This window comes from Lepeophtheirus salmonis, chromosome 5 (assembly GCF_016086655.4).
Source record: "Lepeophtheirus salmonis chromosome 5, UVic_Lsal_1.4, whole genome shotgun sequence".
NCBI lineage: Eukaryota > Metazoa > Arthropoda > Copepoda > Siphonostomatoida > Caligidae > Lepeophtheirus > Lepeophtheirus salmonis.
Genome location: NC_052135.2, coordinates 58,695,940 through 58,768,028, shown reverse-complemented (window position 1 = coordinate 58,768,028; position 72,089 = coordinate 58,695,940). Strand labels below are relative to the sequence as shown.

Genomic DNA, 72,089 nt, shown 5'->3' with positions numbered 1-72,089 from the left:
TCAATCTGATGTATTGTACCGACTGCCGGGTAAGACAGACAGATTTTGATAAAAGCCTCAACCACTCATAGTCTTTGACGTCACCATAGATTAAATTTTCAATTTAATCTATCGTACCGACTGCTGCGCAAGAAAAACAGATTTTGACAAAACATGCAACCACTCATCTACTAGACGTCAATATTAAAAGTGTGGTGGAAGTCAAACATCAGTCGTACACGTGTTATGGTATAACCTTGTATTTCTATTAACTTTGGTCAATATCTACTATTTATATCAGACTGTAACATCCAAATATATCACATCATCCCAAATTTACTTATCCTTAATAAAGGCAATTAATACAAGTATTAAAGTTCCTCTAGATCTGTGATACAAATATTCCAATTTATGATAGACCTAAATAATGAATTAGTCCTAATTAAATAGTATTAAAATACTTACGTAAAAAACATATATTTTCCTTGCTTGGAAATCGCTCTCTTTCTTAATTTCATTAGCAGCTTCTTGAATCGTTTTTTGCGGGGGTTACAATTTGCATGATTGATTGGAGAATTGCTCCCCTACCCCCGATTTTGCGAAACTTACCGCTCTGGGAGTACAATTACAGGCCACACAATTATTGGAGCTTATAGGGGAAATACTATGTTCTCGATTGTTTTGGTCAACTATCTTCTTTTTTTTTTTTTTTGTCTGCTGTCGTAACGTTAAAAAATTTCCCTCGCTATTGCTCAGTATCATCCCTCTATATATTTTATCTCTAAGGTATACCTCAAAAATAAGGTTTATTTAGTCTCGTGATTACGTCATTAAGACAAAAAATAAACACGGTATTTTTTTATTAGTTATTGATGTCCCTACTTCTTTTCTCCTTATTAGTTTTCCGAACGTTGATTGGTTGTATAGTTCGGAAAAATAGGCCAACTACGAACTAATATTGGTCCTTCTTTTTTTTCTATTTTTAATATTCCTTTAATTGGTTAGATGGAGTTGCATTGATTAAGTATCAGTAAACATTATAATATTACATTTACTCCATCTAACCTAGGAATTTGGTATGAAATCCATATAATTAAAGTATATTTATTAATGACCTTGGCGTGAACCTACGCAAATTGAGTTCAAGAGAATAATTTCTTCCGAGCGCATGTTTCATTGAGTCGATTCAATATTGTTGTTTTTTTCGGATGAAAGGTTCAAAGATACAATTAAGGTAACGACGTAATGTAGAACATCATGTCATTATCTTTGTTGTATTACGCACCCTTTAATATGTAAAGAAATAGAAAATGACAAAAGGAGTTGGTAGTTGGCAAATTCTGGACCAATTTTTCCCAACTATGGAATTTTTATTCAATAATTGTTGGGAAATGGTCACAGTTTAACAAGAGCTAATTCTAATGTTATCCATCAGCGTTCAGAAGACTGATTAGGAGAAAATACGTAATACATCGACAGCTGACAACAAAATACATAGTATATTTTTGTGTTAGTGAGATAAAGCCGTGATAGACTAATCCATTGGAGTGAAACGGCTTCAATTATGATAGTAAATCATTTTATCTGTTTCTTTACAGGATTAACATAACTATCTATAATGCATCTAGAGTGCTCAACTATTCATGTCATGATAAATGATGATTCTATAATGATTTATAAACTAAATTATATGTAATAATATTATTTTTACAATGGGTCATTTATATGACAATTTCACAAGATTTTTCTTAAGCTATTGCAAGAAGATGCATTTAGCTATTTATTTTATCTTACATAATAGCTTAGAGGAACGCAAATTACTCACAAGTATTCAAGTATTTTTACATTTGGAAATGTTGCAAATATTTTTACCCTCATCAAATTCTTTATTTCTTTCGCATAAATACTATGGATTTTTCTCCTATCATTAATCTGCAATTCATTATAAATAATCTATATTATATACATTAAGAACGAATATTGATATTACATTAGGGATATCAGCATCGATACCAAAGAGGCAATATCAATAATGGAATTTGAGCAATAAGTTACAGATAAATATGCCTATAGTTGTACAAAAATTTGACATTATACTAGTACGATACTTTATTTACTTACAACCTGTGCAGTGTTTTAAATTTTCAAAAGCAATTACCATTATTCCTCAAGAGAGAAGATCAAAGTATAAAGTAATCATTCAGGGGCGTCCGAAGGGGGTGGGCTGTAGGGGATTTTTTATTTCATTCCGGCAAATTATGTTGTAGAGCAAAAAATATTAAAAAACAAGCCCCTGCAAAACAAAAAAATAAATAAATGATGTGGACGCCCCTGTCACTAGTGCTTGAAAGACAAAAAGTAACACTGATGATTTGTTGGGGAGCTGTAAGCATAAGTGCTTGTTGCACTCAGAGTAAAATTGAGGATCGACATAGGATTTTCTTTAATCCTACCTAGGAGTACGCCCCAGCCCACTCTACAAATCAAGTTAAATAATAGTGAAAATACAATTTGGGATATGATCTTTTAACTTTCCTCTTCCCCCTTTGACTTTGCAATGTAGGGTATGTTCGAGGAGGAGCCCGATGTAGTTTTAAGTCTGAGTAAGGAGTCCCTGATGGCACCTGAACTGTATCCCTAGTTACATATGTAAAGATATATGTATTATATCCCATCCTTGATCCTCTGATGGTCCTTTATTAATAGATTTAATATACGTACAGTATTTAGACCTTAATACGGATACACTCACAAAATAATTAATCAATTAATTATTTGCCTGGTTCACTCGTACTTGATTTAATTACATGTGTGGTTACAAAGCCACCATGCACGACTATCTTCTGTATAGGGGTACCCAAACACTTAACAATACAACCAGTTATCCAATTCGGACTCATATGTTACTAGGAACACGTCCACACTTTGGTTTCTTTTCCAAACTTAGGTTCCTTGGACTTTTTCTAATGAGTTTGACATTTGGTTTAGGGATATATCCATCCATTCTTGTCCTCTTACCGCAACCCAACAAAAGTTCGGAAGGTGATTTTCCTCCCACTATCATTAATGCTCAATATACAACACGAGTTCAACATGCTTTGATATTCTTAGCATACATGTTTTTTAGTTCTCTTTGAAAAGTTAACCAGGGAATTGTTTGCTGTTATCCGAAATGTCGTGTTGAGTGAATCTGGAATGCGATATCTATAAGAATAGTTGGTTTAGGCTTTGGAGGGTGGTTGAACGATTCTAAGGCGTAAATGACATCCACTTGGACACTTTGTCAATCAGCACACATACTTTATGATTTTTGCAGAGCCGATATCGACTCTCCTCTATTGCTCAATAAGGATGACTCTTCCTCCAATTTGATTTGTTAATATCAATTCTGAAAGTCAAATTTTGTAAAATTTCGAACTCCGGCTAGCCCTGCAGAGAGTTTGTCTAGATGAGGAGAGGAAATAATAGAGCACGAGTAAACTAAAAAATATTTATTACCTGCAAGGGGTGTGACTCACTGTCGCTTGGGCTAATAATATAAGTATGGATTGCTTAAGGGCGCTAGTGTCACTTACGATTACGTCGACCGTTGTGTGACAGCGATGCATCCTTAAGCTATTAATAAATAATAAGTAATAACTTATTAGATTTATAGTTAATAGTAATAACAGTCATATTTATATTTATAATACTTATTAATTACTAATATTTCAATTTAAAAATTGTAATATTGCGATATTTGTAAGTTGTAAGTTAGTTATTAATTATTATTATAATTTATACATTTGCTATACTCTTTTGCTGTCCCTGGATGCTTGAGAAAAGGATCATTTCGGTTCTATTCAAATGAAGGTACATTTTTTAAAGGGTGGATTCCTCTAAGACGAAAAGACGATAATGGTTCACTCTGGAGGCTATCACCATACCCTTTATTATGTGAAAAACACTTCAATCTAGAAGATTTCCAAGTGCCAAGGAAACTCTAGGAGATGTATTCCCAGGTCTCCTTTACTTGGTCACAAGTAAGTAAAAATCAAGTTTAAGGAATTTTTTTGTTTGATCAACATTGAAAATGGGAAAAGTTTAAAGTCTTTAAATCTTCCAAAGAAATTATAATTTATGAACCCATACTTTTTAATAGGATAGTAACAAAATTAATATTGATGACAACAGCATGATCATGACTCCCGATCAATACTTGTAGTTGCTAGTGGATGAGGTATCAGACTGCGAACATTAACGAGGGTATTTTAACTCCAATACAAGACGAAGTTAACCAATCAGATCCGTTGACCACAAAGGATCAATATGTTCAAATTACCTGTACTGAAGATGAACTCCTTCGACCTCTGAAAAATGTTAAAACGCATTTTTCTTATAAAACTTTATTTATATTTTTTAAGAGGAATATTTATCCATCTTTAAAATATCCGTGACCTATCCTATAAACTAGCGTGAATTTGACTATAGCCAATTCAATTTATTTGAGCAATCTCCTACTACACAGGACTGAGTAACTAGATTCACTTCAAATGTTTGTATTTTTCTCTTGGACTGGTTGTTGATCATCCAAACTATAAAAATGAGTCCTTAAGCCGAGAAGACAAGTTATTCCTAACATGGATGAAGTTACGCCAACAAAGATGATATTGAGATTGGCATTATGTTTAAAATGCACTGTTCTTGCCCAATGACATCATAGACCTATACATGTCAGAGGAGTAGGTCGAAGTTCCCAAATACGAAATGATCTTGTATGCCACTAAGGTAAAATCAACAAACCAAGTAATGTTGCAGATCAAAGAGTTCCTAACAGAAAATTAATACGGTAAAAGTTATGGTAACAATTTGTCCGAGAGGTGTTGTCACCTACATATCACTTGTTTATGGTGGCTCCTGTAGTGATCGCCAAGTAATTGAAATATCAGATATATCAAAGAAAAAACTACTGACTTCAGGAGATGCAATCATGGCAAATAGAGGGATTATGGTGCATGACTTATTAACCAATCAAAATGTTAAAGTGAATACTCCAACTCCTATGAAAGGGATTAATCAACTTCCGGGAGCAACAGTCATTAACGACAGAAAAATTACTTCTAAAAGAATACATGTTGAGAGGATCATTGGACTGGCCAAGACCTATAAAATACTTCAAGGGGAACTCGACCGCCATAAACTCCCTTGGCAGGATGGATTATTTATGTGTGTTTTATTTGTTGCAACTTTAGAAAAAGCTGTGTATCTCTAAGTGCATTAAATTTATTTTTATACTGAAAGTTTAAAGAACTTAATCTAGCAACGGTATTTTTGAACAAAATAATGTGATTAGTTAAATAATAGAATATAATTAAGGAATATATTATTAAAAAATATAAAATAAGTTAGTAAAATAATAATTTCAATAGACACAGTGAGATATAAAAGTATGAAAATCACTATTTTTTACTAATTTTCAATAATATTATCATATTTAAACAAGAGATGAAATAAACTTAAATCAAATATGTAATTAGGTAGATATTAGCCACTAACAATGGATTCTAGAATAAATAATTGCATTTAAACTCCTAACTTAATAAAAACAATTATAGGGTAAATACTAAATAAATATATTGAAAATGGATTTCAGAATACAAAAATATATTTAAAAGGACCAGATATATAGATATCATTATGTATACATGTATTAAATATTAACATAAAAATATAAAAGTCGAAGCGATAAGTATCAGTCCTGAGTATCTCATTCAAAAATGCTAGAAAATTTATAACAAAATATTAAAATATTGTTATTTCTTTCAACTGAATAAGAGATAAAATGGCTCCGATAAACATACTAGTATTTAGATTTCTATAAATTGTATGCAGATAAATTCTTTATAGATGTTAACTGTAGTGTTTATTTATTGAAAGAGCTAGAAAGTACTCATTTCTCAATAAAAAATGATCTTAACTTTCATAGGAAGAAATGTTGGTCCCATTACTTAACTTCATGAAAATGATGAGTAATTCATGAATGGACTATATTCGTATTATCTTGAAAGATCTTAATCCAAAAGGATGATAGCTCTTCGTCATCTTGGTGAGTAAGTTCTTGCTCACTAAAAAAACAGATTCTGTGGATTTAAATTATTTGGCATTAGCATCGAAAATTGGTCCTGGTAAAATTATTTTCCCATGCAATATATTTATTTATATCGTGTCACGCCACCACACCATTTTTTGACATTTTCCCTATGCCGTATCCAAATTATTCTTCACTTCACAGAATTTACCTTGTTTATTGAGTTGAAAGAGTGAATTCATGAAGGATGTGTAGTTATTGTCGATGGAGTAATATTCAACGCTCCTTGCAGACAAAAAAAAGTGTCACTACCTTGACCAAATATTAATAATCTATAGTTTTGGTTTCGGATCTGGTTCTGAAAGTTCAGTTACCTAAAACATACTTCGAATAATTATATAACTTTATTTGGGAGTCATACAAATTATTTGATTTAGAAAAAGGGGGAAAATCCGGATTGGAGTTGAGTTCTGTTCTTAAAAGAGACTTCTTTTGTAGGTTCCCCCCCATAATTATATATTTTACTATTAGTAAGTGGATTGGTTATTCAATTAATGGCTAGTAATGTTTTATTGTAAATGTAAATATATTTTAGCATATAATCATCTTAAAATATATAAAGTTGTTCAAGAGGATTTTTATTAATGATTATATATAATTAATCGAGTTCATATGCTCATGGGCCTCAACAGATTCAACTTAATGCCTACAACACCTACAGTTATCGATTGCCCTTTCCCAGATTGTGATAAAATTGTCGAGAGCGACTCAGAAGCAGTGGCAATTTCTCTATTCAATACTCATAGTTGGAATCATCACAAAATACTTTCACTAGACTTAAAACTTGTACGTAACTCGAATGAACCACCTTGTGAGAGACCCAAAATTGATTTGAACGACAGAAAAGGTAGGAATACATTTCTGGCTAGATGACAATGAGTTACAAGAATTAAGAAAGTTGAAAGGGGAGAGAGAGTAGACCAATTGTCTAAAATACTTTGAGGTTGCACTAGGAAATGATTTGCTTAAAACTTGACTTTAATTTTAGGAAGAAAATGAAAATGTTGTTGTGTCAGCTATTCAATCCCTGGCAGTCATACCAGAAATTCGCCGTGTAAAACAAAGAAATTTATTTACTATGAAACCATCCAATGGAGAACCAATTAAAGCGTTAGCGTCAAGGGTTCGAAGCAAAGCGACTATCTTTTACTTCTTAACAAAGTAGAAATGCGATAGGAACGTTGATCTTACAAAAGAAATAGTTCTAATAATATTAATAACTGGATTTAATGATTGAAAATTTTCAGAGAGATTGTCACTTTATCAGAATGTGTTAAGAAAAATCTATCATAGTTGACCCAAATTATTTAATCTAGAAAAATGGCCAAAATTACTAAGAGCAGCCATCCAATATCAACAGCAGTTTCTTCTTTCAAACGGCAATGAAGGAAGAATCAAGAAATAGAAGACGATACAGATACGGGGAAATGCACATATTGCAGAAAGTTGTTTAAATGTTTTTTTTTCTGATGACTATAAAAAAATAAAGAGTGCCTAGAATATTGGTGCAAAATTAGAAACCAAAGTAAGTGAGTGGTGTAAGAAATTTCACAAAACCAAGATAATAAAGAAGAGGCTCCTATATGGGAGATTTCTACTTCTCAGACATCAAAGGCCCACCTCGTATTCAGGAACGAAATATGGATTAATGAAAAACCCATGGTGCAACCGATAGTACAAGTAAATGCATCAACCCATAATATGGACTCCGAAGATATATCACACAAATATCCTAAAATAGGTACAGTGATGATCCATGCAATAGCTAATACAGGGGCTCAACTTTGCCTTTGGGGACGAGAAAGTATTTTTTCAAAAGTGGATTACGGCTGCAAGACCTTATGAAAGTTCAAGATCAATTATGAAGTGAATGTGGATTAATATGGGTGTTGCAGTTTTACTTCGAATATCAATAGAGAGTAAACATAAGAGTAGAAACAGTGGAACATAGTTACACGTGAGACAACAAGCTAAGAGTCTATACTCATCACTAGATGTATTAAAGCAGCTGAAGGTTATTGATTGTTAATTTCTAACACCAATAAATGATCTGATGTGGAGAAAAATGGGCCGAATGTGGTTGTTTGAAGACCATGGTATCTCCAGAGAACCCAAGGTAATTTGCCTTTCGAAACTGTTGAATCGAATGTTCCTCTAATGAGAAAATGTAAAATTAACAGATATACAACATTTACTTTTAATAAATATCCTCATCAACCTTTTTTGAGGTTGCACCAATTATAATGCTATTAGAGCCAGATTATATCCCTAGAGCTGTACATACTCTTTTACCATTTGCCATTCACTGGGAAGATAAAGTGGAATAAGATTTAAGAAATGACGAGAGGATGGGAATTATAGAGCACTTACTAATTACAGAATCAAGTGAATGGTGCCACAGAATGGTAGTAACCAAGAAAAATGACAGAAATCCTAGACACAAAATGGATTTACCTCCGCTGAATAAATATTGTAAGTGAGAAACCCATACCATGAAGTCTCCTTTCAAGATACCAAGATTCATACCTGCAGAGACCTACAAAACAGTCAAAAAACGCAAGGAATCGCTTCCACAGTGTTTCAATTCGATACCAAGACCGTCATATGATAGCGTTGATTACACCTATAGGAAGATTCCAATACAAAAGAACACCTCAGGATTTTTCCTCGAGTGGGGATGGATATAATCGACGTCTTGATGGGATCAAAGCTGACTTTAATAAAAGAGGTTGTTGTGTTGATGATACTCTAACGTTAATAATGTTAATGATGGAGTTCTGAAAGACGATCTGCTACAGGAAATAGAGGAATACAAACCTTTTTGGAAGTCTTTGTATCAAAAACGTGGCGTAATTGTGTCCTAGAACAAAGTGATTGTACCAGAACCACTTCACAAGGAATGGTTCAAGATATTGCACACAGCTCATCCGAGCACCTCAAAAAATGATATCTCATTTGTCATCTTGTGTGTTCTGGGCAGGAATTACAAATGTCATCAGGCATGCCAGGGACATATGTAAGTCATGCAACTCTATTGCTCTTTCACAGCCTAAATATCAATCTATACTTTTGTTTTATGAGCATGACACTAGGATATAACTAAGCCAAGGTGAAAGCATGTGGTATTAAAAAAAAAAAAAATTTGTTGTCTTAAAATATCAAGGAGGGGAATGAAGAACTATATAACTTTATCTGGGAACCTTACAGGTTATTTGATTTAGAAGAGGAGGAACGACCCTGATGGGAGTCGCATTCTGTTCTTAAAAGAGACTTTTTGTGTATGCTTTGTACGCATAATTATGCATTTTATTGTTACTAATAGGATTGATTATTTAATTAATTGTGAGTAATTTTTAATTGTAAATCTCTTTCATCATCTAATCATTTTGAAATATATTGGTTGTTCAAGACGATTTTTATTCATACTTGAATATTTAGTTTTATAGATCTGTAACAATCCTTATCCGAGAAGATGTTGATCCGTCCAATCATTACTTACAAATTAAGGTTCTCGATTTATACTTAAAATGAAGTTGATCATCCCTCAACTCAATAAAACAAGTAACATAATACATACATATATATATAATTTCTTTGACAACTTCCTATTCTATTCCCATCATCATAAACAAGTACTAAATGAATGTTATATTATATTAAACGAATTAACAGCAATGACCATTCAACTGAAACTTAATATCAAGATCCATTGATATCATAAATGATTGATAAGAAAAACAAGGGCTCACCCCTCCATCTTCTCCTCTTCAATCATCATTCAACATATTATGTCCTATGTTTTGTTATGTACTCAAAACTACAATTTCAAGTTCCATAATTTGTACATATTTTAAGTTTCATAATTGGTTAATTTCGGCGTTATTCGCTTATTATCTATGAACTCCTTCTTAATAATAGAACAAATAGATTATGTCTACATTCTACCCAACATATATAATCCTGTGGGAGGGGATATCCTTATTTAACAGCCCGGTCAAACATGGATTTGAAATGTTTTAATTAAATAATATGTCTACACATTCGAGGTGTGTCCAAAAAGTAATTTGACTTTTTAAAGTTCGTGGGAAACGTATATTTGGTATGTTCGATTGATTTATGTTAGTACACTCGCCACGAACATTTATTCACTGTTTCAGCAATCTAATATGTTTAGTTTGTTTGTAAAAGGCATAACGGTTAAAACTATTTTGCGTGTTCGGTGATTTTTTTGCTATCTCAATTGGGTATTCCATTGGGAAGACTGTTATTTGGTTTTGATATCATAACCCATGATTAATCATCAGTTATAACCCTTATAGGCAAATCAAGATCATCATTGACGTCTGTCGACAGCTCATGCAACAATTATTTTGGTCAAAATTAAGCAGTTTCGGAACAAACTTTATTGACACTCTTCTCATGCTCAAAACGTACGGAAAATTTTTTATGGCACGAGCCAACCGATATGTCAATATCCTCAGCAACTTCTCTAATAGTAATTTTCGTTAATACTTCAACGTTTCCATCAATTTTCATGATAAATAACTTCACAAAACAAAACTATTAAATACATATTTATTTCAAATATAAAAAAGGACCGAATCTAATTACTTGTTTTTTTTTTTGCTCCACTGCATAATTTAATGAAATGACATTTTTTTTACAAAATCAGTTCTGAAACAAAACAAAAAAAAATATTTTTGTTTTCTCACAATCGATCTCCTTGATTCAAGAGTGTAGTGGTAGATCTATGTTTTATTCATTGTCACATAACGATGCAAGAAATCCTTTTTATTTCGCTTGGATAGCTCCAAACAGCGCTCTGAATAGTAGATGTCCTGTTGTTTCTGGTACGGTATTAAATCAACCTGCACATGTCTTCAACAAGGAATTACACAATCGAAGTTATCAAACCGGCAAACACCCACATATTCAAAAACAACTCATGGCAACATTGCATAAATTTCTTAATGAAAAATAATGAGATCAATCAAATCAACTAAAAGGGCAAAATGACCGTGTACGCTGCATTCCCAACATGGGAACGGTCTCTAGGGATCCCAAAGAGACTTCCATTCACCTGCACCTAGAAAAAAAATTGACAGAATGAAAGATTCGATTTTGATAAGGTGATCATTCTCTACAATGAATGTATGTCCACACCAAACCCTTCCTATCTATGAGACACCCCTCTATCACTATACTGATCGATAAACATTCAAAACCATGAGTAGTGAATAGACCAATCATCAAACCATACATTTGACAACAACAGGTTAAGACTGACATCGACAAAGACGAGAATCTAGAAGTTATTTAAAAAGTACCATATGACCAATCAAGCTTATGGTGGCATCAAATGGTAAGAACAAGAAAACATTCTGGATAATCTAGATAAAAAGTAGATTTCTTACCCCTAATTAAGTATTGCAAAAGAGACCCACATGCACAACATTTACCATTTGCCCTTGCTATGTCTTGAACAGTGGAACACCTATCATAGTATGTCTTTAAGAGAAGAAGACCGTTATCTAACTATATTTATCACTTCATGGGGACGTTATAGTTATTTCGACGAACCTCAATGATTCCTAGCCAGTTGTGCTAGGTACAACAGGAAATTTGACGAAATAATATCCAAAATACCATAGGAATCACTATCTGTTGAAGATATCTTAGTATTTGATTATGATCTTGAGGAGCATTGGTGGAGGACTTTTGAAATAATTGTAAGAAACACATAATTGTCTACCATCCGTCGAAGTTCCAGTTTTCCAAAAGGATATTGGAATTCACTGAGTTTAAGATAATAAATACTCAAGTAAACAAGTAACAAGTATTTACAAGCAATTTTATAGTTCCCAACTCCGAAAAGCATACTGAAGATCATAATTTGGTTTCACCTTGTCAATCATATGTCACATTACGCGCAAATATGTTAAGAATTGAATCCATTTAAAGAATTACTCGAGCCCAAAAAGAAGTTTGAATGGAATGAGGAGGAATTCTAAACCACATTTAACGAATCTGATTCAAAAATAATAGAAACAATACATAAAGGAGCAGAAATCTTTGATCCTGAGAAGAGAACATATGCCTCGTCAATAATCCAAAATGCTGTTAAAATGGTTGGAAAATTACACAAGCTGGCTCCCACATTTGATCAGAAACACGATATAACGCCGTTGAGGGCGGAATCCTAGCAGTAGCATGGAACCTAGAACAGAAAAAGTATTTCGTCAAAGAATGCAGTGATCTGATGAAGTTAATGGGTGATAAAACGCTTGATGAGATAATTAACTCTAAGACTTTTCCGATAGAAACAAAGAACTCTTATGTATGAACTCTTATTTTTAAATTCTTTTTTAAATTATACATTGAATATTTTTCTATAATATAAGTTATGATGTTCTTCATCAATATGTATTATGAATAAGTTATAAAGGTCTAAAGAAGAGTGTCGCATTTTATCATTTTTCAGCCTAAAAATGGAAATATGTCGAATTCATAAAAAGATACAGAATCAATAAAAACAGATTTTTTTAAAATAAAAAACCATTTTATATAATTATATTAATCCTACTTTTAATTTCGGAGTTGTTTTAAGGGTAAAAAATGACTGAACGATAATAGTTCCGAATTACTAGAATCCCAGATATTTTAGAATTCAGACGACTGAGAGAAAAACTGAGATCTGTTTTGGATTCTGTATTGATAGATTGTCTTCAACACATTTGCAAGAATCTCCCCCCCCTAATTGTTCCTCTGTGTAATCTTAAAAAAAGAAATACTGCATTGTTTTTAAAACACTAACGCGTGGACGGTACTTAGTCGGAACAGATTTGTCAGAATAAATACTGTCTTAATGAAGAATGATTTGCCCCTTCTTGCACTTTTGATAAATTCCTTAAAAGACTTAGAAGATAAATGGTCGTGTTCTTAATTGACAGTTCCGTTTCTTCAACACCCCTTGAACCACGTAAACAGTAATTAAAAAAAAAAACAAGTAAGAATTTGGCTCGTAACTTTAATTGGATTTGGCTCGTCATAGGAACCCATACACATTAATTAATGTTTTGTTTCAGGCTCATATGTATACTTAGTTATATAATATACAAGGTTGATCTTATCTATTGATATACATCTAATTTTTTTCCATTTTTGAAGAGTAAAATTTAAATGTGATGTTTTGTGAGGACATTTATCTAACAAATCATCTAAAAATAGTGGTTGGTACAACTTTTATTGGACAAGTGAGCCCTCAGCTCTAATAATTGCTTCAATACGAGTCCTAAATCCCTTGCAAACCTTGACTATGTAGTCAGACTCGAGCTTAGTCCACTTCTTCTTGATGGAAGCCTCTTGAAGATGGATACTCCTGTGAGGAGTAGTACACAACCTCTCCTCCAGACGTGCCTAGATAGAGTAATCCAAGGGGTTCACGTCTGGAGAGGAGGGAAGCTACATTTTGAGGTCCGGAAAATTGTCTCTCATGAAGGCCTGGGTCTTAGCACATCTATATTGAGCCACTCCTTCCTCTCCACAAAAATGGGAGGACAGAGGACACAATCCAGAAGGCAATGGTTCCAGCTGGATTTTTTTTCTGAAGACATGTTTCACTGAAGCTGAGACATTTAGTAGATATTCGGTTTTGATGTAGCAGCTTTTTTACTCATTCACGGTGGCATCAACGGTGAAATTTTTTTCATTAGAAAGGAGCAAAACTTTTTTGCCCGAACTTTTGTTGACCTTGAGAAAATTTAGAATCTTCTTTGCCCTTCCAACCATCTCAGCTTACTTTGTTCAAAGATAAGATGTATTGTTGCCCTCCTATGTAATTTTATGCCAATGTTGTTCCGGCTCGAAAATAATAAAATGTGTACCACTTGATAAGATCAAACCTATACTATGTACACTATATTTTGATTATGAAAAAGAGGACAACTTGACAAAAATTTAAACACGGTAGCACTGGAAATTAAGGCAAGAAAAATTTGAAAAAAACAACAACATATGGTAGCTAGCTTACTGTATTTTTCCTGTTGCCAACTGTTTATTATCATTTAGAGAATAGTTATTGATTATTATACACATCGAGTTGATAATTTTATAAAAAATGTTATAGCTGAGTATAAAATGGCAGAAATTCTACACGAAGGCCCTTGATTGATATAAATTAATATATAATCAAAATCCTACCATTAGTACTTTTTGGTTTTTTGCGTTCTCAATACGTAGAGTCAACCGCTTTAAATCATACGGGAGTCAACTCATGGAAATTGATTAAAACAGTTGAAAGAAAAATACACGAAATCCTTGTTTATTTTTAAAAGCGAGCCATTACGAGGGATAATACGAAAACAATAACAAAAAAGTTGCATTTTCTTCGAATTACTTGCAAGCCCGAAAGAAAAAACTAGCTCAAAAGGCATTTAGGCATAGAATAATTGATAAACTGAAGTCTTTGGATAATGAAGTCATTCCCAATAGGCCTACGGCTGTAGACGTAGAAAATACTATATTCGAGATTATGAAGTTAGGTCAGGACACTCCTACAAAGAGGAGCGAGAACCTTCTACATTTAATAGTGCATGGAAAATAATATATTTAATTCATTATAGATTTTAAAACAATTCACATCTAACATAGACGAGAATGCTTACTTCAGAGGGAGAAATTAATAACACGACGACTTATTATTACAATGAAAAATCTATGTTTATAAATTAGAAAAGGAAAAACGGTTGTTGTTTATGCTTTTTTTTCTTTATTATTTATTTAATAGGTACTCTCTCTCTCTCCTATCTTTTGCATAAATTGATTTAAAAAAGGATATAAATTAAATATATAAGAAGCTAAATATAATAACAATATTTCCCCTCCGTTAATGCAATTTTCAATGTAGAATATTCTCCTCTTTATATCAGTAATGCATTTTCTCCCCCAAAATCATAAAAAAAAGGAAGCTGATATTAACAAGGGTCTTAGTTTATTAATACCTAAAGAAGGGATCGATGTAAAGAAAAGACTAAATTTAGGGATAAGAAGAGGAAACAAATTTGTTGAGCGTGTCTTTTTCTTTTTTTCTTCATTATTTAATAGGTAGTCGTGGTGTTAACTTTTCCCTCTGAAGTAAACATTCTCGTCTATCTTTAGTATAAATTGTTTTAAAAATACATAATAAAATTATTATATATGAATTTAAATATACTCATACTATTTTCCCTGTTCTATTGCTGTTTTTAATGTAGAAGGAAAAAGTATATTAATGGGGTCAACAAGTCCCGGGCTTAACTACCAGATGGCGCCACCAATTATATATTTTTGGAAGTAAAAATATTCAAAAGGCTACTGTTAAAATTTCATTACGTTTGGCTGATTATTTATCGAGTTACTGTGGTTTAAGTGATGCTACTTTTGTGATTCTTAAAAACGATGGATTCAAAGCAAACGTGAAAAAAGTGAAGAGCTTAAATTATTTTGAATTAAGATTGGATTGGACGAAAGTCAATTGAGGATTAATTACTTTCTAGCTCCTAAATAAAAGCAACGAGAACATTTATCAAGATTTTTTTTCCAAACATTTTATAAAAATATGAATACTAAGTTAATCAATGCCTTCTGATCTTTTCTGCAATGGAAGGAGATATAGATGTTTTAATATTTTGTTGAAAATTTCCAAACATTTATGAATTACACCCCCTTGACTCATATTTATCAATTTTACTTAATTTTTAATCATAGTGTTAAAGTTTAGTACATAAATAATGATATTTAGATGGTCCTTTTAAATATATATTTTATTTTATTCTTATTTAAATTTATTAATTTAGCCTATAATTGTTTTTATGTAGAATTGCAATTATTTATTCTATAATCCATGGGTTGTGGCTAATTTTTAAATGAGATGATTGAAGTTTATTCGATTACTTTTTTGAATATTATAATAATATCAAAGATTAGAGATAATTTTTAGTTCTATTTGATTTCCACACTATACGTAGAATTGCATAATTTAGAAAGATGAAGTGCATCAGGAAAGTGATGATGAGGATTCAAACAGTTCTTCCAACAGGTGGCTGGTAAAATCAAATTAAATTTTAACTCTAGTTATTTGGATGCAAAAGTATGTTTTAATTACTCTAGAAAAAATAATTATAATTTCCAGACAAGCCACAAACCCCCATCCCCTAACCGAAAATTATTTCTTCTTATAAATGCTGATTTAATCAAATGTTACTCTATTTTTTTTTGACATATTTATCATATATTTATATTACCGATGAATCAAGATGTAATTTATAGGGTTCTAGGAGGATTCGCCTTAAACATTTTTGCCTTGTAACGCTCGTGCCTTGTGACGTTTTCGCCTTGGATAATAATAGAGGGAATACTACTTTTTCTTAGTTATATATTTGTTAGTTGAATTTTTATGGTTGTATTCCTGCTTTGAAAGATTAAAAACAAAAAGGTAATCAAGCCAGACAATCACAATTCTTCAAACCTTAATTATAATACGTAGGTTTCAAAATTTGGCCATGATTCAGAATAATTTATGGGGTCCAGTTTATTTATATTCAACTGTTATTGTGTAGGAGAAATATAGAATAAAAAAAGTTCTCAATTTCATTAGTTTCCTTGATATAACCATTAAGGCCCTTTGAAATTGTATTTCATGATGATTTGTCTAAGGAATCATTTAATAGATTTATGAACTTCTTTTGGTTAGATATGATCAATTTGCTCTTCACATCAAATCTCCAGACATATACCCTGTATCGATAAAATCCTCCTGTTAGTTAGATAATAGCTAGAGCAATTACAATTTACAATTCTGATTGAATTAATTGAAAGGTTGACTCGGAAGTATCTAGAAGATCTCTAGGATATATTGTGCAATAGAAGATCCTGTTTGATAATTATTTATTAAGGTGACTGATAAGTAATTATCTTCTTTGAAGACTGATCCTTGCATCCCGTACAAAAAAGTAGTAAATGTTTTTTCAAGAATTGATGACATCTTAAATTAAATTAACTGTAATCTGTATGAAAAATAATTAATGAAACTCTTAAAAAACCTTAGCGGAGAGTATATTTGTTTATCCACTGAATAAATACTTCTATTTCAGCCATTGTCCCCCGCGGTCTTCTTTACCCTACATGTAGACTATAAAGCAATCATCGATTCTCCATCTTCTTGCCCTCCACCCTATCCTTCCCTCAAGGTCCCCACGTTGAAAACCATTGTCTTAAGCAACCTTAGTTTTCAGAGTCCCTGTTGGAGCTTGGGGCGCTACGCACTCTGCGTAAAAGGTAACTGCAGTCCTTTTTGTATCTAATATCATTTCCAGGACCCAAATTTCCTAGCGACGCCTCTTGTTTTATGTGATTGTTACCAAACTGAGCCTGTATAAAAAAGAACCGAGACCGATAGAACCGCTGAACCTGAACCAGGCACAAACTTGGTTATACCTAAATTATTTTTGGCTTAGAACAGTGCATTAAAATAGGAGAGTCTGGACATTCGACAGCTGATCAAGTAAACATATCTCTAAAATCATAGTTAGTAGTTTATAAGAATAGATGTAATTGCTTATTAATATGACTAATTTTTCTATGTGAAAATGCCTGCTTCTGCTCCTTTTGGATGCCAGAAACGGATTTATCGTTTTTTGTTTTCCAAAAGACTGACTTTTTCCTAGAACCATTTACATACACACGAACAATTTAGATTTTCATTAATAGTACATATATGTACAAAAAAAAAAAAAAAAAAAGAAGAAGACACTTCAAGATTAGAAAGATTATGAAAACTGTCATCATTAATTCTTTAAAATGCACCAGTTAATTAATTCTAATAATTAACATATTAGGTATGTACATAATCTATATGCAGTCATGGAAAAAGAAGAGTCTTTTTTTAATACACATTGTCTTTTGATTCAAATAATATCATCAATTGTACATTAGGGTGAACCAGTTGCCCCTGAATTTAGAAATCCTTTTCGGAATCAGCGGACACGATTTTAGGTACTGCAGATATGTAAGTAGAAAACAAATAATTTTTTTATCAAATCTAAATAAAATATCTTTATTAACAAAAAAAGATTATCGTGTTTCATATTTTTTTTTTGTGATTATAATTTCCTTGATTATAGATATATTTAATATTGTCTGTTTTATTTAATAAATGGTCTAGGGGGGATCACTTATTACTTGATACAATCAAGGAAAGTGAAGTGAAAAAAAAATTATACTACAAGATAATCTTTATTTTATTATAGAAATATTTTACTTTTGAATTGCTTTTTATAAAACTCATAATAAAAAAAGTTTTGCTTCATACACGTTTAGAAATTCCAATTGATCTAGAGGTAAACATTAACCAAATTTGCTAAATATTTATACGTGTGCTCTACTTAACTAGAAGCATTCCCAAAATTAGGGTCCGCCAAGTCTGATAATGTTGGAGCAACCGCATCACCCTAATTTGTATCCATTCTACCTATACAACCAAAATACAAGTCCTTGACTCTTCCACGATGTTCGTTCCTAGAGTATGATAAATGACATATATATAAATGAAATAAACAGAGAGATCAAGAGTAGTAATTAATATATGTATATTATTATTATTTTAAACTTTTGTTTATTAAATTCAATTTGATACAGCACGGATTCTATTTAAAAAATATATTAATTCCTTTATTGACCACAATGGCAATACATAAAAAATGGCACCAACTTGTTTTTCTTGTTTCAAAGCCCTCCTGTTTTACCATCATCATCATCAAATTATAGCATTATACTATTTGTCTGTCACATTTAAATGTCCCAAGGGAAGGAGCCACCAAGACTTCTTCCTCTTATATTTTTTATGAATAAAATGTTTCTAACTGCAAGACATTAAAAAAAAAATGTTGCTGACAGGAAGGGTTGTCGAGGAGTTAATTAATTTTTTTATGTAATATATATAATTTTCACTAAGTATCGGTAAGTTAGATTTTTTTAATTTTTTTTTATAAAAAGAATTTAAAGTTATTGGAGTTATTTGTTTCTTTACAAAAAGTAGACTTTTAAGTTTTTAAAGGGGTAACCATGGATGAAAATATATAGGTATATAACAATATATTTATAATGTATGTTCTTATGTGATTTTAACTTTACGAAGAGGAGTAAGAGTAAGGGAAAAAACATTACTACATAGTATGTATGTAGATAGATATACTAGAAACAGAGGAAGAATGTTTCAGGAGAATGAATAAAGTGAAGTTGAGTTAAATGACTTATATTTAACTATTATTAATAGCAATCAATAAATTAATATCCAAGCATTTACCAACACATTATTATATATGGAGAGAGATGAAGAGGAGGAGGAAGAAATCTGGGATTCCTTCGTAAGAGAAAGACATTCAAATTACTAAATATATAATTATTAGTGTGGTCAGCGTATCGTTAGGTATAAACAAAACTAAATGAGAAATATTAAATAAATATAAAATTCGGACAAACAAATCCAAAGCGGTGTAAATTCTATAATAATAATAATTATTATTATTTCAAAGTCATTTGATCACAGTTTTTCAGAGGCTCATTCATCAGTTTTTTTTATATAAGTAAGCTATTAAGGCGTTGATATCATGGAATTCACGGGAGCAGTTTGAGTTTGCGCACGTTTAATATATAAATTCAATAATTTGAGTTTACTTCCATTTAATCCATCAAGATAGGGCTGGAGACCATCGCCAATAAGTTGATGAAGAGCAACCATGCAAAACACTGCTGCTTTTCGTACACTAGACTGTTGGTTATCGTAGGCCTAAGCAAATGAAATCAAATACAGACAATATACTAACATGCAATGGGGAGCAAAAAACTATGATGATTTACCTTTAGAAGCCCGGGCATCAATTCTCCCAAGTGCTGAGACAAGGCCTCCTTATTGTTCTCATGCTCGTTTACTTTGGTAAGCATTTTTATAGCAGCTCTATTAACTGGGAATTCACCAGTCTTTATAATTGGATTTAACACACGGATCACCATGTCAGGTGATATAACCAAAGCCATGGAAGCTGCACAGCTTTCAGCAGCTCGCTCTACCTAAATATACATAGTAATATAAAATTAGCTTGATTATATGAACAGGCAACAATTTATGATAATGTTCAAAGGTGACCCAATCCTCGTGAGTGTAAAAAGAAAAGTATCTCTTGGCAACTTTGACGACGTATCTACCGAAACGGATCACTAAATAAAGTATAGTGCTCTTTACTCGCTAATACGTTAGAATTTTCAAAATAGGGAGAAATAATTAACAAGAGCACTAATATCTTGAATGGTAAATTTTAAGATATTAGCATATACTTATTTTATAGGTATGCTCAAGAGGATTCGGACAATTTATGCACCCGTAATTAAGATTACTGAGATTAAGACCGGCCTTAACTATTCAATAGCCCTATGCAAAAGGGAATGCACAGAGCCCAAATTCCAATCTGCGTAAGGATTATCTCTTAGGCTAGGGTCTGTTTTAGTTAGAGTGGGGCTATTTTCTTTACGTTTTAAATATGAGATGATAAAAATTTGTAACATACGTCTTTTTCCTCGTCTTTGTGAGCTTCGAGTACTTTTAGAATTATTAGCTCAGTAAAAGCTTGAAAACTAGGAATAAGCTGCTCCTTCTTTAGCATTTCAGTTAAGACTCCGAAAGCGAGTGCTCTCGTAGATCCAACATCGTCCGATAGATTTTCCAAAAGTAACCTCAAAACAGTCCTAATTAAGCATGGAAATAATTATATATATATCATTACATTTCAAGGGAGTGACTTACCTAAAGTTTTCCAATAGAATATCATTGTTTCCTTCACGAGCGATTCGAATTAATTGAGACATACTAGCCCTACGCTCAGCTGATCGAGTTCTTGTTTTAACAGATTGTAGTTCTAAAATAATATCCTTCATAGCCAAATTTGCTTCTTCATCTAATATTTAAAAAAAGTAGATGATCAAACATTTTGTGAAAAAAATAATTATTATGGATAGGAAAGGGGAGAGGGGGTCGTTATTAGGACGAGTTTACATATTAATTATAATTAATTATTATAGAGGATGGGTGATATTTCGAGATACAATTCTTTTTTAGACTATGTAGATCAAACTTCAAAATTAAAATCAATCATCAAACACCATATCGAAATTATAAAGGAGTACACACATTATTTATTATCAAGGCAAAGACAGATTACAACGAGATGGGTTAATGTTAAAAATCTACCTGTGCTAATTATTTTAAAGATCATTAAGGTAAAAATATCTTCTATGAGAACACACACACAAAAGTAATGAACCCACCACCATTAGAACCATCGTACTGGTTATAACTACCACCATTAAGGAGAAAGACAACCCCTCCTCCTTTTTTGTAATTCACTGCTCGTTTACGCTTAAATGTATAATTTGCATGAAATCGAGGAGCAATTGACCAGCTTCGTTGATGACAATTACTACCACTATGTAAATTTCTTGGCAAAGAACGAAATTTTTTGGCTATATAGATACATAATGAAATTGTATGTATGTATGAAGCAAAATTATAATGATTCTTATAAAGAGAAAGAGGATACATCCGTATTAATCTAATAGGGAAGGAAACCCGGACTTACCTCTGGACATACCATCCATATTTGACTTGAGATTGTCACCAGGTTCATTAGTGTGTGGTAAATCTATAGACAAATCAAGTCTAGAAAGTGAATCTTCTAATCCTGCTGTAGCAAAGTCCATTTCTCCCGTATCCCTAATATCTTTGGAATCAAAGGAATAATTTTGTATGGCGTTTGCAGTAGAGCGAAGAGATTTGATAACATCTTCTGGATTTAGATTTTCAGAGTCATCAATGGGATCAATAAGTTCTCGATTTTTTGAGCTAGACCCAATATTCGAACTACAGTTTTCACTATTAGGGGAATATCGAGGTTTCATTGGCGTCGTTGTATTCGAGAGATACTTTTGCACTAGTTCGGAAGCATTCTCCTGGTATAATTTGGGTAGGGTCATCAATTTGGATGTGCAATAGGACGAATTTAGGTTAAAAAGAGCGATCAATGTTTGTTGAGCACATTTTCGTACTTCTGGTGATTTGGGTTCATAGGTCCAAGCAATAATTTTAGCAAGACCAACATCTAATTCATTAGAATATTTGATATCCGAAGGATCCATTAATTGAGCTATACCAAGTAGATAATTCAAGGTGCCGACTTTGACTTTAATATTTGGAGTTTGCGTTTGATCAACCATAAAACGAATAATGACATTAAACTGACTTTTGTATGGAAAGGAATCTCTGAAAATCAAAGTCAAAAACATTTTATTATAATTCATTTAAAAATATGTAAGGGATATCCCCTCCCCTCCTTCTTACCTAACTACGTCTAGAGTTCGATATATTTTTTGCAAAATAGATCCAAGCAAATCAGCACCCAGTTTAAGTAAGAGTCTTGTAAGAAGAACATAGAGCCAATCCTCGAGATCGTCTTTGTGAGAAACAACGAGCTCCATTAGCGTTTCCAAAAACAAAGAAAAAACCTTTGTGTGTGCATCCATAAACATTTTTGTAAATATTTCAGTAACTCTTCTTAATTCTTTTGCTGCCAGCGTTCTACCATCTCTAAAATATGCTTGAAGTCCTATCAAACCGTCTTTGCGATCTGCCCAATGAGTGCTTCCACAATTCGCAATAATTTCCCCAATATCCTTAGTAAATAAATATTACTTATTAGAGTTAAAAGATTTATAATAATGATTTACAGATAAAAAGTAGTTGTTGCACATATATGGCAATTATGTATATATATATTGCATCAAATCTTGAACGGGTATAAATCAAACAAAGTAACTCAAGATTTAAAAAAAAAAAAACACCCACTCAAACTTTTCAATATTTATAAGGGAAAAATAAATTGCCAAATTTAACAACTACTCTTTTAATTGACTTCTACTATTCAAATTAATACATCTTTTGTTCCATGTATGTATTTTCAAATTCACACCATTGTCTTGTGTTAGAATGTTAAAAATAATATAAAATGCACATTTTGTAAAGTAGCCCAGAAGTTGCATACATGGACTTGGGAACTCACACTTTGGTTACTTAGGTGTATTATACCTTATAAGTATTACTCCAATGCAGACATTCCTTCGAAAAAGTCCAAAAACCAAACTACATGGTTTAGTTTTAATTTCATTTTCCATTTAATGATATATATACATCAAATAATTATAATTATGAAGTACATAGTTATTTATGTATGCATGCATGTATTCATGCAAATAACGAAGTGAATTTTGTAAATAATATTGGACTTACATCATTTTGACGTCTTCCGTAATCAAATGATCGATCGGAGCAGAGGCTGGAGGTTTCGCTCTCATCCGATCCATCATCAAATGTCAGCGTACCACCTCCAGTACTACGTTTTCTAGGATAATTTTTCTAAAAGAAAAGAAAAATGTATTAAGTGAGTTCGGTATTATAATTATAGTGATTAAAGTTATGGAACATGGAAGCTTAAAGATAAGAAGATGTAAAGGTAAAGAGCTACGAAAGTTATTTGTGGTTAGTTAAGAAATGAAAAGGAAAAGTGGAAAAAGTTAGTGGATCATTGAGGATAAAAGAGCATGAGAGATGTAAGCAGATCTTGTGACGCAAAATGAAACGAAGTGGTAGTGAGCCATCACCAAACAGCAATGTAACTAACCAGAGCGTTCGCTAAAGCGCTTTCAGCGTCTCTGGACTGCCGTAAAATTTTTTCTGTCATTAAAGGCCGTTTTGGAGGGCGCTCAACTGACGCAGCAAGACTAATAGCTGCTTTTCCAGAACGAAATTTGGCCGGGGATGGAGACGATCCGAACCGATTGGGACTAGCTTCTCTAGATGGGCCAGTACTACGTGGAATACCAGAACGTCTTCTAATAGGAGTTAAGACCTAAGGATTTAATATGAGATTTACTAACCTTAATTACGGAATGAAGCTAAGTACATTTGCCTCCGATATTTGATGTGACTGGATTGTGATGTCATGGTACACAAATCCGATTTAAAACTTTTTAATTTGCAAAATTGAATAAAAATCGAAGGATAAATCAAAAAAATAAATAAAACAACACCATAGTTAAAAAAGACAATTGTTTAGACTTTAAAGGAAGGGTAAATCAATCTTAGTTTAAGACTAGATGAATGAACTTAAAACTAGTAGCTGAATTGCATCAAAATACGATTTCTCAAAAAATGACTTAATTTGACTTACATTCCCTGGAGATCCAGTGTCAAAGTAGGTTTGATATGACTTGAGAGAAGTAGGAGAAGTCGATCTAGATCCAGGCTGGGATAAGGAAATAACTGAACCTCCAGTCTTTGGCCGACCTCGCCCATTTCGTGAAGCTGATTCTGGAGTGATCCCTTTATCTGACGTTTTACGTGGTCGAGCTAATAATAGGAAATATAAATTAAATTAAGCGAAGAGTTCTTTTTATCTTCGTAATATAACATACGAAGAGAAGCTCCAGATGGTATACCCATTCGATTTCTCTGAGCATATTGCGAACGAACATGTGCTCGTCGTGCTGCAGAAGGATCAATGGCACTATTAGATCGGGCTGGAGGAGTTTGTCTTGGTGAACCATTACTTAAAGTACCAACTAAGAAAGACATATTTATAAATAACTAGACTAACTAAATTTTACTACAAAGATGAACTTACCATCAGCTTTAAGAGGAGGAATATACAATGGTATTCCACTTGTTTTTCTTGTAAGAGTTGACATCTTTCTTTCAAGAAGATTTTCCTGTGACGAGGTGATGGAAGACTGACGGGATCTAGGAAGTGTAACCGTTGTAATTGATGATCGTCCAGCAGTATTGAGCGAATTACTCGATGACGAATTAGACATGTCTCCTACTTGTAAAAGTCGACGATACGTTGAATCAAGTGAGTTGAGTAAAATATCAGCTTGCTCTTTAAAATGATCGGCAAATCCCCAATAAGCTCTAAAATATAAATGAATACAAATCACAATCATGGGACATCATTATCCTTACAGAGATCGTTTTCTTACTTTCGTGCCATGCTTCTGGCTTCAGAGTCTGGATCAGTGATGCCTTTTTTTATTGCAATAGATAACAAATTAACATGCTTTTCAAGAGGTGCAGTAGGCCACTGATGTAGCAGATGATCTAAAAACTCACAACACTGTTTTCTAATCTCGCGAGATTTACCCTCAATGCTGGACGTGATGATCGGGATGAATCTTGAACTGTAGGTATACTGAATAATAAATCTAACACAAACAATGCCTGAAGTTGACATCACTTTTGCAGAATTAGAAATTAAATTTATGATATATTGAAGTAGAGCTTCTATAAAGCGATCTACTTTGTGGTTTAATTGTTGAGTCATGTAAGCAATTGTGATACAGGCCTCCCTTACAACTTGGGACCGCAAATCCTTGACACTAGCCTGGAAAGGTAATTCAAGTGACTTCAGAGCAGTAGTCAATTCCTCATACGATCCAGCTCCAGCAAGAATAAAGGCCCTCATTTTTTGAAGGGCTTCAATGCGAACCTTCCAGTCATTTGAAGTCTTAGTCAAAGTTTCGCGGATTTTAGTCAATTCCTCGTTTAATTGACGACCCGAATATATAGTAACTTTTTTAACATCATCAAAAGCTGTCATAAAACTTTCTTCATCGACAGCTCCGGCCTGACCACCTGTAAATAAAAATAGGTATGTAAATGAGTTACCGACGTAGTTGGAATTTTTTTCTCAAGATATTGGATCTCCCAACAAAACAGTAAATAATGTATGTGGAAATATTTAAAAAGGCCTACCTGAATGAGCACTGGCATAACGTATCGAAGGTGCTCTCCTTATACCAGAAGCGGCATTACTCCTTCCACCATCAGCTAAAGAACCACGTGTAGTAACAACACAATATTGTAGGAAGGAGATTGTTAGTTATGAAATGAGGACAAATAGCATTGCATTTTGAGACAAAGCATTGATTGAATGACTTATTAAATTGTTAATTAATTGACAAGACCAACAAAATTCAACAATAGAGTTAAATTAACCATATAAAACCACAAAGACAAAAAAAGGGCAAAAAAAATAAATCCATACCATTAAAAAAACAATGAACATTTTAGTGTTTATAATACTTTATATGTACAGGAAATTTAATTTATAAATAAAAGTGAGTCTATTACAAACTGAGCGCCCATTTAAGCTTTTACGATTGAAAGCGTAAATCATTAATTAATATTTTTATACTGTATATAAATTTTGTAAATAATTAATAAGCCACATCCATTGACAAAGCCAAAATAATACTATAAATAAATATGCTTACCCGTCACTGGTTTAGGCATGCTGAATCCGCGTCTGATAGCAGGAACGCTACTGGAACGCGATTTTGAGGAACCAAGGGACTTTATCTGTAAGAGAATATAATGTCACTGATTCGTAACAATGGCAAAAAATTCAACATTTGTCATTAATTTAGAATGTGACGTAGAATGAAGGAGATACAAGTGTCAAAAAAAGCAAGTTAGGAAAAATAAAATACTTTCCATAACTTTATATGAGGAACAAAATTTGCAGCAAAGGAATGACTCATCGAAATTAATTTTTGAACGTGTAGTTCATAGGTAGAGGAGACCGGGGACAGTTGCAAGACTTTTGAGTCATTTAATCGTAGCTGGTTTAACTTAAACTCTCCCTAATTTAACACAACAAATATCTTCTATTGTTTGAATCTACTTTAAGATATTATCAGTATAGTTTTTCCAAAAAATGTCTTCCGCAGGATTATATATATATATGTATTGTTGGGGGGGAGGTTAGGGTGTTTGGTCTTTGGAATTCTTTTGAAGAAAAAAAATCCAACAATTACTTCTTTTTTTTTTTTGGAAAAAAGTTAAGTTTAAAATATTAATTTTTTTGGGGAAAAATAATTTCTAAAATCCACTGCTTTTCACAAAAAATTTCAAGAACTTAATTTTCCAGCAAAAAAATCTCTTTAAGGGGGGAACTTCCAGCCCACCCCTTGCAATAGATAACAAATGAAATTTGAGTTAAAAATGAAGAAGATTAGACTGAATAATATTTTTTGAGGAACAAATGGTGATTGTACTTTTGCAAAATTATAGCTCACCCAAAAAATAATCTTTAAAAATTTCGAAAGCCTTCGAAATCAACTTTAATCGAACAATTTAAAGTTGAGAAAAATGATTGATTATTTTTCACAATAACTCACATTAAATATATTATACAATTCTAATGTGTAATTTTATGCCTGTAACTTTTTTTGATATTCAAGAAAGGGTCTGCTCTAACTGTCCCCCCCCCCATTTTCCCTACTCATAAAATTATAGAAAAAAAAATAATACAATAAGACGGCATTATTATAAACATCAGAGTGATCACTATTTTTGAAATGAAATCGTATGAAGGTGCCCATTTTAAGTATGAAGGTGCCATGTCCCAGAATTACAAAATAGATTTTGCTTCACTCAAAGTCTTTCAAAAACTCACCACAGCCATTCTATAGAATTTGGTTGGTTTTAGTATGAGGATGCAAGAATATATTGATTTTAGACGTACTCCAAACAAATTCCCTGTTCAGAACACTTAACAGTCAACTAACCAAATCCATAATTCACTCATAATCGAAAATTCAATTATTAACTTCAAAAATGTCTCGAGAAAGAAGAAACATATCGCATCACGGTTCAAATCAATTGAAACAAAATTAGCGAGTGATATAATTAATTATTTTGTGATTTATGTGACCACTTGCCAGTGACCAAGTTGTCTTCTCACATCAACTCGGTGAAATATCACGTGACTGATAATTTCACTGCAACTTTTTCGCCTATTGGAGCCTAATTTTGTATGACCTATTTGCCACCTTTTTATGTTTTTATATATACGTTCGAACTGTGACTTAAGTCTTTAGAGTCGAACCATTATATTCTTTCAATTGATGGGATTTCTTACATTTCTTCAAGCCTCAAATAAGATAATAACTATGTATAAGGTGCCACTAGTCAATGAGTCCTTGTGAAATACTCATGATCCTTGGTTCCTTCTAAAACTATTGCTCACTATTTCATTTTTTCTTCTTCTTCTGATCTATACCTAAGATATAATAGTAAAAGCTGAAGGTAAAGTTGGAGCCTATAATATAAATACATAAAAAGGCAGCGAATATGTCATGCAGCAAAATTACTTGGAACCGAAATATTGATCAGGCTACAGCTAAAATCAATATTTACCATTATTATTGCAACCTCGTACTAAACTTCGTCAAAAACTTATGATGATGCTGGCAAATTTAAAAAAAAACTAAAAGTGTTAAGGCACAACTATTTTTGTAATTTTAGATATCCCACATTCATACTTTAAATGAACATATCCATACTATTTCATTTTACAAATAATGATCACTTTAATATCATGCCGTTACCTTTAATGTATCATGCAACCTTTCATTCTAAAAGACCTCAAATCAGTTGGTGGTTAGGCAATTCAAAACTTTGTAATTGTTATTCAATAATTTTTGAAAAGTCTTCATAGCTTAAAATAGCTAATTTGAATTGAATTAATCAACGTTTGGAACACTGATTTGAAGAAAAAACGAAGAAACATGAGACAACTGACAACAAAATAGTCTATATATTTTGTGTTGGCGAGGTAACACCGTGGTGTGTTTTTGCTGAGTCCAAATCGTTGATTAACAAGAAAATTTTTAATTAATTCAAGATGACATACATATTATTATGTACATTTTGTGGACTAATTAAAGAGAACCGTCAATTGAAAGGACTCATAATTAAGTACTCCATTAAATTAATTATTATTATTTTTTTGTTTGATGAATATGTATGACTTTTCATGAGTAATTAAGTAGTAACATGCATGGAATTGTATGTATAATAAAAAAGAGACTTACGGACTGCCTATCAGTTTCATCGTCTCCTCTTGAACCTGAAAGAAGAATAAAAAGAATGTCATGTATGCGTCAAAATAAATTGAGATCATTTTTGAGGCAGAGAAAGATATGTAAAAGTATTTGTGTATTATATATTATATTGACTGTGAAGTAAAATATGTAATAAAAATATAACTTCAATCCCGTATATATATATATATAATACATCCATGTATATGTTATATATTACGAGTGTAATCACTTTAGCCTTGAAAAAATGATTGTATATAGTATATAGATGGAGTGGAGTAGAGGAATAGGGCTGCTAATGGTTGGTATTAATACCTTTTTCAGGATATATAGAATATGTCGTGTACAAGATGTAACTTGTACATATAAACAGATTATACAAGTTGCACCCAAAAAAATGAAATGAAGAATTTAAAAGTCATACTTCTTTTGATTAGGATAATGCAATAATTGAATATTCATTAGATATGTGATGCCAAAACAGGGATCCGTGAGGTTATCAAGGCCATTAATAAATATGACTTGTCAACAAAAAAAAAAAAACAAGCTAAAATGGCGTTTCTCAAAATTTAGTGTGAATTATATTTGTACTCTTATACAAATTATCGTCAATTTGTATTAACAAATTATTCTGATTAACCTTTTGGCTGCACCGCAAATTGTACTACTTAAAGTAGCCAATGTTGATCATAACAATAAAAGAATGGGAAATTGACAGATTTTAAATGAAAGGGGTCATATATCAGTCTCTTAAATCAAAGATTCTCAATTATAGTTACATTTTTTGGGTATCTTATCTTATCCTACAAATTTGAATACAAAGCCTATATTTGACTTAAAAATGTCTATGAAATATTGAACTATATGTATATCATATATCAAGTAAAACAATGAACTGAAATTTTCCCATTTTGCTGTTTTTTTGTTTAAGATTGTGTTTATATTGACACACCACAAATGTATTTTCTAAAAAAAAAAACTCAAAAAAATCCTAGGCCCAAATATTTGAGAAAAAGTAAGTTATCCTCTTAGGGAATGTGCCTCCGCAGTGATGAAAAATTTGGGGATTTAGCAGAGGCACTTAGATGGTCAATATATCATAGCAGTGTATTTTGTAATTAATTAATGGGTTGTAAGAAATTGAAAATTGTAATTTTAAACAGAAATAGCAATTTGAGGACAATATAAAAACAATCTTTAACAAAAATAATAAAAAAGGAGATAATCCCAATATATTATTTTACTTCATATATAAAGCCCAATATATCTGATATATTTCAATCAATTATAGTATTATTGTATTCAAATTTTTAGGATGAGTTAAGATACTAAAAAAATAGCTTTAGTCTGTAGGGGTTGTATCTCCTCTCCAAATTTAGGATTTTTTTTTTTGGTCAGGATAAAAAAATATGAGACGATAATTTGGGTAATTTTTTTTTGAAAGATTTATTTTCTTAAAAAAAATGTCCTTCAGGCAAATTATGCAGGAGAGAAAAAAAAAAAAAAATATTAGAAAAAAAATTAAAATAAAATTTTTAATATATGGATTTTTGAAAAAATTAAATATTTGAAATTTAATTTTTGGATTTTTTCTCTCCAAAAAGTTCCGAAAGCCAAGCTTCCCTCACAAAAGAAAAATATAATCTTTCGGATGCCCCTGATTATATAAGCTTTATTTTATTTAAACGACTTATATTAAATATAATTCTAAACAACAGAGCTGCTGCTCTCTTCTACTAAAAGAGTATAAACCAATAATAGAGGCCATCGTTCTACTCTTGGGTGAGAGGTAGAGTAAGAAATAGGTAGTAATTTGGCATAAGCATATTTGCAAAAACACAAAGGATTGTAAATCTTTTGTTAGAAACACCATTATAACTACATTAGTCCTAAAGCTGTTGCTGCTTCATCCACTAACTTTAAATTACTTCTCTTCAGAGGAGAAGTAAAATATACCAGAGCGTTACGCAACGGAGAACTAATTACGTAATTATAAATATGCAACTCCAAAAAGAGAAGGGGGAAGGGGGAGTTAGTTGTTATTCCACGAAATAGGAGAAGGCTTCAAATTTGTTATTAGTAGTATGTAGTATTAATATAATGAATATTTGGATATTTGCAGTATATAATATGAATTTGTAGGTACCTAAATAGTAGTTCTCTGTTAAATATATATGTAGATTAGAATGGCCGGTTGTTTTTTTTTGTCTTAATATCTCCCCATCCCCTCTACACAGAGACCTTTTCTGCTAAGGGCAATAAAAAAATTGATATTGGCAAAGTTGTTGTTTGGTACAAAATATGGGATTTGAGGTTCAAAATTGACCATTTGCGTCATAATGAAAAAATTGTAAAGAAATAGGGGTAAAAAATGTTTTTTTTAAGGATTCCTTTTCTATAAAAAGGTCATTCAACCAAATTACGGCGCAGACCCAAAAATTTAATTTTTGAAAACCAAGCCTCCCCCCCCCCAATATAATCCTGGGGGCGTTCTTGCTTGTACCACTGTCCCAAATCTGATTATGCTATGAGTCAAAAATTGTACTTTTTATATTTAATAGTAATTGTGGATTTATCAGTAATTAAAAAATATTGTACCTTTTTATTGATCCCATTTTTTTCCAAATTAAAATGGACTTTAACTTTTCCAGTTAGTTTTCTTTATTGTTAAGAAAATGGTTTTGTGCAGAGGGGGGGGGTATTAGCCCACAAAACGGGGCAGTATAATGTACAGATATACATATGTATATTTAAAAGATACGTATGTACAATGTGTATATATTAGTACTAATGTTAAGACTCGGTCCTAGACCAAAATTTTCCCCGATTTGGATGGATATTTCGATCCAGACCGTAGACTGAAATATAAACGTTTTCAAATCGTTGACCATTTTTCAGTCTCATTCTGTGGATCAATCATCAACTCACTCTGGATGTATTATTTGTGCAAATTTTTTTAATGCAACATCTTAAGCTTATAATAACGTCATTTTAATAAATTTCACAATTTTAAACCACGCAAGATGTCATCAACAATAATTATAAAGAATGGGCCCAGATAGAATTTTAAATGAAAGCGATCTAGAACAATTTTTTTAGTACCGATCTAACAGGGATACAGTGCATTTTATTGTCAGGTGTTGCTAATTTTGTACTCTTGTGCATAAAATTCCTGAGCGTTGATTGGTTGAATTAGAAAGAGCTCTTTTGAAGCAGCTGTGAACAAACCTAAACATTTATTGAAAAATAATTATGTTTCTTTTCAGAGGAAAGACTGCCTGTGATACAATCAAGGTAATAACGTGATTACATCCAGCCCAAATTAGTTTAGTCTACTAAAAATCATAAATGTCTCAGACGGGTCTAGGATTTTCAGACCGAACCCCAACACTAATATATACTTATATATTTTAATAGAGATATATAAAATGATTTATGGGAAAAAATGGGACAATTATTTTAGGCTAATATAATAAGAATCGCCAATATAATATATATATTAAGATCAAAGAAAAATAAGCAAATACGACAGCGACTCGAATTGAATGAGTATTAATCACTACTCCGTTATCTATTGGAAATGATGTAATATTCATATTTGAACAGACTCTTGGATTGAAGAATAAGCATAAGAAAAGGCAAGAGCAGTGATTTTCAATTCGTAATGATAAAGGATGTCACAGGGCAAGGGGAGGTTGCCTGTGGTGAGTAAAACTTTTTCTCTGACACCGTATAAAATATGCGCTAGAAACCTGGAGTGACTTATTATATTTGGAACCTGCACATGATTTTGTATTTACCAAAGCTATTATCATTATTATTTAAAGATGGATATTAACAATAAGGGTTTGCTCAACAGGAGTAATAAGTGCAAGAAGTCCTTGTTGGACTCAGAGTACAATTGAGAATTGCCATTGAAGTAATTCCTTCCTGCCTGTGCCCTTGTTAGATACAGAGTGGGATTTGTGTTTATTTCCTTCCTCTTAAGACTACTTGGTGGTGCATATCTAATAAAACGTCATGACAGCTAAGCTGCTATTCTCCCCAAGATTTTTCATATTGTAAGGATTGCCATTTGCGTTTTCTTTTAACTTTTACAAATCGCCAGGTCATATTTGTTACAGCACTGTGCATCAAGCAACAACAAACAAGGAGTCAATACTATTACACATTATGGATCTAGGTATATGAATTTTTTTTTCATTTAGCAATTAAAACAAAACAAAAGCTCTATGCATGCCTAAGCATAATCATTATTATAGCTAAGTATGTATAAAATCTAAGGAGGAAAAGAAGATCACTCACTCATCATCATCATGATGTATATTTAATTATTCCAACTGCTTAATATACATTCATAATGGAATGAATAAACGTATTTCTTTATTCCATTTTGTATGATCCAGGTATAAAAGAGGCAAGTTATTATTATTGTCTACAAAAAGTGATGAATGTCATTTTTTATAATATATTATGATAGTACATACATATAAAGAAAATAAAGAATGGACGGAGAAACTCTTCTTCATGAACGTCGCGTCTTAGGGGTGACGTTATGTGAAATACACATAATATTTTTGAATAGTATAATATACATATTTGTCATAGACAGAGTTTGAAATTTGTAAATAAGTTCTAATTAGATACTAGGTACTTAATATGTATACCTAGGTATATATATTTATTAGTGTTAAGTTTTGGTCTGGTAATGTATAACAGACTTATGTCTTGACCGGCGTTGTAGTAAAATCTGTAAAAAAAATCCCACTAATTAATAGAAAAGGAAATTTTGGTCCACGGTTTTAAAACTCGGTATGGACCAGTGTTAATTTCGTCGGCTATGACTGAACAAAATGTATTTATTAAATAAGGTTGTTTTTTTTTGTATGACGATAAGAAAACGAAACGTAAGGAAAAAAATTCTGGCTTAAAGAAATATTTTATTTTCTTGACGATAGAAAGAGACTAAACGTGACGAAGACGGTGCAACATTTAATATAACAAAATTTGACGAAACAACATGTATTTAACACTGATCTGAACTGATATTTCGAGCCAGATCCTTCCAGAAAAAAATCACATAATACTGAATTGAGAAAAAAAAAAAAAATGGATCTTGGACCAAGTCTCAACCCTAACATATATTTATACGATTTGGACATGAAATCATTTCTCTTCACCCTCCCTCCTTTAGTGTAATTGCTATAATATATAATACAACAATATGCCACGAGGACTTACTTAATAAAAACAACAAAAGGAAATCAATCCCCTATATAATATATATATATTATACGAATTTGTAGAGGCCTTCTTTCCCTCCCTTCTTCTCTGTGTAAAATAATAAACAAATAAGCAAGTGCATGAGGGACCCACATGGGTCATATGATCGAAAGGTGGTGGTGGTAAAGGTAAAAAGAAAGGGGGCGTTGCGTTGTTCCTTGGTCTTGTAGTTGAAAAAATAAAAGGATTTTCTCACCGAGTCATGAATAATAATAATATTATATACATATATACATTAGGGAGGCTCTGATTGTGTACTTAAAAATTAATGTTTTTATTTTTCATTCTCTTATCACCCTCTCAATCGATTATAATAGTGAAAAAATATTGCTGTCCCAAAAGTTGAGTGACGTTTGTAGGTGGTGGCCTAGGTTAGGTCGGCTCTTAAACTCCTCGTTAAAATGGTAAGTTTCTCAACTTTTCCTGACGTTTATATTTTTACTCTCCCTTAATGAACATCCTTTTATAAAAAGGCTAGTAGTGCACTGGGTATTAAAAAAACCCAAAAAATCAAACATATTTTATTACATCGTTATGTTAATTTTGTACCATTTTTTTAAATTATTCAATCGATTTTGCACTCATAAATATGAATCTGTATAATACTGTATAATTATACAAAAGACAATAAAAATGAAAGGAATAACTTTAAAGCTAGAAGTTTAATTAAATTCACTAAACCCGGATTAAAAATAAGTAAATAAATATAATAATTAATTCGAAAAAGGAATTATTAAGATAAATAAAGAATAGCATATAGTTTGATTTAATTCATCAGGAGCATACTGAAAAGTATTGGCTATAAACTGTAGATACAAAGGAATAAGGATATGACAACCCGAACCGGCTTCGGATACTCGAACTTTTATGGACCTTGAATTTTTTTGGAGGGATTGCTTTAATCTTAAAAAGCTTTAATTGCTTAAAACTTAATCCTTTAAAAAAAAAAAAAAGATATCATCTATATCAAACGTAGCATCCGATCAAACTTGGTACGAAAATTATATATGGTCACAGTAAGAGGCCATTAAATTTTGAGAAGCCAAGGTAACACAAAAAATAAACAAAATACATAACCGACCATAACTTTCGCACTACTCATTTTGATTTTAGAGGGAGGTTTTGCACTCCACCGAGTGCCTATTCTAGTTATTCCAATGCTATTATAACAATAACTCTAATAATAATTATGTCTGTTCTATTAGTAATAAAATTGTTTCAGCATCCGTAATCAGTAGAAATGTAACCTTAATCCGTATCCTATTTTATTTAGGTCCGAACTTTGGGTTAAATGTTCATAAAATTTGGAACAAGTATTCGTCTAATTTTGGTTTTGACTCAGGATCTGAATGTTCGGGTACCCGAAAAGTACTCAAATAATGTTGGTGTACCCGAAATGTACTTGACGTCTAAAGATCCGGACCTTTAATGCATACTTAAAATAAACTTTCTCATACTATTTAAGTTAAGAAAAAGTGATCAATTTAATGACAATCATAGGAGATAAACTTTATACAATCATTTTTGTTTGTTTCTTTGTATGATCGTTACACATAGATATATGTAGTCACATAAATAGAAAATATGAATAGTTGATAGGGTTCATATTCATTTGATTTGTTTATATTGTAGTAGAATTGTAAAAGAATGGAGGTTTGATTTTTCATCATAGAGTTGTAAGCACCATATAGATACATATGTATGTATAGACATATTTAGATGGATCTCTCCTCTTCCTTTTGTATCATTAATATTAATCATGATAATGAAACATTTAATTATTTATTAGAGATAAAAATAATAGTGTAGAATGTATTCCATCATCATCAAGAAGTGTACGCTATGTTTCAACAAAAGGGAACAACAACCTCTCTTCCTCACTTTTAATAACAGTTGTATGATGCTGTTACTATCATAATAACATTAACTACATACATATTTATTAGTGATGAGTTTCGATCCAAGACCGTTATGATTCTTAGTAGATCGAAATAATTCACGCTGAAACGGTCTCAAAGAATAATTCTGTTTGGATTGGTTTTATTTACAATTTTAATATTGACAGATTCTATTGATTTAATGGTTTATGAAGTCAGTTGTGTTTCAAAATTGTGAACAGCGACCTACAATAACGTCATATGAAGTGTTGCATGAACCATATTTGTACAACTCTTTAATCATGAGTGTGGAAAAATTAGACCATAGATTGAGAATGAAAAAAATGGTCCACAATTTGATAACAATTAAATTTTGGTCGTAAATGGTGGTAAGGTAAAAGAAATAACCCTCAAAATCGGTCTAGAAAAAATGTTTTGGACCCTCTCTCAACACTAATATTTATGTAGGAGATGATCTATTTATGAAAAGTGCGGCAAGGAGGTGCCTCTACTAGAAAATGAAATAAACAAAAGGAGATAAAGGCCTAAAGGAAGTATATATATATATATATACAATGAAAGTATTGTTCGGGTGTACCAGTACTATAGTAATACTGGAGCACTGATGCATTTAAAGCAATACTATACTAAATTGATACTGGAACTGTGGCAGTACGTCATTAAAAAAAATAAACATATCGATGACGTAACCCTCCCCCATTTCTGAGCTAGAAAAGTGTGCTTCATAAAAGAAAGTATGAATGAAAATTATCTTTTATAATGTCATTTCTGATCTAACCTCCCCACCATCCCAAACAAAAATCATGTAGACGCCCTAGTTAGGACATATTAATTGTCATTAAATACATTTTTGTTCAGTATTTTAGATCGGAAAATTATCAAAAGGCCGATACTAATTTTGGTAAATAGTAATATCCAGGTTGGGGAGTATGGTCTGGATATACTAGACTCGTCTGAGACAGTTATAATTATAGTAAAATCGAACTAGTTTGACCCTAGTTCGGTCGAGATGGGTTTCGAAGTAAAATTCGGTCGACACAATACGACTTAGCATCAATAATAATAAAAATTACTATTTTTTTTTTGTCAGCTGGAAACCATTTAAAATTTCATTATTGGGTCTATAATTTCTATTTTCAATTTACTTAAGACCGATCCGAGAGGAAAATCTTGTCCGGATCAAGTTTCAACACTAATATCTATGTATGTAAAGTCTAATTTAAGTTTTCGGTATAAAAAACCCCCGACTGTTATGAGACCATATTGACATTTAGTGGACCAAACTAATTTAGTTAATCCAAGAAGTTCGCTGTAGATTGCTCGCAATAAAAATTTGCTTTAGACAAATTATATAGATAAATTGTTGATGATGTAAATTGTGTTACAGAATTGTGAACATATGTTGTGAATTGTGTTGACATGAATCATATCTGTAGAACTCATAAATCAGGATAGGGGAGAAAAACGTTCCAATATATTGAGACATAAAAAATCGTTCTACGTTTTGAAAACGGACATTTTGGTCTGGATCGAAATATCAGTTCAAATCTGTAAAGAAGAAATCCCCTAATGGCGAACCCAGTCTCAACAGTAGTGGAGGCGTCTACATATTATGTGATAAAAAATTATATATGGATGGATAGAATGAGTGTAACAACAGCATACAAGCAACAACGTACCTATAAATAATGCCCATAATTGGCATTTATCCTTCCTCCCCCTCATAACTAAATAGGCTTCAAGGGTAGTAATAATACATTTAGCACATAGTAAGTAGCAAAGTAGTAACATTTGCTACTATAATCGTATAGTTATTTTGTTTTCATGGTGATGGAGGAGTTCCCCCAATGACGACGGACGGATATGTACTTATATAGTCTATAAGAAACGCCCTGAATAATCACCAAGTCATTATTATTACTCGACTCTATGTATGTCGTTGTTTTTTTATTTAAAAAAATTAAAATATATTTTATGCATACAATATAAATAAGGTGACTTATTTGAAAAAGCTAGGAGAAAACATTGCTACATATTTTATTAGTCATGTAAATATATAATAAACTAGTGTTGTGTCGATTTGAATGCATGCGGACTATAAATTTATTAATCTTTTATATTAATAAAGCAAAGTGTGACTGTTTGTCGATACCTCATTGAAGAGTGTGTGCTTAATCTCTTAAAATAGAGTGACCACTTGATCTAAGAAATAATAATCTAGCAACGGCCGTGCCTTTAAGCTCAGTACGCCATATTTAAAAAAAAAAAAAAAGGGAGGATATGAAATAAAAAAGAAGGAGAGTGACTTTAGAAAAACTCCCTGAGATTTCTAATAATTTTCAACTTCATATATATTTTCAGAGTTGTAAAAAATATGAATGGCCGGTATGTTTAAAAAAAAAACACAAAAATGATTACTAAAATTTATTTTTACTTTTGATGTTCCTTTAATTGATCTCAGAGATGGAGTTTCACTGATAAAGTATAAGTAAACATTATGGTATTACTATAATTAATCCATCTGATCTAGGAATGGTCTTAGAAGTTCACATACATGTTTCTTTCTCTATGAACGATCGAGACACAACCCCTCACATATTGAGTTCAAGAGAATAATTTCTCCCAAGCATATTGTCCAATTAGTTTCCTCGGTAATCCTGACAATTTGAAGAATGTTTAGAAGGAGAGCCGCTTTGTTGTCATGACGTTTCATTAGATTAGCTGCGAGCAGCCATGGGAACAAGGACACAAACACAAATCCGGATCAAGTAAAGATATAGACAGGAATACTCCGTTCACGATCCTCAATTCCACTGCGAGTCCAACAAAGAACAATCATCTACAAGGGTAGAATTGATGATTGACAACAGAGTAATTACTGCCTATGCCATTGCTTGATATGGACTGGAAATCAAGCTTATTTTCTTCATTTCACAGCTGCTTACAGCTAAAATTTATGACAGTTGAGCTGCTCTCCTTTCAAACCTCTTACAAATTGTCAGGTTTACCATGTCCTTTTTCGATTTCTTTTTCATACCCAAAATGCTTAGGATTTACAACCCTAAGTAACTATACATAATGACCACCGTATTGTCATCATAACGTCAATATGAATACATTAAGTTAATTATTTTCTTTTTTTTCCCCCTCCCCCAGTACCACCACTAACGATCCCACCCACACCCTTGAAGCAACAGCAATAATGGTAGTAATACTAATAATAGCAAAAATAAGCAAACTATGCATATCATTATTAATAAAGAACGTCTATTAATAGTTCTATCCTGTGATTGCTATGACATTTCGAAAGGGAAGTAAGGAAATAAATGAGAAATACATAGTATAATAATATGTACTTAGCAATAACAATAACTACTCAGTTATATTTTCCACTTCTTTAGCAACAAGATTGATGTTTGAATAATGGCCTCTATTCTAGTTATATATATATGTACGTCGAATATTCCTAAAAGTTACTACAACCACAAAATACTTAAAGAACCATGAGAATTCTTTTTTTTTTCTTCTTTACTAAATGGACAATTTGAATTGAAAGCATACACAAAATATACATTGAATAATAGTAAGGGAGACCGGGATCGTTGCAACACTTTTTCTACTTGGACTAGTGTTGGATCGGTCTAGAAAAATAAAAAAAGACTGCAGCTCTATCAGTTCGGTCTTAATAAAACTTGTCAATCCTAGTACAGGTTGTTAAGGGTATTTTATGATAACTACAACAAATGAAATGACGTAGACACTGGCTATCTCCTTTCAGCTGTACAACATAACCTCTTTAAAGAGGCAAGATACCTGAAGTATAAAAAAGTAGGTATGTGACTATAGCATATTATTAGTTAAAGATAGCTAGGACCGAAGGACCGATGTATCGGTCCTTAGAGCTGATGATAGCTGAAATTTAATGTAGAAGATGCGTGGTTAGAACTTATTATTATACATTCTAGCTATCATTTATTATTATTTAATCCTGGCTATGAGTAATGATAGCTAGGATCGTATGACTGAAAGACCAATGCATTGGTCCTTAGGACCGTTGAATGGTAAGAAAGATCGAACAGATTTAAAAAGACAGATTAGGCAATCAGTTATAGGACCGATCCAACTCTAATTTCGGTTCAATTACTACGAGTAGGTTTGACTCGCCAAATTTTAACATAGCCTTCATACAAATTGCTTTTGGAATGCGATTCTTCAAAAGTTGCAAAAGCCCCGTAGCCAGGGAAGGTTGCAACCAAAGATACCACTCTCCTTAGGATTACTCAAGATCTTGACGTTACGAATCAAAATGTTGGATTTTATACATGCATCAATAATTGATTATATTAATTATATCTTCAAACTGTGTTTATCAAAAGCGTTAAGAGTTTACTACTCTTTTAGTCATTTTCAACTCGTTCTCGTCTTGTCTCATTTTAACTGCGGCTAAATAATATATTAGAAAGAACGGTGAATGTGTTTGAAATACCAGCAGCTTCATATAGCCTTCACAACGAAACTCACACAGGAGAATCTTCAGCAACAACACAAGGATAGGCTTAAAATGCATACAGAAAATGATTATATACACGTATAAGTAGATATGATTGAAAGTGAAGAAGAATATGAAATATAACGGATTCAAGGTGAGTCTATTGATATTATGTTAACTATTTTTTTATTTTTTTTTGTGATTTCAGTGCGGATTCTTTGGATTATGGGAGGAAATCTAGGGATATTATAAAATATGATTGGCATCCTTCGTTGCAACTGTTTAAAAAAAATTGAATTTGAGTTTTCAGTTAAAATTTCATATAATAATAATAATATTTTTCATTATGTCGAATATTTAATTTAGTAGAATAAGATATAATAAGATTTATATTATAGATCGAATAAATTTACTCTCAAAAAACTCTTCAAGGCTCTGCGTTGACTCTAAGACATGTTTGATGCTAAATGTAATTATATAAAATAACAATAAAAAATAACCGATGCGATGAAAATCATAGGACTTGTAACTGTCTCCTTTATACTGAGTGTATATATTTCTTAAATTTCTCATCAGAGTGAGTTTTGGATTTTGAAAAAAATTATATTAACTGATAGCAAAAATCATTAATAATTCAAACGATATCAATCACAGGAAAAACATTGACAAATTCACTGCATCATTACAAAAGTAATGCTCCTAATAAATAAAAAAACTACTTTGTATATAATATCTAGTGATGGGACTATTCCAAAAAAATATGCCCATTCCGATTCTTTTATATTTAAATAATGGTTAAAAAATACCATTTTCCGATCGGGGGATTCACAGAATTATATTTTTTGGATTTTTTTGCAAAAAAAAATCCAAAAATTAAATTTCAAATTTTTTTTTTTTTTTTTTTTTAAATTTCAAATATACAATTTGATATTTAATTTTTTTTTCCTCAAAAGAACTGTACTCAGTCTCCCCTACATAATAGTATGTATAATACTTGAACAGACGGAAGTTACCCGCCAAGATGATGATAAACAAGGTTTTAAATCAAAAGGATCTTCTCCTTCCTCATTATTCAAAAACCTTGTTATACTTGTAAGTGAAAGATCACTTGAGTGAATGAATAATTAACAATAAGTAAATGTATGTCTTTGCTACTACTGCAACCCCCATCATTCATAGAAAGAGAAGGAACAGCAGCAGACGTGCTAACGGAATGAAAGAGAAAAAAAAGAAAAAGAGAAGGGTATTATTGCAACATTATCACAATAATGAGCGTGCACACCTAAGAGGCCACGACCGTTATTATTATTATTATAACTCGTGACTTAGGAAATAATAATCATGATATTAAATATTCTTATGGCATCAGATAAAAGATGTTATAAATTGTTCAGCTAGAAGACGAAGAAGAAGAAACAAAAACAGATGATCATGACAATATATTTAAATAATAATCCTTTGAATCATATCTACTAATATTGAAAGGCGTCCATTCCCCATCCTTAGATAAAGGCGCCTGCTAGGCTATTATAAAAATCGTTGACATATCGACGCATGTGATATTTTGTGTTATGGACGATCAGGGGCGTCTGCAGGGTATGGTCTGGAGAGGCTGTAGCCTCCCTCCAAATTAAGGTATTTTTGTTTTTTACTAGAAAGTTAAATTTCATTTTTCAATCTTTTTTCTAAAATATTTAATTTTCAGAAGAGTGCTAATGTTAACAACGATATTAATTAGTAACTGCATAGCATATTTAGTCTTGCACACACCTACTCCTCACGCACTACAAAATGTCCATCCCTATCATAGTTAAATAAATGATTTATGATTAGGATTTAGGAATGACTAATGTCGTTTTTGATTAGATAAAAAATTGGAATGGTAAATCCAGTCTGTTAGAAAATCCCTCTAACAGTTTCTACGTCATTTATGTATGTTGTGACCCTCCAATTTAAAAACACTAACTCCTCTACAGATTTCGTCTAAATGATTAATCTTACAGATTGCATTTGATACATTTACGAATTGTGATACCTAAAATTATTTGTTAAATATCTCATGTGTTTGAAATTTGCAGAGTAATGCTCATTTAAAATTACGTCATAAAAGATTGTTTGATTTAGTTGGCTCTCAAGCGCCTACTTTTTCCATGCTGATTTTCAAGAATATTATTATTATTCTCCAACAACAACAACACTGAGTCAACCATACAAATTAAAGGTGCCTATATAGGAAAGAAGTATTTAAAACTATTGTTCATGAATGATGCTCAATTAAGTGGGAAAACTAATGGTGGATTTAAATATATATTATATTATAAAGATAATTAGTGTTAGATTCGAGAATAACTTGAGCTCAAAAACAACACATTGACCTTACTAATGCCAAGATATACTCTTATAATTGGAAGACACGTTCTTCTTTTTTTTTTTTTACACGTCTTCGATTTTGGTTCTATTGGTTGAAATAGAAGAGAAAATGGAATTAAAAGAATTCCATAATGGATGATTAAGGGAATTAAAAGATGTTTTGTTATTAATTATTATTCTGATGAGATAAAACAAGTATTTCTATACTTAAAGTCATTTATTAGACGATTGCTATAATTCATTTCCCTCTATAATTTCAATACTATTCTATTTTAAAAAATATCCATGAGTTTGACCAACTAAGGCCCAAGAAAGGAAGAGTTCCATGTATTATTCCTTGTTAAAGTCGACAGCTTCCACAAAATATTCTTGTTGTTGTTGACAAATTTTACTTTCCTTGAACTCGAATTATAATCAAAACTCGAAACAAACGACGCCGGAATGTATTTTCAAACGGGGGCAAATTATGAGACTTGTTGGATGAGACTAAATTTGAGCAAATTAGCTTTTTTTAAGAAAAATGGTGAAAGATTTAAAATTTGAAAAAATAACTTTAAATTGAAAAAAAAATAATCCAAGATTTTGACATTTAATTTTATTAAGGCAAGCGAACATTTCATATTCTTATAACCATTCCACAAACTAATTACAACGTTACTTTCTTATTAAAAGAAGAGTTGGTGTTGAAATAAAATGGAGAATCTACATTAAATATGAGGAAATTCTCAAAAATCGAACTCGACCGAACATTCATATATAACAAAAAACACGACAAACATAGAATTCTTACATATAAATCGAATCCAACACTAATATATATAGTAATTATAGTATATAGAGTAGTCGTCGTAGAATAGGTTTGTACAACAAGCGATAATAATGAATATTTTTGGAAAGAAGAGAAAGAATAAGAAGAAAAGAAGTTAATAGCAGCATAGGCCATGTAGACTAGCTATCAATTATCTTTTTACAAGACCTTAGATATATTTATATGTATATATACATATTCATGCATACATATTTGATATATGTATGTACCTTTTGAAATAATAAGATCATATTGATTCGATGTATGGATGGATGTAGGTACATACCTACATTAGGGTGAGGCGGATGCTCCAACTTTGTCCAAACAAGTTATCTTGCATGTTCTTGCTTGCTGTTGCATATGGTCCTGATAAGCACATCTGTACAATTGTATTGAAATATTTTAACATCTACCTTGAGAGCAAGGATCATGAACTTTTGTAAGAAGTAACAAAAACTATAAATATTAAATTTCTGAGTCTTTGAATATGTCTAAATAGTTGTTTTTTTAAACTAGATATACAGTGTCCGTAACCGAAATCTGAATAAAATATTAGTACAACAATATTTGATAATATGTCTCAAAAAAAAAAAAAATAAGAGATATAAACTTGAATTTTTTATTAATAAACCATCATTTAATTAAGTTATCTTATATTCAATATGATTCCCGTTAGATCCAATAACAGCCTCCAAATGGGTCCTAAAGACAAAGCAAGTCTTCTTGATGTAGCACTCATCCCAGGTTGAAATGATAGAAGCCTTACAGTCATCAACATTCCTGTGGGAGGTTTGACAGGCTCCCACCTCCACAACGCTCCATATGGATTCAGATCTGTTGATGTTGGGGACCACATGGATGCAGGCCCAAAATCCTATAAATTGCACTCGAGCCAAAATTTGGACTATAAGCCTTTAAGTTGACCTAGATGCCTCATATCTATCCCTAATTGCATGCACAGTGGTGCGGGAGCACCCCAACTGGTTAGCATGTTCCTGGGCTTGATTCTCGCGTGGAGCAAAACTAGGATGTTGTTTCGTTTTGTTTGTTCCATGATTTATATCAAAACAAAAGAAATAAAATCTTACTCGTAATTTTTTTTTTATAAAATCATAAAACCTCTGTAGAAAATTCAATCTTGTAACCCTACTCCTTACTCTCCGTTTCAAACATTTTATACTTGTTCAGATTTCGGTGACGCACACTGTATTTTAAATATACAAATTTTAAATCCACCACTGAAATAGTGCAGCCTAGAAACTCCTCCCATCCATTTTTGGGTAATAAATTGAAATTTTTCGAAAAAATGTTATTTATAATTTCTAATCATTATACTTCCATCTAAAATATATATTAATCAAAAAAAAAAAAAAATCCAAACACATTCAAAAACAGAAAAGCGTGATTTTGAGGGGTTTATTTCATTTTCACCAAGTTTCGATTTGTGTTACAGGGGCGTCCATAGGATCATATATAATCAACAATCCATAGCTATTCATCAGAAAATTCAAAAATCCAAATCTATTCACATAAAATTTCAAATGTTTAATTTTTTGAAATATTTTTATAATCCATTGTTATTCGCAAAACAATTAATTTTTAGGAATTTTTTTTTTAAATTAAATTTCAAATCTTAAATTTTTTGGAGAAAAATTTCAAAAGTCCATAGCTTTCCAAAAAATATAATAAAAAGTTTAAAATATTAAATTATTTGCTCTGTTGCATATTTTGCCCGAATGACGGAGGGAAAAAATCTAGTAAAAAGAAAAAACTCCTTAATTGGGGGGGGCTCTGTGTACGCTGCTAATAGAAGTACATTTAAATGAAATTGCCCATATGAGTTCAGTAGGATCATACACAGTACCAACAAAAGGTTAAGAGTGTTGGCAATAAGTTGGTTAATGAGCGTCACCCTAACATACATACTTAGATATACATATATTGATACTAGTAATAATCCAATCTAAGTTTGAAGATATGTATATGATTAAAAACTCATACATTTATGGCAGTACATCTATATATGTATGTATTAACATATTATATGAATCCCAATAATATTCATTGGGATTAAAGTTATTTTCTCCCCCCCCCGTAATCCATTGACCTCCATCCTCCTCCTTCTCCCTCTCTCAAGAACACAACTACATCTACTGCAACGATGTTCTTGAGGATTAAAGATAATTAAAACCATCCTAAGACAAGGACGACGTATAAATCATATTTATATATTTACTTCCTGATCAATTATAGAAAATTATTATTGTTAAATGAATTTTCTTGTGAAACTTTATGGTTTTGACTATTAAATACTCTCACAAACAATGAAGGAACATGCCACAATCCCGCAAGAATGTATGTATATATATTAGTGATGTCACGGATCACTGGTCCGAACCGGTTTGCAAACCGCTAAAAACAAAAGAAAAACAAGTAATTCCTAGAACTGTTTCCAAAAATACGTAAAAGAACCGGGCCGTAAACCCCAAATTGTACTGACCAATCAAAAAGAATAAAACGTCTTCATTCATCGACGGGGTACACCATAATTCCGATTCTACAACAATTTACATTTTGGGTGGAAGTATTGAAAATAGAAAAAAGCTCGCACAAAAAATTGGCCCAAAATACTCTATAAAAAACAAATTTTGCCGTATTACAAAACAACATTACCTAGCTAGGTTAGATCAAATTCGTCAAGCAAAAGCGCTCTGCCGCCGGTTTCTGGAGACAAAAAGCCCAATCTTATGCAAATATAAGTATCATTAATTTAAAGAGAAAATAATTAGCTTTCAAATAACCAAACTTACGCCTGTGGCAAGCAACTTAGTGATTTTGGTCATTTTATTATGGCATCTGTTTGGGGTCACAGATGCCATAAGATCAAAGTCTGTGCATACCGTGCAGTCGTTAACATCATACATGAGGCTAGGGAAAATGAACGCCAGATCGCAAAGCATTCAGAAGGTCATCATAGTTTTTAATGGAAAAATATGCTTACTTTTCGACCAATTTAAAAAAAGATAAGTTATTAGTATATATGTTTATATTAAAATGAAATATGTAAAACATTTTATCTTTAAATAGGACGTCGTTTCTACATAACAAACTACATAGAACAAGTATAAGATATTATTGTCATTTTAAAACAACAAAAAAACCATACAAACACACTTCCCCTCCTCCTGACGGAGGTTCTTTCCCTTTTTATAAACAAAAAATAAAATGAAAAAACAAAATACCTACATACTTAGTATGTTTGTTTGGAGTCTATTTTGGTTCCACTCACAATATTGGCGTTTTGACATTTCATTCTCAAAAGGGGCCAAAAAGTAGGAAACCTCATATTATATTATGTAAACTACAAAGGTTATTTAGGGAAAAAAAATAAAAAATAAAAAAACACTAAATGAACCAAAACACATGTCAGTATCTTTCCAACATGTGATCTTTTCACGCTTTTAAAAATGTTTTTAAATTTACTTTTTTAAATCAAGTACATGGACCATGCAGTGACTTATTCCACAATGTGTGTATGTATAATGAAAAATAAGTCAGTGAAAGAGATGAACAAAAAAAGAAAAGTAAAGCTATTGTGAGTAGTTATTATTAAGTTATTTCTTATTCAAGAAACTAACAAGCAAAGAAAGTAGTAACAATGATCAAATGAGACTGCAAGTTTCTTTATACTTAAATTTATGGTTAAAAAGATTGTGTTATAAATGCACATCACTTCATTCCAGATATCTTTCTCTATTCCGTCTTTCTTTCTTTCTTTCCTTCCATCATTATTATTCATCCTCATGGTGCAAACATGAGTGACTGGCAGATGCTAAGGAGGGCCCCTCTGTAGCCAGCTCATACATACGTCAAATACTATATTTTTGTACCTCTCTCTCTCTATGAAACATCTCGACGATATCTTAATACAACACATAAATTTACTCTATATATTGTTGTGGCAAAACAAGGATCACGTGATCCATATTTGCCCAAATAGATCTGGCTGATCACGTAAACCTTTAATATTACTCTATAACTAACTATGCAACCTCCATGAATTCCCCCGTTAATTGAATTTTGCTGCAGGAAGAAAAAACTTCAATGCGACATGAGAGAAAATGAAGCTATCTGTGGTATCATAAAAGTGATATATTGCGTGAGGAGAAAAGATTTCACATAAATCATGCATCTTCTCAGGCGTTTCCCAACTTGGTTTTTCGCTTTTTGTTTCCCCCTTCTCAGTGACCTGAACGTAGATGTGTTGAATTAGTTCAGATATTGAGCTGTGAACAATTCCTAATTATTATTAAAAAATAATTTCATAGTTAAGAGGAGTTGCCAAACCACTACAGAGTAGGACTCTAAAAAATTGCAGTACCATTTAATTACAATGTCAGATCAACAACAAAAAAGGCAACTCGTATGAAATCTCTTTCGCGCCGGTGTCAGTGCTAAGAAGGCACCTTTGGCATCTCCATCCGTACTGCCTGGAAAATTAAATAGTCCATTACAGCCAAGCAGAACCAAAACTTCTGTAGCAACAATATGCTGACTGATGTCCCTCCTGCAGCCGTAACTTCAACTCCCCCCCATCCGGACAGTTTGGAGCAAATTGGATAAAAATGTAAGCCGCAACCTTTCATCCAAATTTGGATTCACTCCACGCTGTCATCATGACAGCGTAGTATGCCATAGATACGGCCTTCATCAAGAGCTGTCAATCTCTTCATCGGCGTCTGTAGGCTATTATTACTTATGATTGTATATAAAATATAGCTAAATATAATATTTAACAATATCACAAATTAGTATTGGATATTTTCTTAATTCCTTAAAAATTACTAATTTCGTCTTTTCTACTGCAAGTTTTGTATCCTCACTCTGTACTACCAACAGATTGAAAGCATTTTTTCCTTGTTCCTTTTAGGAGGAAAGGTTGTGTGATACAATAAAGGTAACGACATCAACTAACTATAACAACAAATTGTGAATATATTTTGTATCCTTTCCCCTTCCATTTTGTATCGCCCTTTTCTTCTTTTTTCCCCTTCAGATTCTCATAATAATGAGATACTGAAGAAGCATGAAGGGGCGCATGAGATAATACCGTGTTGTTTTATCTTTATACTTTATAGAAGTAATAATAAGTTTAACAGCGACAACAAACAATGTACGAACATACAATAGAGACACACACACTATGTACACATGGGGAGAAAAATATGGGCCGCACCTCCTTCCCTTTCCTGCCAACAGCATCCTTAAGAACCCTAAAATGCTTAAAATATTATTTAAACGAACGAAGGAAGCAAGGAACGAACGAACATGTTTCGTCGATTCTTTGTAAATAATCTGTAATTAAATTCCCTTCTTTTCTTCATTATCTAGATGAACAAATATAAAGAGAAGAGGAATCCTTCTTCCTCTTGGGCTTGCATGACGACGACGACGATGATGATGATATGAAATGCCTTCAAGGGATCAATGTATTTCATGTCCGAACAAAACACAACACACAGTCTAAGGAGACTGCTGCTATGTTAACTTATGTAATGTGTACGAGGGGAAAAAGAAGAAGAAAGATATTGAAAGAGATAAGAAATGTTGACTATGGAGAGTGAAGACTAACTAACAATAAGAAGAAATAAGTTAGAATAATAATAATAAAAAAGTGCAGCTGACAATCAAGATGATGATCTTCTTTATTTGGGATATGTATGTGCATTAAATGTACCTATAAATGAAAACAAGGCACGTTCATCATTAACTGGAATAGAAAAACAATATTATCTAATAACACTTGTCGAAGAAGAAGACTCTCGATTCAACAGTGACAACAACTGTGTCTCATCATCACTATCGCTAATTATTATTATTATTGCTATTTTAAAATAAGACAGATCACGTAATTACCTTCATTGTATGTATATCCCAACCTTTCTTTCTCAAACGAAACAGAAAGAAAAAAGACTCAACATCAGTTAGTCAGTTATTTTCAACTATGGTATTATTATCTAATAATTCTTGGGAATTGTTCACAGCTTAACTACAAGAGATAATTTACTACCAATACTTGGGAAAAGAAGGCGAAAAATTCGGGAGCTGATTGATTTATAAGGGAATATTAAAAAAAAGTTTAAAAAATTAATAAAAGTGTATCGTTCTTCCAAGTCTCCTTTTTTTCTTCCAGTGGATACTCATTAACCGAAAAGATGATCTTTGATAGCTTACATAATAAAAAATAATAATAATGTCCCGTTCTCCGCGAGGAAGCACGAGAAGATGTTTGACATAGATAGCATTTAAAGTATAAATGCTTCTTTCGTAACTACCTCCCAACATCCACATTTACTTAGTATATAACATATATGTTAAAGTACAAGAAATGTAAGGACCCCCCTCCTTATCGATCTACAAATAAAATCGATTATTTTGTTAAAATACATTGCACATGCAGTTAGTGGATATGTATTAGAATAGGGTTGAACTCTTTTCGAATTTCTATTACCCCTAGTGGGGTAAAATAGTTCATGCAACATTTCATTGACCTACAAATGTTGAAAATCCGCGTATATTTTTTTACATTTTCAGATAGGGAAGATGGATCAAAATAAATGCTGGTCCCTTTTTACTCAACTTAGCATATATTAATCTCAAAACCTAAGCAACTCTCTCACTCAAAATGAAGAGGTTTTCTGATTGCAAATTTGTCTTGTTGGGGGAGATAAAATACAATGAGAAATATAATTTTAGGAGTACGAAAATGTCTAAAGTGGTAATACACATTTTAAATTACGAAAGCCCTTTATTTTGACATGGATAATTGTTTTGAAGTTGATTATTAGAATATGCAAAGTTCTAATGAAATAAATTGCGGGTACATGTAGTAAAAATGATTTACTACAAAATTACAAAGAATGCTTTATTTTAATCTCTATTGACAAAATAAGCAAATTTTGCCTTTTTTCAAACTTATACTGCGAGATGTGCAACATAAATAGGTTATGCTCGCATCCCCTAGCTCTGATCGAAATTCTACTTAAGTGTAAGAACAAACCCATCTAATGTTATATGTATATTAAAATGACAGGACAAACAAGGAATGAGGAGGGAATTATTAATGCATTTCCTCGTTTCTAATTGATCATGCTCTTTCTCTCTTTCTATTCCTCAAAGAAGTAGTAGGTATACATCATCAGTTCAGAAATAAATAAAAACGATAAGAATAATAATAATAAATGAAGTAAAATAAATTCCACAAATTCCAAAAAGAAAAAAAAATAAGAGAAGGAAAATAATAAACCAATGACTTTCTCCTTACAAAAGAAATCCTCATTGTCGAAAAAGGATGAATAGTATTGATAATTCCCTTCCGAGCCAGAGCGAGAGCGAGCGGATCGATGCAAGGAAGATGAAGCGGAGGGAGGAGATCCTCCTCGGTTCACTAAACAGAGATCACATTTACACCCTTTACATGGTGAGCCCCCCGGATGTTTCAGTAGTTTATCAAAGATAAGGATCCACTCCTGTCCGGAATCCCAAAGAGATTCATTCACATCCAAGGAACAAAGTGAAGTCGATGCCGACGAAGAAGGCATGCTATAGCAAAGAGAGCCTTCACATCATCATACAGTAGTTGTTGTAGTAGTAATTATGACACATACGAAGACATTAACATACTAATCAGGGGCGTCCCCCAAATTAAGGAATCTTTACTTTTTACTAGAAAATTTATTATTTGAATTATTTTTTTTAAATATTTTAATTTAATTTTTAATTTTTTCCAAAAAGTTTAATTTTCTGTAAATAGCTATGGATTTTTGACATTTTTCTCCAAAAATGTACTATATGAACTTTTTCTCTAAGAAAATTAATATTTGATATGTATTTTTTGAAACTTTTTTCGATTTTTTTTTTTTTTTTGAACAGATATGGATTTATTGAATTTTTTTTCGAAAAAATGTAATATCTAAAAAATTTCTGCACAAAAATTTAATATTTGAAACATTTTTCGAAAAAATTTAATACATGTAGTAAACTTTTTTCAAAAATATTTAATATTTGAATTTTTTTTTTTTTAACATTTGAAATTTAATGTTTCAATTTTTATCCAAAAACTTTAATTTTTGGATTGTAACAACAAAGCCTCCCCCGAAAACAAAAGAATATAATCCTGCGGACGCCCCTACTAATAATATCAGACATTAAAAGTCACTCTTTAACAAAATGAATAGGATTGAGCATCCATTTGATGATAAGGATGAATGATATGTATAATATAATATAATATTGATAGAGCACGCAACAAAACACACTTCACAATCGCACCATATCAAATCTACTACTAAGTCAATAGCTACAATTTACACCACTCTCTACGAAGAGCCAACGGAAAAAATAAAGGTACGTGAAGAAATAATAATAAAAAAAACCCTAAAGCCAAAATGCGTGCACGTCACCCAGTAAGATTATTGTTATTATAATAAAAGAAAAGAGCGTAAAATTCTGCCAATTTTTTCTTCTCCATCACACATATTACATAGTTTCATACATACATATTTTTTGAGGGGTAGAGGAAGCCATTAAAAGGTTAAAAATAAACGAGAGAAAATCGTGGAATGACGCTGCAGCAAATCCTTCTTAGTTCTCCTCTCCCCCACTCCATCCCTCTTCAATACTATATAAGTGTAACCCATTAACAAATTCATTCAAAGACGTACATATTAAGAATACGCGAGTTATCTACGGGCAGTTTTGAGTGGTCCATTAAAATCTGAACACTTTTAAACTTTAACATATATAACATAATAATATATTAATTAACTATAGTAGTTCAACAAAATAAATACTAGATATGGATCTGTGTTTTAGCTTTCTTAATCATTAATGCAGCCCCCTAGCAGGCCTCGGCGTTTGGATGACGGATAATGCATGCCTTCACCTCGGCATGCAACCAAAAGGTATAGTTGAGGGGGTTGGCATCAGCACTATAGAGGGGCTAAAAGTGTGAAAAAAATAAAAAGAGTTCAAAAGAACTCATCAAAAAGACTCTTGCGTCGGAGTCTTTTATTGCTAGTGTCAAGAGTGTCAAAAGTGGCCTCTACACGCTCATAAGGTTCTCCTCCCCCCTTTTTTGATAGCTCTATTTTGGTGTGAAACCCCGAGACTAAAGGCCTGCTAATGACGTAAGTACATATGAATCAACTTAACCGACATTTCTGTTTTTTTAAGGTCCCGTACACAAGGCAATATTTTAAAACGATATTTTATTTATTTTATTCGGATTCAAAAAGTTTTGTGTTCCACGAGGAAGAAATCTGCTTTATCCGAGAGGGTTAAGAATCTTGATGAATGCTGTATATAATGGAAATCTTAATATTAGAGAATGATAAATTATTTAGCGGGTAAAAATCAACTCTTTTTAATTTGTACAAGTTATTTTAAGCGTAAATGGTGTTCTTGGATTCTTCTAGAAACCGTTTAAAAAATATCATTTTAGGTGAAACGGATCGATATCCCCCGTCTGTAAGCAATCCCAAAACGGATAAATATTTTGCATTTTCCTCCGAAAATGTAGTCAGAAAAGTACCGATACCAATCTTGGTACCGGAGTCAATACGAAATTATTAGCATCGTGACAACAATAGTATATAGTAGAGCAAGAAATAATAAAATATAATGCGTTTTTATCAAATTTTCTATGATAGTCATATTGGATAAATTGGATTGATGGATGGTTAACATAATTCAAAAGATATGGATCCCACGGGCTCAAAAACAGCCTCACTGTATTGCTAATCCATACTAAATACTAACAAAAATATGGTTAGTATTTGTGCTTCTACTTTTGAACCGGATTTGCACTCTCATCCTCCTCTTGACATGAATGATGGGTTATATTATGTAACTCTTAATTATGCACATTCTTATCCTTTGACTTGGAAAAAATAAATACATACATACATAATAATAATAACAATCTAAGGAATGAAAGAGGTATGTAAATACATATGTACATCTATGGATATGCCTACTACCTAAGTATGTACAACCATTATGTATATATACGTATAGATATGTAATAGAAATGAATTCTTATCCAAGACAATCTCAGATCTATACTTATATACTTTTTGTGTTTATGTAAGTACATTATCCCTCTTCAAATTTAACCTTTTACGTCACACTTATGTAATATGATAGTATTCACATTTTACTAAGTCTAAATTAACCAAAATACCAATTATTTTGATATTGCACCCCCGCTAGACCTACCTCAAGAGTACCGGCCCCTGAATGTAAAAAACCATTGCACCCTATGATTCCGGCGCCATTGTTGAAGACCCATGATGGTTCATTACTGACGTTTCAAAAATACTACAAAATTCGTGATATAATGTCGTTATTTTCCCTGTAGCTTCCCAGAGGTTGTTTTTCTAACATTGAGAGTGGTACCATATGAAAGCTAATTAACATTTCTAGAATATGGTAGTAATATTTGTGAAAAAATGTACTAATTTACAGCTTTTTTTGAAAAAAGTGAACAATTAAGGATGCCTTTCTTGAGGCAAAGTCCAAAATCAATGTAACTTGTATATTAAGTTATTTTAGACCTTGGAAAATAGGAATAATTTCAGATTGCATATGTATGATGAATTTTTATTTATTTTGAAGAGGTCTAAAGGTACACATTGTGTAGGTACAAGAAGCAACTTGAATAAGCAGATTATACAAGTTACAATTTGCACGTCTTATAACAACACCTTATTTAATTACAACTTGAGTGATTTTAATTAAGACTATATATTCTTCATTGATGCTATCATTTAATTTTGATGTATTAATTATAACTTATTTTTTTACAAGAATTGTGACTGTGACACTTGAATCATATAATGTGCCCCAAAATCAGAGGCGGTCTGGAAGAGGGAGGTTAGACACAATGCATGTTTTAGGGAGCATTTTTCTAGGCCATTCCACTTGATTAAACTTTAATTTTTATATGTAATAATTATTCTAATATAGACATCCTACCTCAGACAGCAAACTGAGAAACACATTTTTCTTTCCCCATTTTCTTCACTTAGACACGTTACATTTCTCTCTCTGGGACCACACATATTTCTCTAACCCCAGGCTCCACTCATACTAAAATGCAGCCATGAGTGGACCGACACCTCTCCACCCCCAATATAAATATTTCAAGGGGGAGCAAATTGAAGGAAAAAAGATACAAAAAATTGCAAAGAGCACAAATTCAGATCATGCATAGTCATGGAATTCTAAACATAGTCTCTGGAATTCCATGGTCACAGTTAATGGTGGTAATATTTAATATTTTTTCAGGAGTTACGCACTTTAAAAAGTTTGAGAACCACTGGTTTAGAGGTAGTAGCATTTACACATACCCCTCCTGTGAAAGTCGAGCCAAGCTACCATTGCAGAGAATACCTATCAATTTCTAATTTTCATCAAAAAATTAATACCATTGAACATCTATTTAAAGAATTGCATTATACTCATTACAATAGGTACCTACTTGTACTATATTTCAATCTGGATATCCTAGAAAGGCTCAAACTAATTCAGTCCAAGTTCGGTCTGGACCGGAATCTTTATTATTTATTTTTAAAAAAGAAAAAAAATTTAAGGAAAAGGAAATTTTGGTCCACGATTTCAGTTCGCAGTCTGGGCTAAAATATTGGCCCGGATCGGTCTAGAAAAAATCCCTTATAACCGAATAAATAATTTAATGACTGGAACTTACACAAAATCCCAACTTGTACACAACATATACAAGATAATTGAACAACTACTTCATAGATTCGCGTATCCACACATACATTTCAATGTACATACAACAACAATAATGGACTATAATTACTTCCTTTTATAAAATCAAAAAGTAAAAAAAAAAAAAAATACTCTGAAAATAAAGCATTGTGTCATAAATTCAAATGGTGAGTTGTTACAACAAAGAAAAATGAGAAACACATTGCGTAAAGTATGTAGTAACAACCAATCAAAGATCATTCAAGTATACATATATGCATTAGTGTTGAAACTCCTTCCAAGACATTTTTTTTCCTGTTTCGGTCTTATGCGGTTTGTTCTAGACCGATTTGGAACGAAATATCGGTCTAGACCACAATCTCAGATCGTAGACCAAAATTTAATCGTTTTCAAATCGTGGACCGATATTTTTGATCTCAATGTATAAATCAATTTTTTCACTATCAATCTATGGACCGATTTTCTCTCAATTTCTTATATATGAGTTGTACATATATGATTTATGCAACACATCGTATCGTGGGCTGAGAGGCAAATTGTTGTAACTCAAATATTTACTTTAGATAATGAAGCTTATAATAATGATAATTTGGTGTCAATACAATCAGATTGTCAGAGGTATTTTTCCCATTCCCCTCTTTTATAAGTGTCCAGATTTCAGCTACATACCCGGCATATATATTCTACATGTAGTATTGGTAATTGGTAAGGGGAAAAATTGGGTCATGACTACATAGTGTTAGATCGGTCTAAAAAAATAAAAAGACTACGGTCCTAAAAAAATAGGTAATTCTTAGGATCGGACCTTATCGGTCTTATATGGAAACTACATCAGCTAAAATTACGTAGTTACTACTAACTATATCATTTGAGTAACTGAAGTTTCATGGTAATTCATAACTAAATTGTCAAGGAGACAAGATATCTGAAGTTAAAAGTAGGAAGTGTATGACTAGAACGTATAATAATACGTTCTAGTCATCATTAATTATTTTTTAGTTCCTATATTATTCCATCCTAGCTATGAGTGAAGAATAGCTATAAAGAAAGCTAAGACCGTAGTACTGAAGGGCCGATGGATCGGTCCTTAGGACCATTGAGAGGTAAAAAAGATCGGACAGAAAAAAAGACTGAAAAGTGAGGGGGTACTGATAAGGACATCAGTCCTAGGACAGACCTAACACAGGTCATGACCCATTCAAGTAGTAGTAGTAATATAGTGAGATCTGTACAGAACATTTAAGGTTTTTATTTATTCATTCTACGGTGTGGCATAGTAATGTAGCAGCTTAGCATATAAAGGAACAAATTATGTATATAGGTAGAATCAAAATAGTAACAATTGCAATGTAATATTTTATGTATGTACAACTATATATTAATATGAATACATATTTGACACCACTCCCGATTTGCGATTCGGAGAAAAGAAATAGTAATAATCATCCTCCCCCCTTAAAAAATATTTCCCTTTTCCTAGGAAATTGCTATAGAGTTGTTGTTTTCGCACCATCTATCAAGTGGCTAATGCGTATGAATCACATTAATTTTTATTATAAGTGTGTAAACGAAAGACTACCTCTAGTGTATATTATTATTTTAACTCAAATATATAGTTATACCATATTAACTCCCACCTAAAACTTGAATTATTATAATCAATTATTGTGGTAAAACAACAAATTAAACTATGTTTATAGATAGCCATATAATATACATATAAGTACATAAAAGGAATTCGCTACAATTATTTTCTCCAAAAAAGAAAAGGTAATACCGTAAATTGCAAGACTGGATTTAAATATATATATATATATATATATTAATCCAAAAGATGAAAAAAGGATGATCCTTTATAAAATATATTTAACTACAATACCACCTCCTAATGGTATTAAACTCAAAAATCCGTAGATCCATATGCGTTGCCAATGTATGGTAAATACACACTAAATATATGAGATCTATATTTTCTAAAAATAACACAATGATTATAATTTAAGCAATGAGCTTAACAACTGAAGATACTTTTCCATGCTAAAATATGCACACATAATTTGAATATGCGGTAATTACTATTATGTAAGAGGTAGATATAACATAAAATAATTCCTTTTATAAAATGCCCAACTGCACACCATCTAAACCCTTTTAGGTTTAATAGCAATTTAATTGTTAAAGTATTTCATCTATGTATGTATACTTATTAGGAAAATTAGATTGCACTACATAAGACTAATAACACATCCCATAAAAGGAAATAATATTTTTAGTATCAACAAAGGACTGATTTGCTCACTTCAACAGCTTTAAAATTAAATTGTACCACCACATTGGAGAGGATAGGTACCTAATGACTTCAAGCAAATTTAAATAATATCAATATGGTTGACTGTAAAAACATGGAATTGTTCTTAGAAGGTACATTACATATTTTGTAGTAATACAAAGAAATACTGTGTAGAATTTATCGAGTATAATGACTATGTTCTTTTTTATTCAAATTCTATTTTAAATAATAATTATTCAGGAAAGATGAAGGGGGCAAAGTTTACATATATTTATCAAATATATGAACATAATACACGGGGTGTATGTAAATTTAATTATGACACACTTTTTTTGAATAGATTTTTTTCAGAGGTATAATGATTAAAGTTGTAAATCGTAAGTACTTTCGGTATGTAACAAAACGAAAATTAACTCGACAATTTGAGGAATGTTTGAGATGGCATTTGATTAAATTAGCTGCGAACAGCTGTGGTATCCCACTCCGTATCAAGCAAGGGCAAAGAAATGAATTATTCCGTCGCTAATTATACTAATCTCCAAAGTTTGGAATTGCCTAAATCCTCCTGAGTGTAAATCAAAAAGAAAAGTATATTTTGGCAACTTTGATGGACGCTTTATCCCCCGAAAAATTTCACAAAATAAAGTATGGTGTTCTTTATTGGCTAATACGTTTGATTTTTTAAAGTAGAGCACTAATATCTTGCAGATTACCAATATTTACTTTTTTTTTTTTTTTAAATATATGCTCATGAGGATTTGGATAATTTTCACGTCTCTACTTATGACTCCCCAACAAATCCTAGTGTTACTCTCCATCATTCATTAGCATACGCAAAATAGTGATTACAATCTATACTTAATTTCTCTCCTCAAGAATGAAAGAATAATAATAATAACAGCTCTAAAAAATAAAATAAAAACAATGTTTAGGTTGCCAATAACAGCAACTAAAAGGATGTACACGCCTTATGATGAAGAATTGCAATCAAAAAGTTTCGTTAATAATAATAAGTTATCAGTTATGTTTCTGCCTTTAAAAAAATACTTGGAAATATCTCTGCACTTTTTCGAGATGACAAACAAAATATGCAATAAGATCTCAGGCATACTGGGTGGAATTAAACGTATCTCGCTCAACTATAAATCGAACAAGAGAACGTCTTATGAGGTAAAAGAATCACTGGAGTAGTCAGACTCTTAAAATCATTTAATCTAAAGTTTTTTAATAAGGCAGAAGCACTTTTGGCCTCCACCCGTACCCAACCTCAACCCTACAGCACACGGAATGTATTAGCAAAATTATCAAGGTAGCGTCATAGTCACGCAACCTTGCATTTTATTAGATAAATAATACACTTTGCCCCAAAAAGTGAGGAGCCAATAGTCCGGCGACACTGCCTCAACCTTCTTGATTACAACACATGAGATCATATTGAGGTCAGGTCCTGTGCTAAACGTGCACCAAATTTGAGTATTCTCAAGGATTGAAGAACAGAGAAATGGACAAAACTTGAGTCAGACTATATTATTACATGTCACTCCGATGCCGTTCTCGAAGGTCTTTATTGAATAAATATGAGTATTATGTTATTTCTATTATATGTCAAAATATCAAGTCCTAAGGAGGTAATAAATGTTCAGCCAGAGGTAACAAAAATGTTTCACTATTATAAAGTGTGTCAGTTTTTTATCAACACCCGGTATACATATATAATTTATCACAAGAACATACATGACTAAGTGAAAAGATTGGTTACTAAATTTTCGAAGATCATAGTACCTACTGTGACTCATAACCATTCACTTCACATAATAAAACACACAATTTTCAATAGAATATTAATTCATCGTTGAAGCATCATTAATTTATTATTTATACGTATAATGTATATGAATCCATATTGAAAACTTTTAGGATCTCACGATTATTTTTAATATGTTTATTTAAATAGAAACGGCAAAATATTGGGGAGAAAAAAAAAAAAAAACCAAGACATACTATACAAACATATATTATGTCGAAAAAGCCACTTAAATGATATTTTTTATTTAATATACTTAAACATTATTTCAGTAAGTCATCATTACTATATGCGAACGAAGACAAAAAATGTTCAATTTGATGAATCCAAATGCATACATGCATATGTGAGCCGTCATCATAAAATCAAGCTATAATGATTTTTCCTAAAATAAAGGATTGATTATATTGGTATTATAGTAATCTCTATCAATAAATTATTAAGACTAATCCTTTGGAGATGCTTAAGATTGGGGACAAATTAAGCCACACAAAACAAATAAAGGTTCTCAACTATAGCTAGAATTCCTCAACTCATCCAATACATATGAATATAATGCCCATAATTGACCGAAATATGTTGCTCATCAACACTAAAGCAATTTAGAATGATTTTTGTCAAAAATGATGTGTGGATTACATTTGTATAATTTGACAAATTACTGTCAATTTCTATCAACAAATTATTCTTTTTAACCCTTCGAGTGTGCACAAAATGCATTAATAAGTAACCAAAGTTGATCTTCAAAATATAAGAATGAGAAATTGATAGATTTTATGCATTTGAAAGGGGCCATATTGGAGGGATATTTGGATATATAAGTCTCTTTTATCAAATAAAGATTTTAAATTCTTACATGTCTTAACTCATCCAACATATTTTAGTACAAAGTCTATAAGTGATAGAAAAAAAATGGATATTTCTACTTTTCTTGGATTGTTTTTGTGTTAATGCACCACATAATATATTTATGCTATTTTATTAAACAAAAAAATAACAAAACTAAATTGCAATAAGGATTTTTAAAAGGAAATGTGAGGGACAGTTTAAGTACGTATATACTTAAAATTGGATTGAAATACACTATTTTAAGTGTGAGATAATAGTGAGTCCCAAATATGTATGTACTTTACTCGGAGGAAATGATTAATACTTTTAGAGTATCATCAAAAAAAAGCAATTCTATTATTACTACTATAATAAATAACTCTATTATTAGTGTGTATTTCCGCAAAAGATGTACCCAAGGATAATGCTTTTTACATATTGTGTTGAATTTGTGTATATAGACAACAACAACAAAATAGATACGACAATTGGAATTGTGTATATGTCTTATAATACTTTTTTTTTTTTTTGACAACAATCAAAAATTTGAAATGACTAATATCAATAGGATACGAAAATAAAACACTTAAAATTAATTTCTAGTGAAGGCATACACAGAGTCCTACTATATATGAATAATGACTTTGGGATGGATGATATATACAAGTGTATGCATCACATAAGAGTACCTACCTACATCCAGACAACTCTGAGTAGTCAAAAAAAATATTTCAATTTATCTTTTAAATTACATAACATCGATGTGATTTAATAAGTATCGTAAAAAAAAGAAGGCATAGTGTGTCAACTGTTTATCTCTAAGAATATTTACATAAGTTTTTTGGTAAAACATAGTAATTATTACAATAAACGACAATTTAAAAAACAATTATAAATAGATTCCTTGTTATAAAAAATATAAAACTTCCTACCGTCAGCTGTAGTTCCTAACGTGAAGACAGCAGTAGGCATCATTTCACCGGAAGCACGAACGGCGTCAAATTTTGATGTTAAAATAGCCATTCTGAAATTTAAATGAATTAAGTTATTTCCTCAAATCATAAATTTAGTAGATCAACTGCAAATTATTATTTGTTATTTTTAAAATATAAATAAAGTTATAAACTCAATGTATTATGGTTTGGGATGTGAGAATTGTCCAAATCTTCCTGAGCATACCTTTGAAAAAAAGTATATGTAGGTAATCTGCAAGATATTATTAGCTCTGATTAATTATTCTTAAAATTCAAACGTAATAGCGATTAAGGAGTACTATACTATATTTGGTAATCTTTTTAAGTAGATATACCATTCATACATCAAAATAGTCAACATAATCTTTTCTTTTTGATTTAGACAATTTTCCCATCTCTCACTATGGTCAATACATCAAAATGCATTGACCCCATAAAAGCCCTTGTTATAGAATAAAGTAACTGGTACAATACTTACTTGGCGGGTGCAATATTATGCTTTCTTTCCAAGTCAACACGAACTCTTTCACCAATATGTCTGTAAATTTCAACAAGAGTAGCAACAGCAGCATCACGGACAGTCGCAGTGGGGTCACCCAATAAAGATATAATTGAAGGAAGAAAATGTGATATTTTCAAACTTTGAGAACTGTGACTATAATCACAAAAGATTGAAAATAATTAATCTCTAAAATTTGTAGACTTGATGAGAATAGCTCATACCTATTTAATGTAGATATCAAAAGATTTAATATCTCCTCCCTCACTTTTCCATTTTTATGCGTGTAAGCACCCGTTAATTTTTCAAGTAGGATCTGAGGCTCGACTGTCTCTTCCATTAACTTAACGAATAAAAGGGCAGATTTTTCTCTTACACTCTCCCGACTGTCCCCAAGACGATCTGTAGCTGGTCCTATTAGAGTATTGATATAAAGTCGGAATCCTTGTCCTAATCTTTCTACGAGATGTGTAATAATATCCAATCCATTTTGAGAAACCTGAAGTATTTTAAAGGAAAATAAATGATTAAATATAAAGGACATAAAAAAATAAACATAGCAGTATTTTGAATAGGCAGACTATCCATGAAGTTGTACTTTTTTCTATAATAAATATATATATCTACCCTCATAGACAATTCATGAGAGGAACACCTACACAGACTTCGGAAGTAGCGTTGGTTGATTTGATTACAAATATTTATTTATTTATTTTTTTACTCCTCCTTCACAAAAATGAAAGTAAAAAAAATACATTATTACACAAAATAAAAACAATTATTAAAAAAAAAAGTACATGGAGCAGGTTTCTTATTAAAAGGATACTACTCAATTAAGCGAAATTTAAGTTATACAGGCTTAAACTAGTCCAATATTAATTTATAAAGGGAAATTTAAAACTTGTTTCATAGTTATTGAGAAACGATAAAAGAAAGAATGTCAAACCCTTGTGTCATTTTAAATGCTCTGTTTTTTGTAAGTTTTTACTTGAATTTTGCTTCCAATAATTTATCTCCTCCCTAATGTTAGCTAGAAAAAGAACGTTGCATACAACAATATTGGACAGAGGAAATCAACATTGATTACTTCATTTACATTCATTACAGTCGATATAATTATATGTATTTCAGTTAGAAGAAGGGATTGTCACGCTAGTCGGAATCAAACAAATTTGCTCTAATTAAATAGCATCTAAGTAGAGATGAGGGAATAATCTCATAAATGATTTATAAATTGTATACACATATACTAATTTATATAAGAGATTTCACATGATCTTATTAAGATGAGTTATTTGACAATGGACGTTGGAACAAAAAAATAGGATTTGTGGTGCGTCAAAAAACAGGGAAATACCAAAGAATTTTTTTAATTCGTTTATTGGGGTGAGAGACAAATTGTCGTAAATCTAACATTTACTTTAGAGAATGAAACATGGAAACTCCTTTCTTTCATTATGAATAATGATGTTTTCCAATTTTTACAATCAAATAGATCTGAGAAATTTATTTCAACAGTCTAAATTTCTTTGCTTTCAAGTATTACCATTAAATATTTGACTTCTATTGCGAAATATAGTAATAACAATAATATTTGTAATATTTGAATTACGATAATTTGGGCCTCAACCCTCGATATGTGGTCAATGTTTGATAGACGTATTTGAGTCCATTAATGGGCCTTATTATTAAAATTTGCGGTATGATTAGATATAACCAAATCTTTTAGCAACAGTTTAGAATCTTTTTTGATTTAAGAGACTGAAGTTGTCCTTTGAAAATACTATAATCTATCAATTTGGAGACAGATTGACAACTTGAAGTAGTGGAATTTGCAAGACAGCCTTAGGTCTGTCAAAAGGAATACTTTGTTGATAGAAATGGAGGATAATTCGTGGAAGAATACAAATGTAATCTCGACAGAATTTTGAGGTAACATTTATTCTGGTCAGCTTTTGTATTGACGGGCCCCATTTGGGATGGAGAATGTAGATGAGTGGATCCGAGTCGGCGAAGGACGTGACCCGGCTCCTATGAATGGACGGACGGAAACGGGTTGCTGCGTCCATCCATAGGGACTCTTCCCATTCCTTCCTTCATTCTCCATCGTAGAAAGAAAGAGAATTGTGATTGTGGAGTCAAAGTAAGGAGTGATTGAAAGAGGACCTTGAAATTGGATGAGGTCATCCATGACGTGACAGAGTCGATGAAACCTCCAATGTCTTCGCACTCGATAGAATTTTCTGGATCCTCCAAATAATTGATGATATCAGATCCTAGATCCAGTTTTTTCTTAGCATCTCCACTCCTTAATTTCAGGCAAAATTCATCCATTGTAATTAACACAAAATAACATTAATAGATCCTTTATTTCACACACCAAATCCTCTTCTTCTTTTTTTCTTCCCTTTTTTTACTTCTATTATTTTTTTGGGTGGTTTTTTTCTCTCTTCTTCTTCTCTCTTTCTCTCTCTCTTTATTCTCTCCTAAAAAGCTTTAAAACAAAGTTGGCGTTTGGCGCCTGTTAGCTTCAGGAGATATACGGCTGATGAGCTACCTTTTTTAGCACGCAAGGTGTCGCTTTTATTATACCACAGATGACGTCACACTAGCATTTGTTATCATTTTCCCTTATGCCTTACGCAACTTTTCCTTCCCTTTGTAGAACTTACCTTGCTTATTCATTTAAAAGGGTAAGTTCAAGAAGGTTGCATAGTTAGTTATGCAGTACTATTTTTATATACTCCACGCCCCTAGCGAACAAAAAATGTATCGTTACGATCACGACCTTGTAAAAAAAGTGATCACGTGCTCCTCATTTCGCCATTGGGTTACTTCTCCTTACACTACTGCTAGCTCTGTGATGATGGGATGTGTAGGCTGTGAATTTGAAATAGTGATCGGCCGGCTGTTCATAGAAAATGGCTAAAGCAGAAAATAGAGAAAAAAGAACTCTCAGGCGGCTCAATAGTACCATATAACTTAACAAACATCTGGAACAATAAAACTCTCACTCTGGATCTTTTTTCAGTAGTAGTAGTCCCAAAAAGATCTGTAACATACAAATACTACATTCTTTTAGGATATAATAAGAAATCCATTATTTATTCTATGTTGATTAATCAATAAAATCCATTGAAAATAAATGACTATAATTCTCAGCGTTTGGTAAGACTGCAAATATCCTCATATTATACCTTCTATAGAGGACGGACATCGAACTTCATTTAATATACTATTAAATATAAATTATAATAGTATATCCGTGATGCAATGTGAGGGAGGGGACGGGAAAGCACTTTTTGAGGATATTTATAATTCTTTCATTAATTTATTTTTAGATCTTGGAAGTACTTATGTTTTAAGGATTTAGTAACAGCTATGAATTGTGTTTGGTAATATACTTACTTAACCTGTACAAAAAATACTTATTACATCAAGAAACCGCTGGTGTAGGCAAAATTATAAATCGAAGCTGATCATTGATATTGAATAACTATTCATTAAAATCAGATTTTATCTCTTAATTTTTCATATTTTATATTCCACTTATTTCAGTGAAAGTTATAAAACCGTCTTTTATATTATTTACTCTTAAAGAAAAAAGTGGTTTCTTCGAAGCACGGGTTTTTCTTTGATACGATTTGCCAATTATGACTCATAGAAAAACAAGTATAGCGCTCTTAAAATAATAAAAGAAAACCTTATTTCAGCCTATTAAATAAAAATGTTCTTTTCTTTTGCTATGCATAAAATAATTTTATGACGGCTAATAATGTGATATTATTCCAGGATATTTCTTTTTTAAATGAAGATACATACTATTAATGTATCTTGAGGTTTGATTCTTTGAAGGAGAAAATTCAAAAATGTAGTTTCATTTTATCAAACATATAGCTAAGAAAAATACTCAATTTCAAAAGAAAAAATATTTCTTATATAAATTCGTCAATTGTTGTATTGTACAAAAAAGAGGTATCTTTATTATTCGGAAGCTTGAAGATTGTATAATATATTCTCAAGTTCTTCATTAATTTATGTGCATATTTATATAAATATAAAACAGGATTAATAGTAAACACAACCTAAATTGATTCAACCATATCATTAATATTTATAGACACTGATAAATAAATCAAAATTAAAAAAGGCAGTGCTCATATTTGACGAATAAATTATTGATATACCTAGTAAATATTATATCGATAAATATTGTAGGAGCGAGTTTTAAATCATTCTTTTAAATCATAAATGAAGACTTTAATTACTTGAAGGAGAAAGTCCAAAAATGCAGTCTTCACTTTAAATTTACACGGTATTTTGTTATCAGCTGTGGATGTTTCTGCTTCATTCCCCTAATCATTGTTCTGAACAAATAATTGATTGATTTTGAATGAACTCTTGTAACGCTCGGAACAATTCTCAACAATTACTTATATTAATAAAGCAAAGTTTGTATGTATGTCTGTCAAGGGATCATTTTTGAATGTGACCTTCATATTTTAGAACTGTGTGGCTATTTGAAATAAGAAAAAAAAATGTAGGACAGAGCATGTGTAGCTAAAGTTTAGTATGTCATATTAATAAAAGAACGGAAAAGTGAAGTACATATCCATATTTACGGATTGGTAAAACGTATAGAGAAATTGCATTTTTAAGAGTAAAAAAGATAAAACGGTTGGTGCTATTGTTAATTTTTTAATAGATAAAATTGTCTTTTTATTAACATCCCTTTCTGAAAGAAATTCTTTGATATTTAAAATATATAAAATATATATATTTAAATATAACTATATAGAATATTTCCCTTGAACTAAAGTTAATAGTGCATGAGGGCTGTTTACTTATATTAGTTTGTAAATAAGGCGAAAGAGGATAGCGCTGTATTTCGACAAAATAATACAACTCCCTGAATATTGATAACAATAGGCAACAAAATGAAGGTATTGGAGTGCCCACAGGGTGTAAACCGCTTTTATTATGGTTTTTTAAGCCGTAAAACATGAAAATGACCGTAGAAACTGCCAGCCTGTAAGGTTTTGGCCTTTAAAGTCTTTTTTAAGTCAAGTTTTTAGTGACTACAATTAACTCCAATTTACTTACATATTTCAACATGACAGAACTATATAGATGAAAATCAAAGTAAATTACAAATTGATACTAATATTATTAATAATTTAGATGTAAGGGGATTAAAATCACATAACAAATGTTTCATATTCAAAATAATTGATTAATTGATAGGTATATTATTAGTTAAAAAATCATAAAAAATTCATTTTCCCCCGGAATATTATTGTAATCCATATTCAACACAACCTAACCAAATTTATGAAAATTCATTTAAATATTATTGAAAATTTATGAAAATTCATTTAAATATTATTGAAAATTTATGAAAATTCATTTAAATATTATAAACTTAATTGACCAAAATCAGGGGGGGGGGTTTAGACATTTAAAAAATAATTGAAATGTAAGGTCTAGTAAGGTCTACTTAAGCTAGGATATAAAGCACCAGAAGAAAAAAAAACCAAGATATTAGCCTGTTAGATCCTTTATTTTCCTCGAGTTTTTGGTGATTAGCGATTACAAATAAAGTTTAATTAAATGTTATCAAGATAAAGTAATAAATAATTCATTTTTCAAATGCTGAAATGTTTGTATCAATTTGTTATTTCCTTTGATTTTCATCTATATAGTTCTTTCATTTCAAAATATGACATTGAATCGGGGTTTTACTCTAAAAGCATTATTAGAAAAGACTTTTAAAGGCCAACCCCTCAAAGGTTGAAAGTTTTAATAGTTATTTTTGTTTTCTACGGCTTAAATAACAATAATAAATGTGGCTTTGTGGGCCAAAATGCTGTTGGATTGTGTAACTATCATTATGACATAGAGGAAAACCCTGGGCCCACAAGCAATCTATACTTATGTTAGCACCTTGTGGAGAATATATATTTTTTAGCTTGCTCCTTCCCTACTTAAGGTTATTGTAGTCTAAGTACTTCATTTTCTCTCCTTAAATCGTTTAAATTCAGTTGATGTCGCACCCGCTTTATCGTAGTGGCGCTATCCGAAATGCACACCCATACTTATTTACCTTTTTATCGAATTCTAATAACTTCAAGCAATACTCGCCAGTCCCACTAGTTCAAAAAAAAATCCATAGTTAGAAAGAATTTGCTAACTGCTACCAATTGGCTTGGGGCCTTTTCTCTTTCTTTTCTGAGGAAAGGTTGCGGGATACAATAAATAAAACGATGGGGCCTTATGCACTTTTTTTTATAAATGGATTTAATGTAACTTTTAAAGCTTTTCAAACCATCCAATTGGCTTGATCTATGAATAATATATTATTTAAAGTTTCAATAATAGTTCACAATATATTATATCTATTGAAACTGAATTAAATTTGATTTAAAAAAATAATTGTTGATATATCATAAATAAATAATAACTTTTTAACAATAATGCTCATATAAAAATATGTATAAAAATATATGTTCCCAATGCAGGAAAATAAATCCAGGATGACTTCTGCACATTGCACATATGATTTTGTGACAAGCTACACACAATTTGAAAAAAAAAATCGACAAAAGTTTTTTTGCTTCATAAGAGATTATGAGTTTACAAACTCCTTCTCTGGACTAAAAGCAACTGCTTCTTCTTGTTTGATATGATTAGTACTATAATGAGATAATGGTGATGAGGATGCACTCCCACTACTTTGACTTGATTTTTGATCCATGTATCCTTGCTCAGAATACCAAATTTTACAACCATTGTTGATATGCCAGTTTAACTCTTCTTTTAGGGCATAAATCTCGGATTTTAATTTCGTAGAGAGGTTTGAAAGCTCATCATTATCAGCTCTTAATTGTGAGGCCTGTTGATCTAAAACGGATATTCGTTCGAGTTTACGTAGTCGACATTTTGAGGCAGCAACTCTGTTTCGGGCCCGTTTTCGTTCGACCTGCTCAAAAAGTAAAAATAAAATTATAATGAATCATCTAGAATATATTAAATATTATATATATTTAATGTTTCCATGAATATGAAGTTGAATTCTCAACTCTCTGATTGCCATAGCTTAATTCGATAGCTTACTAGGAAATTATGCAGATGTATAGGTACAGAGATGTAAGCTATAATATTTAATTACTGTAATTAGTTGTGGACTCGAGTATTACTCTAATTCGGGGGGAAATCACTCAACCTTACTAAAGTAGGCAATTTTTGAAAATAACCTAAGCTAGCTTGAAATATTATTTGAAAAATGTAATTAAATCGAACTCGAATGACCAAATCTCGAAATATTAATATTTAAATTAATCTAATTGAAAAATTCAGGTTATATTGAAAATAAAAAGTACAACTGATAGTGATCATGCGACTGATATATGAATGACTATACATGTCAACCTATTTATGCATTGAAATGTTTATAAATTTGCAAATAAATATTAACAAAAATTCTCGACGATATTTGATTAATAATTGACTGAAGGAGCGTCCGCAGGATTATATAGGGGGAGTCTACAGCGATAATTTAAAAAAATATTCTTTTAGCCTCTCCAGCCAACCCCTGCAGACTCCCCTGGTCTGATTTATTGAGGTAGTCAACCTGAATTAATGTTTCAACTTATATTCTATCAATTAAATCCAAAAATATTTTCTTTGCATAATGCCTTGCCTGAACTTAATGCTCAAAAAATTGATCTTGACTCCACTTAATATATAATTACTCGAACTCAATTCTTAATACTCGAATCCAACACTAGCTCTCTCTATATACATGTTACATATAGTTTGAAGAATAAGGAGTAGATTTTATGATCTGAAGACTTTAACTTGACACGTACAATGTACATATTATGTAATTAATCTAAAGCAGAGTAGCAGCTGTCGATAGAGTTGCCATTATGGTGCATCTATAATAATGATTAATGAATCTACTTTTAGCGTACTTTTTGAATTTCAAATGAAAGGGAGTAATTAAACTTTTAGCTTATTTGATGACTACTACAAGTTACAACTGTACAGTGTACACAACGCAGCTGTTCGCAAAGATGTAATCGAGTCAAAATGTTGGGAGTTTGTAAGAATATACATGTATCTATGTACATGCAAATATGGATTTTTGCGACCCTCTTACTTTTAAGCTTTCATTTATATCCATATCCACCACTTGCGGAGGTAGAAAGGGTCTTTTGTTTTGGAGAGTATTACAGTTATTGTTATTATTGCTTGATGAGAAGTAGTGGTTACTAAAGGATCGTCGGAGCTCTCCTTCCTTGGGTGAGGATGGAGGCGTGTTGACGCTATTACAATGTTTTTGGAGATGTTCATGATTATGAAGAAGGCCTCGATGATGGGTATGAGGATGGATAGGTTGTAAATGGTTATTGGCATTGTTGTAAGCCTCGTAGTTGCTTACATTGTTGTAGGGATAGTCTGAATGGTTGCTGTTATTGTGGTTGTGGTTTGAATGGTTTTGATGTTGATGAGCTGGATTTTCGCCATTGAGATAGTATTGATCAAGCCTTTCTATGCCCCAATCATATAATTGCTGATCGTCTTCAATGATGGTGGAGTGCTCCATGACTTTTTTTTTTAGATCATCACTCTTAAACATGCGGTAACCTTATTTCTGTTTGATACTCAAATTACTACTGACACAAGGTTGATATTGTATACAACTTATATCCATAGATGATTTGCACTTGTTTTTAAATAGTATTATAGGGATAAAAACGACGACGCGTAGATTCTCCTAATAAGAATATCGACTTTTTTTTTCTTTCTTTTTTTTTTATTTATGTACATTGGAGCTTGCCGTTCTCGTCCGGTATGAAGGATCATAAAAATTACCCCCTTTTCGTATATTGTTCGACGATGTTAGTTGGTAAGGGAAAATTATACGGGACAAAATGGAAAGGGAGTGAGGCAAGGGGGAAATAAAAAAAAGGAGGGGGAATATCGATTCGCAATGGTTTAACGCGCGTACGTAAACCCCCCTCTCTTTAAAAAATATAAATATTACATCTCAGAAGCAGCCGTATGTATTGTATACTATATAAATGTTGTATTATTACAATACAATATGTAAAAAAACTCTAATTATTTTGTCAAAATGAGATTTCTTCTTTAAAAGTAATAGTAATTTTTAAATATTCCACCTTTTAGACATACATTGACAGGTGTAGGAGACAGGAGAGGAAAAACTGGTAATAATTAGGCAATTAAAATGGCATATTCTCCAATTGCTCCCAACCCATATGTGGGCTACATTCGGACATATTTCATAAATGGGTATCAAGAAAATGCTTGTTGAAAGACAAGGGACAACACGTTCGAGAGAAATTATTCTCATGAATTTAACTTTACGTTGGTTGTTCCTAGAGAGGGAAATATACTTAATGTATATGGACTTTAAAGACAATTTCTAGGTCAGATGGAGTTATTGCAATACTTATACTAATTAAAGGAACATTAATAAAGAAAGAAAATGTTTAAAAAATATTATAGTAGTCCCTAATATTCTGGAAATTTTTTGTTCCGCCTATAAAAATTTCCTTTCGATGGGTGTAGGGCTGTAAATCGTAGGCTATTTTGGCATTTAAAAAGTCTGACAAATTGAAGAATGTTTCAGAGGAGAATAACTTCGTCGTCATTTCCTGAAATTAAATTTGTTGCAAGTTGAAAAAAATTAACATAAATCTAATTCCTTATAAAGCAAGGATATATCCTCAATTCTACTTTGAATAGAATAGATATTTATACTTAAACATAGAGGTGACATATTTGTAAGGAAAAATCAAAGTTTATAAATTAGAAAAGGAAAAACGATTGTTGCGTGTGTGTTTTTTTGTTTTTTTTGTCGATTATTTAATAGGTCATCGGGATGTTAACATGC

General features: G+C 31.6%; 2 protein-coding genes across 51 annotated transcripts; both read right to left on the bottom strand.

Moving 5' to 3' along the window:
• Window positions 1-18,712: 18,712 nt before the first annotated feature.
• LOC121117224 (CLIP-associating protein 1-B) lies at window positions 18,713-64,660 on the bottom strand. Of its 50 annotated transcripts, none has more exons than XM_071888834.1 (21): window positions 64,334-64,660; window positions 62,392-62,666; window positions 62,147-62,323; window positions 61,627-61,718; window positions 29,120-29,154; window positions 26,516-26,600; window positions 25,995-26,069; window positions 25,223-25,874; window positions 24,868-25,154; window positions 24,659-24,805; window positions 24,415-24,593; window positions 23,866-24,093; window positions 23,475-23,600; window positions 23,274-23,327; window positions 22,530-22,861; window positions 21,772-22,451; window positions 21,461-21,655; window positions 20,940-21,090; window positions 20,704-20,881; window positions 20,000-20,209; window positions 18,713-19,928 (listed from the first exon to the last, which is right to left on the bottom strand). In XM_071888834.1, exons 1-21 carry the CDS (start codon window positions 64,499-64,501, stop codon window positions 19,734-19,736), a joined length of 4,521 nt encoding a protein of 1,506 aa, XP_071744935.1. In that variant the 5' UTR covers window positions 64,502-64,660; the 3' UTR covers window positions 18,713-19,733. The 50 variants fall into 50 exon arrangements, with proteins under 50 accessions (XP_071744935.1, XP_071744936.1, XP_071744940.1 ...); XM_071888835.1 differs by having other exon boundaries at window positions 24,683-24,805; XM_071888839.1 differs by lacking the exon at window positions 21,461-21,655.
• A 3,873-nt stretch (window positions 64,661-68,533) lies between these two features.
• Window positions 68,534-71,024, bottom strand: LOC121118904 (uncharacterized). The gene is made up of 2 exons (XM_040713499.2): window positions 70,329-71,024; window positions 68,534-69,146 (listed from the first exon to the last, which is right to left on the bottom strand). Exons 1-2 carry the CDS (start codon window positions 70,806-70,808, stop codon window positions 68,793-68,795), a joined length of 834 nt encoding a protein of 277 aa, XP_040569433.1. The 5' UTR covers window positions 70,809-71,024; the 3' UTR covers window positions 68,534-68,792.
• Window positions 71,025-72,089: the final 1,065 nt, after the last annotated feature.

What these genes read in the sequence shown, in the direction of transcription:
- LOC121117224 (XM_071888834.1), bottom strand. Translation starts at nt 64,501, where the DNA reads ATGGATGAATTTTGCCTGAAATTAAGGAGTGGAGATGCTAAGAAAAAA. An exon ending in GCCAGAAGCATGGCACGAAA is followed by an intron (nt 25,155 to 25,222) that starts GTAAGAAAACGA and finishes TTTATATTTTAG; the next exon opens with AGCTTATTGGGGATTTGCCG. An exon ending in ACGGAAGACGTCAAAATGAT is followed by an intron (nt 23,328 to 23,474) that starts GTAAGTCCAATA and finishes TAAACCATGTAG; the next exon opens with TTTGGTTTTTGGACTTTTTC.
- LOC121118904 (XM_040713499.2), bottom strand. Translation starts at nt 70,808, where the DNA reads ATGTTTAAGAGTGATGATCTAAAAAAAAAAGTCATGGAGCACTCCACC. An exon ending in ATATAAATGAAAGCTTAAAA is followed by an intron (nt 69,147 to 70,328) that starts GTAAGAGGGTCG and finishes CTTTTTGAGCAG; the next exon opens with GTCGAACGAAAACGGGCCCG.